The sequence below is a fragment of the Schistosoma mansoni genome, chromosome 6 (assembly GCF_000237925.1).
Source record: "Schistosoma mansoni strain Puerto Rico chromosome 6, complete genome".
NCBI classification, from domain to species: domain Eukaryota; kingdom Metazoa; phylum Platyhelminthes; class Trematoda; order Strigeidida; family Schistosomatidae; genus Schistosoma; species Schistosoma mansoni.
The window spans coordinates 14882794-14941109 of record NC_031500.1 but is presented as its reverse complement, the minus strand read 5'-3'; the positions used below and the strand labels follow the sequence as shown (position 1 = coordinate 14941109).

At 37.3% G+C, this 58316-nt stretch overlaps 2 protein-coding genes across 3 annotated transcripts; one reads left to right on the top strand and one right to left on the bottom strand.

Annotated features, from left to right (window-relative positions):
* Positions 1-17441: 17441 nt before the first annotated feature.
* Positions 17442-24745, bottom strand: Smp_046290 (putative marvel-containing potential lipid raft-associated protein). The gene is made up of 4 exons (XM_018798377.1): positions 24580-24745; positions 23386-23562; positions 20985-21083; positions 17442-18503 (listed from the first exon to the last, which is right to left on the bottom strand). The coding sequence occupies exons 1-4, from the start codon at positions 24700-24702 to the stop codon at positions 18255-18257; spliced, it is 648 nt and encodes a 215-aa protein (XP_018653324.1). The 5' UTR covers positions 24703-24745; the 3' UTR covers positions 17442-18254.
* An 11588-nt stretch (positions 24746-36333) lies between these two features.
* On the top strand, positions 36334-55488 carry Smp_046280.1 (hypothetical protein; the record flags this gene model as incomplete). 2 transcript variants are annotated; one of them, XM_018798374.1, is made up of 13 exons in its annotated part: positions 36334-36350; positions 36391-36451; positions 36487-36576; positions 36618-36735; positions 43722-43970; positions 45016-45183; positions 46849-46996; positions 49168-49446; positions 50448-50621; positions 52855-53094; positions 53299-53584; positions 54361-54478; positions 55084-55488. In XM_018798374.1, 10 exons carry the CDS (start codon positions 36676-36678, stop codon positions 55486-55488), a joined length of 2127 nt encoding a protein of 708 aa, XP_018653322.1. The 2 variants fall into 2 exon arrangements, with proteins under 2 accessions (XP_018653322.1, XP_018653323.1); XM_018798373.1 differs by lacking the exon at positions 36334-36350 and having other exon boundaries at positions 36410-36451; positions 36613-36735.
* Positions 55489-58316: the final 2828 nt, after the last annotated feature.

The window sequence follows — 58316 nt, the reverse complement described above, 5'->3', positions numbered from 1 at the left end:
AAAGATATGATGATAAGCAACAGACACAGAGGTCATATTAGTAGGCTGAATAAACATGTATAAGGTAGTAATAATAATGATAACTGGTTACAGTTTAAAATGCGACCCGGTGACCGGCAAATCTGAAAACTTCATCACAATAGTATAAATCTGCAAAAATGAACACCAACAACCGGCACCATACCTATATACCGGTAGTGCTAAGTAACAGCGGACACCAGTATTGGTCAAACACTACAGTGGTTTTATTCAAACTCACGGGGATCATTCTGGCGATTTTGGCAATATTACGCAGACGAAATCAAGATTCACATGAACTTCGACCACCATCGAACGCCTCGAAGCTCTGGCTGGCAGGTTCGTCCTATTGTGGGACTCCTCAGCAGTGCGAATCCACGATCCCACACTCACGAGATTCGAACACAGGACCTACCAGTCTCGCGCACTGGTGAGGAGCCCCACAATAGGACGCACTTGACCGATAGACCTCTGAGCCGCCCGACATCCAACGGAGTTAATGTCTAACTTCAATCAGTCCACGAAATTGAGCAACCATTCACCGATGTCTTCAGTGAGTTGATATCTCACAACAGACGTGGTTGAACTCCACTGGTTACTGCTTCTCCCTAGAACTCCAGGGAATACCTCATGGAGACAGTCATTAGTGAGCATATGTTTCATTAAACCGCGTGTATAGTACAAAACAGTATCTGACCTGTCTCTGTGACGAATAGTAACTAAGCGAGAACACAACAGTATATAAACCTTTATAACCGATCAGAACTGATAATGGTGAAATGGTTGAATAGTTTATGCTGACTCAAACACCGAAAGAACAGATAACTGAAACTGTATAAACAATATGTATCAAAATCAGAATTTAAAACTTCCCTTACCTGATAAGTCAACATCATAACAAGTTGATGTCTTGTAAATGTATATCCGATCGCATAAGTTTCAATGACAAAGGTAGGACTATAATTTACGGATGAACCAGTCGGATTTAACAGAACGAATCTTGGACTTTAGCGCGAAATTCATTCATCCGTATGACTAAATCGCATTTTAGCAATAAAGTTGATATTAGTTCATGATGAAAATTCTAGCTCTAATTCCTAACTTTAATGTCTTACTCCACATTTTCATCCTAATTACTTACATTAATTTACAATTCCCTTTTGACCCTAGGTGGGTGAGTTTTCTCAAGGTCACATTAGCGTCACTCAGAGGTCATCTATAGATTATAGTCTCACCGCTCACCCCAACAGAAGTGACATTCTAATATTTAAAATGTAAATATTTACTTACTTACTTACTTACGCCTGTTACTCCCAATGGAGCATAGGCCGCCGACCAGCTTTCTCCAACCCACTCTGTCCTGGGCCTTCTTTTCTAGTTCTTTCCAGTTCTTGTTCATTCTTCTCATGTCTGTCTCTATTTCTCGGCGTAATGTGTTCTTTGGTCTTCCTCTTCTCCTTCGACCTTCAGGATTCCATGTGAGGGCTTGTCTTGTGACACAATTGGGTGATTTCCTCAAAGTGTGCCCAATCCACTTCCAGTGCTTCTTCCTGATTTCTTCCTCCGCTGGAATCTGGTTTGTTGTCTCCCACAGTAACTTGTTGCTGATAGTGTCTGGCCATCGGATCCGAAGTATCTTACGTAGACAGCTGTTAATAAACACTTGTATCTTCTGGATGATGGCTTTCGTAGTTCTCCACGTCTCTGCCCCATACAGAAGAACTGTCTTGACATTTGTATTGAAAATTCTAACCTTGGTGTTGGTTGACAATTGTTTTGAGCTCCAGATGTTTTTCAGCTGTAGGTATGCTGCTCTTGCTTTGCCGATCCGCGCCCTCACATCTGCATCTGATCCACCGTGTTCATCAATGATGCTGCCCAGATATGTAAAGATTTCCACATCCTCCAAAGCTTCTCCGTCAAGTGTAATTGGATTGGTGCATATTGTATTGTATCGGAGAGTCTTGCTTTTCCCTTTGTTTATATTGAGACCTACTGCTGCTGAGGCTGCTGCTACACTGGTCGTTTTCTCCTGCATTTGTTGTTGCGTTTGTGATAGAAGAGCCAGATCATCCGCGAAGTCTAAATCGTCAAGCTGCATCCTGCCTGTCCACTGTATCCCGTGCATTCCTCCAGATGTTGACGTCTTCATAATCCAGTCGATCACCAGGAGAAAGAGAAAGGGTGAGAGTAGGCAACCTTGCCTAACACCGGTCTTTACCTCGAACGAGTAGGTGAGTTGTCCTCCGTGGACGATTTGGCAGTTTAGTCCATCATAGGAGTTCCGTATGATGTTGACTATCTTCTCAGGCACGCCGTAGTGTCGAAGAAGCTTCCATAGTGTCGTCCTGTCCACGCTATCAAATGCCTTCTCGTAGTCGATGAAGTTGATGTAGAGTGATGAATTCCATTCGATTGATTGTTCCACAATGATACGTAGAGTTGCGATTTGATCTGTGCACGATCTATCCTTACGAAATCCAGCTTGTTGATCTCGAAGTTGAGCGTCCACGGAATCCTTCATCCTGTTTAACAATACTCTGTTGAAGACTTTTCCTGGTATTGAGAGGAGAGTGATGCCCCTGTAGTTGTCGCACTTGCTCAGATCGCCTTTCTTCGATATCTTGATCAGAAGTCATTTTCTCCAGTCTATTGGTACTTGTTCTTCATCCCAAATCTTACTGAAGAGGATGTGGAGTATCTTGGCAGTTGCTGTTACATTTGCTTTCAGTGCCTCTGCCGGGATGTTGTCTGGTCCCGCTGCTTTGCCGCTCTTGATTTGTCTAATGGCCATGCTGATCTCTTCAATTGTTGGTGGGCCAACATCGATTGGGAGGTCTGTGGGTGCTGCTTCGATGTTGGGTGGGTTCAGTGGAGCTGGTCGATTCAAGAGTTCCTTGAAGTGTTCTACCCACCTGTTTCGTTGTTCTTCAATATCGTTGATTACTTTGCCTTCCTTGTTTTTCACTGGTCTTTCTGGTTGACGGTAATTTCCAGCAAGTTTCTTTGTTGTATCATACAGTTGTCTCATGTTTCCCTCTCTTGCAGCCTTTTCCGCTGTCATCGCTAAATCTTCCACATATTTACGTTTGTCGGTCCTGATGCTCCTCTTCACTTGCTTGTTTGCCTCTGTGTATTCGGCTTGTGCCTTGGCTTTTTCTGCTCTTGTTCGGCTGATATTGATTGCTGCCTTCTTGTTCCTCCTTTCTTCAATCTTATCCAGTGTACCAACAGTGATCCATTCCTTGTGATGGTGCTTCTTTTGGCCCAGAACCTCCTGACATGTTGAAACGATTGCCTCCTTGATACCTTTCCAGCTGCTCTCTATGGTGGTTCCCTCTCCATTGAGTAGGTCATGAAAGGCCTGGAACCTGTTGCTGAGGGCTATGTTAAATTCGTTGAGTTTGTCAGCATCCCGAAGAAAGGCCGTGTTAAACTTTTGTGATGTTGTCCGCGCCATTGTCCAGTGCTTCTTGAGTTTTAGTTTCATCTTGGCGACCAGCAAATGATGATCGGATGCTATATCAGCTCCTCTTCTGGTTCTCACATCCTCCATCGTCCTCCTGAACTTTTTGTTGATGCAGACATGGTCGATTTGATTTTGTGTAGTGTGATCCGGTGAAATCCAAGTGGCTTTGTGTATGTTTTTGTGTGGGAATATGGTGCCACCTATGACCAGTTTATTGAAGGCACATAGGTTTGCAAATCTCTCACCGTTTTCGTTCCTTCCTCCCAGTCCATGTTGTCCCATGACGTCTTCGTATCCAGTGTTGTCCTTTCCAACCTTAGCATTGAAATCTCCCATTAGAATGGTCAGGTCCTTGGTTGGGCACTTCTCGAAGATTGACTGCAGCCTATCGTAGAATTGGTCTTTAGCGTCTTCATCGTAGTCGTTGGTCGGCGCATAGCATTGGATGACGTTCATTGTAATGCCCTCTCTCTTTGTTTTGAAGGAGGCTTTGATGATCCTCGGTCCATGAGATTCCCATCCTATAAGTGCATTTTGTGCTTTTCTAGACAGCTCAGTGCCACTCCTTGGGTATGTGGGGCATTTTCTTCTTTATGACCGGAGTATAACAGAAGTTCCCCTGAAGACAGTCGTTGTTGTCCAACCTGCGTCCAATGTGTTTCACTGATTCCAAGCACTTCCAGGTTGTATTTCCTCATTTCCGCAGAAATTTGGAAGACTCTGCCGGTCTCCCACATTGTCCGGACATTCCATGTACCTATAAAAATTGTCGCTCTGGTTGTAAGAAGGTGCATCGGCCTCATGACTTCCGAAGGAACTCGGCTTTCATCATGAGACGTCATTTTTCCTTCTACTCCCAGGGCAGAGTTTGAATGGTTTGAATGATTTTTTCTGGTAAGCGTTTTTTTAGCGAGTTGATTTTCTACGGGATGGGGTCGCTAACCCCATGCCCAACCCTCCTCCTTTACCCGGGCTTGGGACCGGCAGTAGCCCCTGGAGGAGCTACAGGCGGAGTTAAAATGTAAATATAACTAATCGATATTTTTGTTCAAGAATCTTCCACATAGTAGAATCGTGTCCCATATGTCACAATTTGATTCCATAGGTTATAAAATGGATACCAAATGTTATGGGGTTTGCTACTGAAAATTTCCCCAAAACCTAAAGGACCCAAGGTGATCTTGAAATTACAAGGGCTGATGAACAGTTAAAACAAAGAAACAATACAAAATATACAACTAGAATAATAGCTTCAGACCATTAGAACACAAAGAACTTAGTGATTATGACTTAATTTCATTATCTAGAACAATCGCTGGAAATAGAAAGCACAATTTTAAAACAACTTCAATGACCCACGGAGGCATACAAGTGGGAAAGAATGAAATGATTACTAAGACAACGAACAGGACATGTAAAAGGCAGCATCGGTACAGAAATGTAGGTAAATGGTCAAAGCATACATTACCTTGTGTTCCCTATTTTCATCCATGAGAGATTCTAAATAGTCTAATAAGTCATATACATTTGGTTGAGTAGTTTTTATGGAATTAGCAGCTCTGATTTCTCAATAAATATGTATATAATATGTTGATTAGTAGTTTAGTTTTCTGAAATACGTTCATTTAAATTTCGGAGGTTGGTTTAATGAACAATTTATCAGTCCAGGTACCTTGGTAACTGGTAATCATGCATGTCGACCTTACTGTCACAGAATCCAGATATATAGATTAAAAAGCCAGGGTTCGAAAAATGATTTATTGCAATAAAAAGCGAATTATTTACCCAAGTTTATGGCATAGATTCCCAGTGAATAATTATTCATAGTTGGCCTTCTTTTCTAGTTCTATCCAGGTTTTGTTCATTCTTCTCATGTCTGTCTCTATTTCTCGGCGTAATGTGTTCTTTGGTCTTCCTCTTCTCCGCCTGTAGCTCCTCCGGGGGCTACTGCCGGTCTCAAGCCCGGGTAAAGGAGGAGGGTTGGACGTGGAGTTAGTGACCCCATCCCGTAGAAAACCAACTCGCTAAAGAAACGCTAACCAGAAAAGATTATTCAAACCATATGTATAACGGTGGGCCTATCACATCAATCCCTGCTGTTGTTGTTCTGTGCTCTCAGGATATCTTAGAATTTCGTCTTATAATTAGTGACCTTCAATAGCCGTCTCACATTGCCATAATTGTTGAGGTGTATGTCCTCCCGAAGTAACTAATGAAATACATCTTTTCAAACAATTTAGTTTTATACCTCCGTCTTTCACATGTAAAACTGATTCCTGTACCAATAAGATCATGCCTGGAAACTGGCATTGATTCTTTAATTATTTCTGCCACGTTTATATGTGTCTACGAATTCAATTGCTCCTGTAGAGAGAGCTCTATTGGGTGCATAACCAGACAACTAACCCAACGAGTAAGTGAACACCTCCCTTCGTGATTAGGAATAGATATTGTGAAAACAATGAGTATCTCTGTTCTTTCATACTTGATCGATAACAGTCATGTAGTATGTAGAATATAAGTCATTAAAAGTGGTTTATCGCATTCCTATTAGTTTTCATTACGGGATTCGATCTCATCTCCTAAACATAGTAGAAGTTATAGGGACTCGAGCTAACGATCCAAGTCTTTTTATCCACAAGAAATTCGTTACACTCATCTCTTCCATGGCCGAATTCGCCTTGATAAAAAGGTTTAATTTATTATTTTCCATACTCTTCGTTCGTTTATTCCTCTTCACTCCTCCCATGGGTTCTTTGTTTACCAAATATACACTTGATTATCCAATTATCTGAACACTTCTTATTACGTAATTTCATAATTTTTAATGAATGTTATTTCACCATCTATTTTTCAAGTCACTGACGTACTTCCTATTATGAACACATTGATTTAAGCCTTTGTTATTCTGATTATAACTAATACACCTGTCATTGCACTATCCATTTGTATTATTTACTTATCATGTTTATTTATGTTATGTATTCCATTGTTATCACTAACTCATAAACTTCCGTGATTAGTTTAATTAGTTTCGTATATGCATATAAATATTACTGTATATGAAAGTCTGATGAGAATTTAAATGAAAACAATATTATCAGTATAAGATGTTGGTTGGAGGTGGTCCACAGGAAACCCTGAACCCGGGTTTCGTGCTACTCGGCACTCGTCAGCAAGATGTACCTGTAATCTTGAGGGAACTAGTGCTCCCTGATGGATTCGATCCCGTGTCACTCAGATTCACAGTCAGAGACATTACCACTGAGCTATTCGGGCTATTATCAGTATGAAGTTGTGGAGATTGTCAAGTTTTTGATTGAGATCAATGAATTGACTGATGTTAGATCACTACTGAAAACCTGGAAGCACTGGACGGCCAGTGGAGTTCAACCGTATCTGTTGTTGTTGTATACCGTAGAAAATTATGAATGGTAACTTTGAGGACTATTCATGGACCAATATGATATGTATATTTCCTATTGTATAATTGCTAAGTAACTTAACTATTCATATTCATGTTCCTCTTATTATAAGCTTTATTTTGACCTATGAACCATTATTATACGATTTACCATTCTTGAGTTATCATCAGTCCATTAATTATTGTTCCCCACATTCACAGCCACATTTGGCCAAATCTTGTACAAATGTTATTTTCTATTTTATGGTGTGATGTGGTCAGTTTGTTTGGCATATAAACCCATTATGTTTGAGAATAATTATTCATATTGCAGAGGCTGTTGTTGGTGTTCTGGACTTAACTGGATGGGCTAGGCAGATAGCAGGACTGATAAGCATTCAAGACTGCTCATACGGTTTTCGTGTATTTCGTGTATTATTGATCCGATCGATAAATCACTGCTATCCAATTGGCGGTCATATTACTCATATATATTAACAGGGCACGCACTCACACGTTATAACATTTGTGATATAGTAACTCACTGAAGATAATGGTGGATGTGTCGCTTAATTTCGTGGATTAGTTGAAGTTAGACATTAACACCGTTAGATACCAGCTGTCTCAGTAGCCTAGAGATTAAACGTTCTCACGTTAGATCGAAGGTTCTGTATTCGAATCTCACGAGGTGGAATCGCGGGTGCACATTGTTGAGGAGTTTCAATACTAGGACGAAACGGCCATCCATTGCTTCAAGATTTTCAATGATAATCTAACATCAATCGATTTATTAACTTATTTATCGATGATTGATTAATTGATTAACTGACTACTGACTTATTCTTATTAAACTATATAAATCTACCAATAATCAATAATCAATACAATTTCTTTTTCTTTTTCTAAAAATAAAACTATTCACCAACACAAACACTTTATGTATAAGATTGGCACAAATTCCTACCCTGTTTGTTTCTAAGGTCTAAATACTATTTCTATTATAATTTCAATAAATCATTTATTATCCAATAATAGTTCATTTGTAACACATATATATATATATTCATATATACATTGGAATAAACAATACCGAATATATTTATTATATAAAACAAAATGTAATTGCCAATTTATTACTTAATCGATTAGATGTTTCTTGATATTTGTGCTTTTTTCTTGGCAGAAAAACATATAGTTGAGATCATGAGTCAATTGTAGCCAGATCACCATGGAAAACCCTTGAAACACTGTTTGGTGGGCGTTTCGTCCTATTGTGGGACTCCTCAGCAGTGCGAATACACGATCCCGCCTCATGAGATTCGAACCCAGGACCTACCAGTTTCGTGCCAGAGCACTTAACCGATAGACCAGTGAGTTGGCATCCAACGGTATTAATGTCTAACTTCAATCAGTCCACGAAGTTGAGCAACCATTCACCAATGTCTTCAGTGAGTTGATATCTCACAACAGACCTGGTTGAGCTCCATTGGTTGCAGCTTCTCACTAGAACTCCAGGGAATACCTCATGGGGCCAATCACTAGTGAGCATATGATCATTATCACAAGGGAGTTTTGTGGATATTATAGTAATTTTAATAGTTGAGATCATGAATCATTTGAAGCTAAACCACTATAGAAAACCTAGAAGCACTGTTTGATGGCTGTTTAATCCTATTGTAGGAATCCTCAGCAGTGTGTATCCACGATCCCGCCTCGCGAGATTCCAACCCAGGACCTATCAGTCTCGCACGTGAACGCTTAACCTCTGGACCATTGAGCCAGCATCCATTAGTGTTAATTTCTAACTTCAATCGATCCACAAAACCTGTTCTGATGTATAAATATGCTATTTAATTCTTTGTTGTTGCGTGAATAAGAAAAAAAATAGAACAGTTAAAAACGAATTGAATTAATAAACAATTGTGTGAAAAATTTTAGTTATTACGAATAATAAATTTTAAGATGTAAGTGTAAATAATTAGTATGTATTAAGTATAATAGATTATTGAACATGAATAAAACTGGTCCCTGTAATTAAATTCACTTGGTATTGTTTACTTGAATCTTTCCATTGATGTTTAGGACTACAATTGATCAGTCACTTATTGGTATGTTTGGATATTATGCGGATTGCCTCGATATTGCATTAATTCACAAGCATTTTAAAGTAATGATGAATAGTGGTTAGTAGTAGAATCTAGGACGTGCGTTTCGTCCTATTTGGGACTCGTCATCTGGATGTACCTCCATCTCAGAGTTCGAGCCCCAGAGTGAGCATCAACATTACGTCGGGAATTGGAGGCAGACATCAAAAGAATGAATAGCAATTAGAAACAATTGGAAAGGAGAACCCAGAACAGAGCTGAATGAAAAATCCTGGTTGACTCCCTATACTTCCACAAGAGGTGACAGGTATAAGTAGGAGAGTAAGGGCACTTTACAGTGAGAATATAGAGGAGAAAATAAATATCACTTAACTTTAGGATTGTTCATGTTGTTCGTAATAAATGTAGATAACCATTCATAAGTTAAATTAGAAAATATAAAATACAAATCTCTAATGTAGTGTTAATGATATACACAAATGGGAAGGAAGGTAACGTTGAAATAGGAGTTTGGGCCTTTATGATATATAAAATGTGTGGGTATAAAGTATAAGTTGATTATAATAGAGCGAACAGATCGTATTCAATGGTATTTTTAAAGCTGAATGTATTAACTACCTAATCTAACTTCATATCGACTAATAATTGCAAGGATAAACTTTATCGAATATCACTGAACAATGATGATGTAGGGCCAGTGAAATGTCACTGAGCCCTAGCCAAATCATCCGGCAGTTGAGTCACTGAATATGGAACAGATCACTGATCGCCGTCAAGGTCAAGGACAATCAATGCGCATCAGTTAATCATACACCATGGACTGGCCCATGCGGCAGTGGTTCTACCTTCGCTTGTATCTACTTTAACTAATATATTCCTGTAATAACGTCCTTTGTGTTGTACAGTCTTCAGAGTATCCACGGTCCCTTGATACGTCGATGGGGCAATCCGCGTAAGGTGCTGATCGCGAGGTGTGACTTTGAAGTTAACCTGTTCGTTACACCGTTCCCGTCTAACTCGAATAGGCCTTCAATCATTCGGCATAGATCATCAACGTTGATGGTCTACAATCGATATCGATTAAAGTTGATTCTTGTTTAGAACAGTAACCTATTTAAAATATTTAGTAAAATTACCGGTACAATTATGATTTTCATAGTTTACATCACAAATTGATTTTAGTTAAGGAACTATTGAAAACCACAAAACAGTGGAAAGCTGTTTCGTCCTAGTATATTACTCTTATGCAGCACTTATCTGCTACCTCATTGGAGATTAAATCCAGAAGTTTCAAACTTAGTGGCAAGCACTTGACATTCAGACTATTGAGTCGTCATCCACTGCTGTATATTTTTAACTCCAATCAACTAACGATAAATAATTACTATTGTTGATATCTGTCTCATACCTGACATGATTGAACTCTACTGGTAGGAGATTTTCACTAGAATTCTGGAGATTACCTCTCCAAGTTAGTCACTAGTATACACATATTAAATATAAAAATTTAACACTTTCCACAAAATTCCTATACTAAGATGGATAGTGGCTAGCAGTGGAATCCAGGATGCGCGTTTCGTCTGTGACGCAGACACATCCGGCTGAGGAGTCCCAAACAGGAGGAAACGCGCATCCTGGATTCCACTGCTAGCCACTATCCATCTTTGCTCATAAAGCTTGAGACTTCAGGCAATATCGAGGCAGTCCTCACAGGATGCATAGGACTAATCAATTTCAGTCTAAATAACAATGGGAAAATACAAGTAAACAACACCAAATGAATTCATATACTAACAGTTGTTATTTTCTAATAGAATGTGTGAATAAAATGAAGGTTTCAATAATATCAGTCACTTCCTGTTTTGTTTTGTTTTTATATTTTATTAATGTAAATATTTGATTTTTGCACATTAATACTAAAGTCCACATTTGGAGTGGTATCGGTAGTACCGACAAACAATAAAGATATTTTTTTCTAAAATTATAACCCATCCATTAATCATTGTGTATACAAGATAAACTAGATGAATACACATGTTATAAACAACTTAATAGATAATCTTATGTTGAGATGGGGGAGAAGATTTGTAGCTCTACCCGAAGTTTGTGCTGATGATGTCGTTCAGAAGGACGATGAAAACTCCACGACCAAACCATCCAGCTCAGAGAACTAAACTCCATCAAAATCTCATGTTGAACACAAAGATTTCCATCTCTCAATGTTTAGATAATCTATACAATACTCTTGTTCTATCATCATTTGAAAAAAAGTTTTTCAAAGTTCAAGTTTCCAACTATTTCATCTCTTCATGTTTCATTGTCTTTGGATGACTATTTTTGCATTTGTAGAACAAAAGAATTCCACAGGAACAAATCTGGTCAGTAGGAACAAGGATCTAATTTGATGATTGAATTATGAGTCAGAAGCTGGCAGATTGTCATTAATAAATTTTCATGGGGATTGTTACATATCTAGCAGACAAACTATCCATTCGAAAATGAAAATCACATCTTTGATTGATTAATAGCTAGTTAGATTGGCTTAACATGTTATAGGTTTTTTGAGTACAACGTGATTGTTTGTTTAGTCATGTCCATAGTTCAGAAACCTTGATCTTTCAAATCATGTAGTTATTGTACAGCTTACATATTGTAATCCCTTAATTATGAAATGGATAAGCTTAACATTAGCATACAAATACGTGGCTAACGATTAAGTATAATGTGGTTATAAAGTTAATCATCTGAAACGTTGAATTTTTTGTTCAATATTTGTTGACTGGAGCTAAAAAAGTAAGTGTAATTACATATGATATCGCTGACTTAATCAGTATCCGGATAGCGGGGGGGGGCATCTAGATATTTTGGATCTGAATTCTAGAATCAATATCAAAGAACATTTATCTTACTGAGGGACTCATGAAGCACAATTTGATCTATTTAGAGTTTCAATTGTTTGGAATTAATAAGAAAGAATTGTATACACAACAATATAGCAGCCTCCGAATGCCCTGTTACGGCCGAGAGTGGGGAAAGTCCACTCTCCCTCTCGAAATGCTCTCATATGGTCACGCGTATATAGCCTCTAACAGGGAAGTCCTACTCACTGCCTTCTCGTGGCATTACTGTTGTTTACGAAATTCAGAGAACGAAAAGCAAATGTCCATCGCTTTAACAGGGTTGGTGGACACGGAAAGTCCACCTAGGGGAGTTGGAAAACCCTGATTCCAAACCAATGGTGTACATGGGCTCCAGGATCCTGAGGGAACAAATGGTGTATGAATCAATCGTTGGTCACTGGCTATCATGGGACTGCATCTCCTTACGATGCTCCACTGCCTTGTGGACCAGACCTTTAGGTCTAAGGCTAGGGGTGTGGCCCCCTAAGAAAACCACCTGTTTCAGTTTGGGCACCTGGGCAGTATCATAGCCCTGTTTGACGGAAGTTTCGTCCTATTATGGGACTCCTCAGCAGTGACCAGTGGAGTTCAACCAGGTCTGTTGTGAGATGGTAACTCACTGAAGACATTGACGGATGTGTCGCTTAATTTCGTGGATCGGTTGAAGTTAATCACTAACACCGTCGGATGCCGGCTTAGTGGTTAAGCGCTCACGTGCGAGACTGATAGGTCCTGGGTTCGAATCTCGCGAGGCGGGATCGTGGATGCGCACTGCTGAGGAGTCTTCTAAGTTAGTTATAGGACTTCACTCGTTAGAGTTAATGGTTCAGATCGCGGTCTTTAGTCAATATACATATATCATAACGTCTAATGCTAACCTTAAGTCAAATTCCTAACCTTTATTTGTACTCTTAACTTTAATTCTAATATGATTCTGATCTTTACAAGGACCACAGAGATATTTCACTTCATCTTGTATTTCTTTAAACTAATTAGCAGTCATTTTACTTCTATATTTATATGTTAGTATTTCTCTCGACAGTCTAACATTTTTTCAGGTAGCGACATTATCTGCATTACAATCAATTATAATGAGGTCGATAGTTAACAGCTGAGTTTGATATTTTCATTATGACTTTTAAGTCCCTTTCCTGACCCTGGTTCAGTATTATTACCTGAAACGGGACCTTTCCAAACTTTCAACGTAATTACGTCATTCATAATGTATTGGATAGCATACACACTTTGTTCCGTATAAATTGGTTGAAAACACCAAAAAACTTATGTACATGGTTTCCTGATCATCCCATTGAAATTTCAGGGAGTCTATACAAAATTAATCCCGAAAACTACAGCAAATCGTCTATAAAAGTAGTTATAATCTCCCTTTATCATATACTAAACGTCTCTTGAATGCTTGAAATCTTGTAGCGAAAATAATCTACTTCCAAATTGAAAAAGCCTATCATTAACTTTGGAAACTTACAATTCACATAAAATATATCGCTCATTTTCAACTTTTTATCATTAGTTTTAGTGACGTTATCGATTTTGACTATCTGTACTCAGTGGTTAGGAAGCCTTTTGGAAGCGTCAAGGTCGTTTCTGGCACCACTAAAGTTTCAGAGCATAATGTAGCTTCATTAATAAATGAAACTCCACCAATGATAGTATCGTTCAATCATTGAACGCTTATCATCAATTAAAGTAATTAAAATCTGGCTATCAGGCTTAGTTTTCGATTGTCTATTGTAGTTGTAAATAATTCCCCAAAATCAATAGCTCTTTAAGTGTTCGACATTGGATGCTGACCATATTGTTTTAAGTGGACTTGTTTAGCTGAAGGCGTTCGGTCATGCATCCGCACCAGATCACATTACAGTTCGGCGTGGGAAACATCTCCTACGTTCACTAGCCAGATTAGATCAACCGCTCCTCGATATATTGATAACGCATCAAATATATCTTTTCAACCTCCTCGCTTCTAATTTCTGATTTTAACTGAGTGAGGCACGATTCGAATATAGAAGGTGTTACTGTTTAATAGTTGTCAAACTACAATACTGGTGGTATCTTCACTATTAATCAAACAAAATGATACTAAAATATAATGTTTGGATTTCTCAGTTTGATTACTGAAACCTCTTCATATAGATATAATTCGTGGTTACAAAGCACTCCACTTCCAACTAGTGAGGTGTGGTTTAGAACCACATTCTATATTAAATTTAGTTTTGAAGACTAGTAATGTGTCTATTTTCTTGAACAACACACATGACTCAATAACCTGGTATCGATTACCCGGATTATGGTAATGAGTTAAGTTTTTCGATAAAGAAAATGAAACAGTAGAAACTTGATATTGATTATTGATTTCACTAATCAGAATAAATCAATATTAATTCACTTTAATATGAATTAACCTTTTGTCAACCTTGAATAGATCATAAATAACCAGAAATTCAATGCATTCCGATGTTATTATGTTATGTTATGTGGTATGATCAAATTCATTGGATAATTAGAGTAGTGACTTAATGAATACGACCTCCAAGTTCTAGATCATTGATTCTCACCCCACAACACTTACTTCAGGTTACACAATCGATTAGCATCACAAGCACTCAAACTTAGTGTGGTCCAAAGCTGATCAGATAAACCTGTACTTTACAATTGAGTTACACTGGTTGGTACTTATTGGATGAAGTGATGAGTAAAGTCTGGTTCAAACAAACCTAGGAAGGGAGGTAGGTTCTATACACACAGACTGATAAAATCTGTAACAAAGGATTTTAATAGAGTGTTGTATTCTCAAAAACTATTGCCTATAACTGAAACATGAAACCACTACAATTTCTATGACGAAAAGAACACTAAAACCGGTACAGACGAAGATCTATCTTTACAATTGATTGATCACTGGGTGGTGATTAAAGTCATGCGTGTCAAGTCCTTCTTTAGTGCTGATCGAATGCTATCGATCAAGTTGCAATGTGGCCACTAATCTAGGTGGCTCGACACTGCGTGCACTATATTGAGATAAGATGGTGGTTGGGGGTGGTCAACAGGAAACCCTAGACCCGGGTTTCGTGCTACTTGGCACTCGTCAGCAAGGTGTACCTGTAATCTTGAGGGAGCTGGTGCTCCCTGATGGATTCGATCCCGTGTCACTCAGCTTCACAGTCAGAGACATTGCCACTGAGCTATTCGGGCCGCGATCGATGTATTGATACCAAATTTTGATTTGGCCACTCCTATCCTTCTCCCAACCTACGTAACACATGTCCCAACCACCTCATTTGATGAATATTTACTACTTCATCAATCGATTTGTCATCTTTATCTAGTATAGTACCCCAATTCGGAACCTCGACATTACTGACTCGTTGTTTGAAAATGCACGAGTGATGCTTGGAAGACACCTATGATCGAGGACTAGTAACGTACGAATATCCACTATTCTTGGCGGTGTAGTGAATATTTGACACCCACAAAATAGAACAAAGCGAACTGCTGTGCAGTAAGCTCATTGTTCAGTCGGCAGATTGATATCTCAACTATGCCACAAATGATGCAGGTTGACAGAAACCAGTCGAGTCTTATGAATCAGTGTAGATATTTCGTCAGACAGCAACATATTTGGACTGATGAGACTCCCAAGATATGAATATCGGACGATAGTCTCAATTACTTTACTCTGTATAATTAATTCAAGCGCTTACTTACTCCTATTACTTCTCATGGAGGAGCAAAGGCCGTCCACCAACACTTTCCATCTAACCCTGTCCTGAGCAATCTTTTCAAGTCGCTATTCAAGCGCTGACGCAAGTTAATTCTGAAGCAAAATTTTACGTTTGGAGAGAGAGAACCGCACTCCAAACATACTTGCATTGTTAGTTAAGATGGTCAGAAGACTCTTAATTTTGTCTTCACTAAGTAGAACTATACCTTCTGAATATTCTAAGTTAACAAGTGAATCTCCTGGTAGAAGACCAGCTCCTAAAAAGTCAAATCGTGAGAGCATTGTCTTTATAAGGATGTCTATAACGAAGTTAAATAGAAACGGAAGTGGACAATCCTCATGAAAACCACTTCAGGTTGACGGTTCCGCCAACAGTTATCCATAAGCTCTGACTCGACGAGCAGTGTTCGGGCAGAAAGCCTGTACAAGGTTTATGCACTCCTTTGGTATGCCTTGCAATGACAGACACTTCTACAAAACCTCTCAATCAACAAGGTCAAACGTTATCTTAGGATCAAAGAATACAACTAAAATCGAATGTTGAAAATTAAACCAGCATTCCAGAATCTGATGACGGGTGAATATTTGGTCTATACATCCACATCTGAAACTAACCTAGTTTTCTCGAGTTTACTCTTCACAAGCCCTAAATAAGCATCGGAGTACTATTGAGGCTGATAAGTTAAACTGACTGATCTTTGACTGCCACAAGAGAATTTTTGTCCTTCCTTATAGACTAGGTCAGAGGTCAAGACCAATAAGATGGGGTTACGCCAAGCCCCCAGATTTCATTCGATCTAACTGCTAAAACTGAACCACCATCCTTAATGATTTCCACGGTTAATTCATTTGAAACTGTTGCTCTCTCTCGCTTTAGATTGCCTAGTCTTTTGAACCTAAGGGTTGGAGAATTATTACAAATACACGTTTTATTTCATGCTCAACAAAGTTCACATCAAATTAATACAAAGAACATTATACTGAACAAATGTTATGCTGGACAGAACCTTACATTCAAAATCAGTCAATATTATAATAAGCAAAAATCATACTGAATTAAGCAGAAGTAATACTGAACAACCCTAGCAAAATCTGACTTATTCCTTTGGGTAGTGGTCGCTGAGTAATGAGACTGTCTCAAAAAATAGCATAAGCATTCGGTAGGGATGAAATTAATTTACTTCTTTATCGTGACAACGAATTAACAATATTTATACTTGTGCTAGATACACTAGCTCATCTATACTTATATGTATCCTTGGTGTGCATAGGTCTATTTGATGTGTATTTTGGGTGTGGTGTATATTTGCACAATACCAAATGCGACATCATCTTTACTGATATATATGCTATGAGATTCGTCGGCTCCAGATTCGAATTCCATTCCATCTACATCGTTTCAGAGTAGTCGGGTAAATTTATAGGCAGTTATACTTGGTATAAGTAACAATAAGTGTGAATATGGAGCAGCAAGTTCGTGGATAGCAAGCTAGACAGCGTAGAATGTCAGAGATTGAAACACCAACAAGGCAGAGCTTAGATACACGGCATATAGTGCTAATTGTACCTAGCGCGAAACTACAGAGTTGTGGAGTTTACTATCGGCTTTGACAGATCTGGCACCCAAAGATCGGTAAAAACGTCATTAGAAAACCTGAAAATATGTGTTCTACAAATGGGGCTAAACGTTGTATATAAACGATATTCCGATCCACAACCAGCAACAATCCTATTCTCAACCATCTAAGTAACTCTAAGCATACAAATAAATTAACTGTTCAAATAAAGAGTATCATAGAGGGAATTTCCACAGAGGACAACATATGCTCATGTATATGTATATTTAGTTATATTCCATTTTAAATAACAATAGTTATAACACACATTTAGGAAACAATTCACAACTTTTACTGATGATAATCAATCTTCAAATTCATATGATTCATTGATTGAATAAAAATAGGATATTGAAAGGTAATACAAAAACCAACACAACAATCGAATAGACATAAAACTGATACAAACACAAATACTTGCGTTGAGGGGTAGGTAATGCAGGAAACACACATATGATCAGATGAAGAGGAAAACAAGGTAAAAGCGGAACTGTTGCAATAATAAAAGAGGCAAAGAGGAGAGGAGCATGGAAAGGCATGAAATAGCGAGCAAGAATTTGACTACGGTTGGCTGTACCATCAAAAAACAAAGAAGTGGAAACAAGAGGTAAGTGAAACATTATTTATCTAGCTAGCTAGCAAGAAATACGCAAGAAAGCAGCGGACACACTTCAAAATCCAACTACAATGATATCAGATACAATGGGCAGATTAAACAATAAACCAAGATAATATACACATAAATGATGCAATTCATAGCAATAATAATAAGTGTTATTAATAACTGTTTTTGTGTGAGTTGCAGTGCTTTATTGTCTATCTCATTTAGCAGCTCCAAACATACAAACTTGGTGAGTAACAATCCATATATACCAAACAAAAGCACAATTATATGTATATAGCTTAAGGAGCCTAATGATAGTCTGAGAGAATGTGAAGAGATTCTCACATAATATGGGTAGTGGAGGTAAACAAATAATCCAAGTGTAATACACAGGTCCTTATGGCATTATATAACCTTCATCTGCACGTTCACCTGGTGCATAAGCTCCTGAAAATCCAATATGTGGATCTACTGACTCAGCTTGCATATGTCCTGGAGCGGGTTGAGCAAATGTAGGCGGACCATGTGTTGCATGCGTAGTCATTACACCAGTCATTGTGATGATGAAGCCATTCCCTCTGCGTTCACATCGGAATCGAGTGGCTAATTCTGTGATGTAAACCGCAAGAGCGATTGCAGAAAATACCTATACACATATACAAATTGCAGTTTTTCAGAAAAATAAAAAAATTAAAATTGGTAAGACTGAAAATAATGAGATCAATATTCGGAGTATACTACTATGTTGACTATCTTGAATAATTACCAACTTCATTTTCTATATGAAGCCGTTGATATAACCTAAGTAAAATTGCACATTCTTTCATCTACATAATTTTGGTATACAGAATACACATTAATTATATCTATATCAACAAAAATGAGAAAACTCATTAGCTAAGACGTGTTGTTTGAAGTTATTGTGAAGATATTGGTAACTGAAAATGATGATCTTTATATATTTAACTTTTACAAAAGATGTTCAGTAAATAATACACAGAAATGAACTGAATTACTGCTGTTAAACCCAAACGGTAGACATAGCTAGGGGCGGCCAGACCAAAACGTGGCATAAATCCATGAATTCGCTGACAAATGGACTGAGCCATGTTGGTAGGTGTAGACTACCTGGTTGGGATTCGCGAGATGATAGCAATCTATGGTTAGAGACCTTGAATGACATGGCTCAGAATCGTTTACAGTGGCGAAGGTGCATCCACTCTTTGTGTTCTACCAAATTCTAATCTTCTGAATTCTTCATGTTTCTATCCTTTTTCTCTTTCCAAATTTATTTCACTGGATTATACTCCTTCAAACCCTAATCTTTCACATAATGCTTATACTCTTACTACTTCTACCACTATGGGATTTGAATCGACAACTGCATTTCTGTGTTAATGTGGTATGGCAACTCGAACTGATGTACGTACGTACGAAGTTCTAAATTGTGACTGACTGACTGACAAACGGTAGACAAATCCTACTAACTCGTTAGCTAGATAGTGCATTAGGTATTGCTAACATCAAATAATAGTAACAAAAAATGAAAATGGTTATTATAAAGCAGATTCTGATGACATTTAGTCATCCAAATCCGAATCATACTTAAAAATAAGTGATGTTGAGGTCAGGGGCAGTAGTGAGACATAAGTGTAGAACCTGAGACGAATGTGCATCGACCCAAGTTGTCATACTTTACGACCGCAAAATGAAGAGATTAAAAAGATGAGAAACAAAGGAATGGAAATTCTATTAAATATAATGGAAACCTAAACAAAGGAATATGGATCAAACGGAACAGATAAGATCGATGAATGAAAAGTTACAAGTACCAGGTAACGATGTTAGATCGACTGAAATCATATTACCTTTACCAGCTAAAGGGATGAGATTATGGCCAACCACTGCCTATCCTGATATGCATTATTGGTTATCATAGAATTAAGTTGGAAGATGGCTAAAGGAACTTAAATCAAGGCAGAGTTTTCTGATAAGCTTGTGTTAGGCTGTGTTGTGGGTTGTAGATTTCCTGGTTGGGTTCCACGACACCATTATAATATATTGTTGAATATGCACAAAAATGCGTTGCAGTGATGCAGATGACTTTATCAACTATTTTTTTAGATCTTGCGTTTAATATCACTTAATACAGTTTACTCCCTAAATTTAGTTGATCCATTTTGAAATTCCTTATCTATAATGAGTTCCCGCTACCATAAGTACTACTATTTCTACTTTTTTATTTATCATCTAGTTCTACTTCTCGCACCAGTTGTTCTGATGTTGAGTATTTCAACTTGGACTGGTTTATATTTACGCCATTTTCTAACGCTATCGTTTGTCCACAACCACACTGGACTTCATACTACCAAACTTTAATTATCCAGTTACCTATCATCAACGTAGAGCCTGGTACAGATATATATTGGCCCAAGTTGTTAAACCACATAAGCATGATATGGCAAGAGATCGAATATAGTGGCAATGACTAAGCATTGAAAACAGGGTTCGAAAAGTCAGAGTGGAAAGACATGTATGAAGGGATACTGAAATTCAAGATGGACAGAATTAAGTTACTGCATCTGTGCCAGCGTGAACGCGTCCAAGCCGTGTCGTTTAAGGTCTTTAACCATCAGTTATGATAATCGCGCGGACCAAAACCAGGCAGTCTGTATTTACCAACATAGCTTGAACGAGCAATGACTTCATTGAGTGATGTCATATAGTTTAGTCGCCCCTAACTTTCTTCCACCTAGGTCCTACGCCAGTAAACCTCGTCTGTCGGGGGAAGTGGTGATTAGGTATACGTAATATATGCCATAATTACCTCAACCGGTAAAGATTCACAGCCCCATCTACTGATTTGTTATCTACACCAAGTACCCTATGTCTGTGCTCAACATTGATCACTCAGTCATTCCAAGAAAGACCAGCAGTGATCAAAAACCTATTTTCAAGAACCATGTTTCACAGCCATAAAGTAACATAGAGTGGACTGTTGAGCGGTATATATGCCCCTTAGTTGATTCAATCAGTCAAATGGGAGCAGCCCATTGTTAGACAAATAAGTTAGTTACACTATCCTCATTATTATTGGGTTAAATAATAAAAAAACAATATCACTTACAGCCGCAGCTATAGCACCAGCACCTTTTGAATGATGAGCCGCTGCAACGATCAGCGTTATAAACCAAAAGAAGGTGCATATTAGTAGCACAGAAAACTCCTTTTCATTATTTTTGGTTTATTTGTAAAGACAAAAAACAATGAAGATAACGATTAGAACTGTATGATATGTTATATGACATGAAAGATGAACAGTTTGGCTTTTTCTCACACAAATTATCAACGTGATCGAAAGTGAGTAACTTTGACACATAACATCTAATAGACAGCAATTGTTTAGAAAATAGATTTATCAAGAACTGAAGTTAGATGGGATGATGTTGAATAGCAGAAAGCATTAAAGAACTTCCTTTTTCTCTTGCTTATGAATTAACGGACCGTTAAGTCCCATAGGGAGTAGAATATTCTAAAGGTCAATGATTTACATCTAAAATTTTAGTCAAATCACGGTAATTACTCATTACAAGAATCTAATGTTATCAATGGAGGGAGTTTCACTTCCAGCATAGTTTAGATCAATCAATTGTAAAAGCTAATTAAGATGGTCGATTGGTCGATAAATATGGATAACTTGGAATACTTTAGAAGGATGTTACCAACTTGTCGGCTGGATAGGATTACGAATAATCGAAAGAAAAAAAACGTGGAAAATGATAATGATTAAGTTGTAAGTTAGTGATGTAGTATTTTTTCATTTAAACACAAATATTGGTACAAGGGGGCCAAACAATAACCATGATGTCAGTAATGGTTATTGTCGACTTGTGTGAAGGCTGGAACGCTGCCCCGGTGTCTAAGCCGAAGCAGGTGATTTTCTTAGGGGACGACACCCCGAGCCTTTGATCTGAAGGTCTACTCCACAAGGCAATGAAGCAAAGTTAGGAGACGCAACCCCATGGTAGCCAGTGACCAATAATTGGTTCATACACCTTTTGTTCCTTTAGGATGCTGGAGCGTATGTACACCACTGGTTTGAAACCAGGGTTTTCCAACCTCTCTGGGTGGTCATGAAAGGTCCACCAACTCAGTTAGAGCGCTGGACATTCGCTTTTCGTCCTTTCAATTTCGCAAACAACAGTAATGCCGCGAGAAGGCAGTGAGTAGGAATTCCCTGGAAGTGGCTGTATACGCGTGGCCATGTCGAGAGGGAGAGCGAACTCTCCTCACTCACGCCCTTACCAGGGCATACAACTAAATGTACTGTAGGCATGTTTTAGTTTACTATATTTGAATTAAATCAATGCAACAGCGACTGAGATACTAAGCAGGTTGAAATAATTTATCCCTGGAAATATTTCAGTACATTAGACTACTAAAGAATAATACTCAGTAGTCCTTGGTTTCCTACTTATGTTTTGCCACCAGTAATTCGGCTAGTATAATGTTTAATGTTCTAGACGCGTGTGTTAATGAATCATGAGTTTAAGGACCGCTTCATTTATTTCGGGCTTACATAGCATCTTTATTTTTCAAAGTGCAGCATATAAATATGAAGTTTATCAATAAGATCAGAAAAGCCGATAAACGACTTTCTCGATGTTTAATCAAAAAATATAAATTAACTGGTATAATCATCAATGTACCAAAATTATATAAAATGTTTTAGCTTAAATTACATATTTGTTCTAGATATTTTCATAGTGATTCTTTAGAATGTAATTCGCTATGAGAACTTATCATGAACCAATACTTTAATAATATTTATTGTGTCAACCTTTCAAAGTAATCAATAAAAGTCTTAAACTCAATCGATGTCTAATTGTTTAGTTTGCTATCACTAAATTTGCTATTAATATGGTGAAACAGAGCTATGACCTCAGATATTTGTAGATTTTCAATTGCTGGTAATGGGACTTGAACTTCACTACACCTACTTCAAGTTAGGTAGTCGAGTAATATAGTTAGCCTTTGTGTCTGAGATGTGACTCAAAAATGAGTACATAAACTTTAGCTAGTTAAATTAAGAAAAGAGATAATATAATGAACCTAAAAGTAGTAAAAATGGTTTGTCTTTGCATATTGTGAAATAATTATTAAAAACAAACAATAAACGTCCGTAAGCTAATGATTGTGGGGAATTAAAGTATGCCTGGTAATATATTTACGATGTTCAACGGTGGACATATTTGTAGTACCGATAAAAAAACAGCATTAAAATAATAAGAATTGATGCCAACAAGGGACCACAGTCAAAATTTTTTAATGGTAATCTAAACAAGTTGTAAATTATGAACGAAATACCAATCGCCCACACCGTAAAATATATATAAAGCAGTTTAAAAAACACATCCCTGAGAAGTAATTTTTAGCAATTAACCAAACCAAGTTAGAAACAGTCTATTAATCGGTCGTCTGCAAAAAATGGAATGGTATTCAGATAAACAGTAAAAACAAATGCTTACAATTATAATCCACGGACCTGGCAATTTTCTGATAAGATTGAATAGATAAAATATATAGAAAACTGCTGCACATATCAAAGTGGTAGCTGCAACAAAGTTTACCCATCCACCGGACGAGTGTATTGACCAGTATGAAGTAGCAGCGACACAAATTAGTACAATACAACTCAGTAGGATCTGTACAGAGATAAAATAACACTTTCGTGAACAAAACGAAATTGTTGTCGATTTGATGCAAGAGAAACAGAGAAAAACTGCCTTTGGTAAGACTGCTGTAACTCACATGAATATCGTATTGGGAGGAAACTCACCCCTCCAAATCTTAACAAGAGTTTTTAAGTTGATATTTCCGAGCATTTAAACTGAAAATATGTATTTAAGTCAGACACCCTAGAAACTGTATTCTTTAATGGCTAGTCTTCAAGGTTGAAACAAGGTACTCTACATATAACCACGCAATTTCACTGTTATTAGTAGAGTAGCAAATAAACTATTCAGTGTTGATATATTGGTAACTGGGATAACTCAGTGTGATTTGCAATGTTGCTAGCCCAATCATGAGAGTTAAAGTTAGCGTATTCGAAGACGGCGAGATAAAATTTTTTATGCTTGTACAATCTGCCCCTCCAGAGTTTAGAGGTTTCGTCGACTTTGAGGATTTGGTCGCATTTTTCAAGTACTGTCCATATTTAATTGTATAAGTGTGTAGGCTTGATGTTAGACGATATATATATATATATGAACATTGTGAGTTCCATCAAATTAAAAAAAATTCCTCGATGCTTTGGACACATTTTAAATTTCATATGGAATACTGATTAAAGCTGGAACTAGGTAAAAAAAAAACCAGACGGGAAGTCATTTTGTGGAAGATAGCTGCATGTAACGGGTATCCACCGTCCTCATTGACATCGTGAAACTAAGTGCCTTATATACCACAAGTTATGCATTCGTGAGGGTAATATTTGAAGCGTTAGCCAGTGTTACTAACGACAATACATAGGTCATAAGACATATCTACTTCGTTATAAGGACACAAAACGAGGAAATAAAACTATGTTTACACAGACATAAGACTGATGTCACTGGCATAGAACACTTATATGTATTACACGGAGGTTGCTCAAGTATTCACTTAAATAGGATACCTTTTATTACGCCTTATTCGATTACTATGGTTTATGTTGAACTCACCTGACAAAGCTTCAATATTCCACTTAAACTCCGTACGAAACCAACGTTGATTACTGATGAAACATCTGTTGTTTCGTACCTAGTTTCATATGTAGTCTCATATGCTGCCGGGGCACGATCCATGCCCTTTGTCCTTGGTAGAAAAGTCTGGAGTCAAAACGACCGCCAAGTACCGAACCTTGAAAAGTGCAAAAAGGTCAGGATATTTAGTTGAATTCTAAAATACTCTTTCATATTCACCAATAGAAAATAGCAAGTGTGAACAATCCTGAGTAATTACCGTTCAAATGGCTGATGGCATTTGTACCGACATAAAATTCTATGAATACAAACGACTTTGTAAGAGCGAATCTTGTGAAATAAACACATAACAGGATATGCTTAGGAACAATTTTTTGAATATATTGACCACGATTTACATTTTCTGTCGCTTACAAACTTGTAAATGTTTGTTTTTGGCTTAGATACAGTGAGTGCAATCTTACGAAACCCAAGTACTTGGCTAGTAACCAAAGACGCTCGAACATAAGGTCATGAAATAAAACCGAGTCATAAGTAAGGTTTATTAATTATGAGGTCCTCTTTATAGTCAACGACAAAGGAATAAATCGGTTGTAAACATATTCCATCAGTATTCAATATCATAAACTTTATCTCCTTCAGGTTATAATTCGACCCATTCTGCTGAAAGTTTAGATCTTTGGAACCGATTATATTTAAAGGTTACCTTCTGGAAATAAATTTTCTACAAAGGGCTAGGTCCGTTTCTGTGCTCCCAGGAATTCGCCTACATACTTCGTCCCATCTTACTACTTTTTTCAAATATATGACCTCCCCTTCCAATTCAATCTCTTTAACTTGATCTGCTGTAATAGCTATGATAAAACTGAAAGGGATATAAAGCTATGTTCGGTCATAGTTCACATGTATATTCCACAGTACTAACCCATTGAAAGGCTGAAATCATTAACTTTTGACTTATTGATCAGCGCATTGTTTGACATTCAGCAACATACCTGACGGATGTCTGGCTAGTTATGATGATTTGAAGTATTCAAGTTATTGTATTAACTAGGAATTACCCAAACAGTGCAATTTAGGTCAAGTGGGATCAGATGAACACAAACGAACGTATTGTATTTAGAATTCGAAATCAGCCATGGGAAAAGTACAAAACAACCATCAATTAATTCAAAAAACATAGCAGTGCTCAATGACATTACACTAGCTTGTGGCAACAATCGAGGCTTTAGTTGCTCATTACGGCATCCAAAGAGTTCCAGCGATTGAGTAAAACCAAACTAAATTGGTCAGGACGAATCTGTGAATCAGCAAGGATAGGATAAAAAGATTAAGATTATGGGTATATTGGATGATGATCCCACGCAGACCAAAAAAATAGTGAACACACAACGCTCGTGTTTAAGTAGATGAATAAAATGCGGCAACCATCTCGAGTTAGTTAGTGGATCTAAAGTCATTTTATTCTCTGTGACATTGCATGAGATACAGTAAAATTCGCAATGGAATTTCTACGGGAAAATGAGTAAAATCTATGCATTCAAACAGAACAAAAACACACTTCATTTTTTCAGGAAACGGGTAAAATGATAAATACATAGGCACCGTCTAGAACAGGATCGCACCGGCTTTTTTATATCTAGGCCCCTTTTTGTTGCTCCCCTAATTCTGTTAGGAGTGTAGGGCTAATATTTACCCCTTTGCAAAGCATTGAAATCTGAAGGATTTAAGAATTGGCCTCACTTTCTGCTACCTTTTGCTCTGGGTTCAGCTATCTAAATAAACGAACATTTCACCATTCAACAGAAGGAAATCTAATGCTTAAATAAATAAGGAAGCAAAGAACCATATGTCCTAGCTACAACTTTATTCTAAAATTAGATTTCGGACTGACACTTAAATCCTTTCCTTTGGTTTCTACAGACGTAACAGGAAGATACCGACGAGATTTTTTGTGTGTCGCATTTTTAGGGCACATCGGAAAAAATGTCGTTCTGGCCGAAGACAAGCCCAAAGTGATTTTGTTTGACTTTTGGGATAATAGGAGAGAGAATATACTGCCTATATAAGAAAGAGAAGTTACTCACACGCCGATACTTTCATCTTAATGGCAAGCTATTTAATAATTATGAATAAATACTGTGACAAAAAATATACATTATTTACCTACTTGCTGACACCTGTTACCACTCGTGAAAGAGCATAGGCCGACCACCAGCATTCTCCATCGAGCTCTGTCCTGGACAATCCTTTTCAGTTGGTGTTCATTCTTTTTATGTCTGCTTTCAATTCTCGAAGCAGCGTGTTATTCGGCCTTCCTTTTTTTCGCTTCCCTTCAGGATTCCAAGTTAGCGCTTGCTTCGTGGTTTTCTTAATGTGTGTCCTATCCATTTCTAACATGTTTTCCTAATTTCCTTCTCATCTATAAGCTGGTGTGTTTCACTCACAGTAAGTCGTTGCTGATGGTATCTGGTAAACGAATATTGGGTTCATATTGAAGATTCTAACTTCGATTTTGTTTGACAATAACGTATGTTCTCTCTTTCAATATGGTGAACCTTTCCTTTCTGCCGATGACCCAAAAGAGACTTGTTCATTCTCTTCTCCCATCAAAGAAAGCTAAATTTCAGCCGTAACCGAAGAAGAAATAAACAATTTATACAAATGGGCTGTGTTGTAGAATCTGCCACTGTATGCTTACAAAAGTGGGTTTATTCACATTGGCCGCTGCTTTAACCTAAATCTGGCTATACACAAATATACAATGAAACTTCTCAACGCTTTTCATGACTTAGGTTTGAGATATAGCAACACTTTGGACTTTTCCGAGCACATTGCACCTCACGTATCCAAAGCAAGAAAGCTCACTGGATTCATAATGATAAATTTCAACAACATCGAATCAATATTATTAATAGATATAAAATTGTCGTACCCATCATCTAATATAATATTCTAGTTTACAGTAATTGCAGGCCTAATGACGGTGAAGGCTCACAACAGCTGGTTTGTGGCATTCAGACAACAAGGATTATCACCAAATGTGTCAATAACCCAAGTTAGAACCTCTATAAATCAGGCGCATTAAATTAAACCTTGCCTTTAGTAACCGGCTGATAAACGGTATTTCCTTTTCTTCGGCACCCACCTCTTCATAATCTATGATATCATCTCGCAAACTACTCAATAAAGAAAATATTCTGGTGATTTTGAGAACCCACACAAAATTACTCCAGGATTTTTTCTTTATTCGCTACTCAACCTTGTAGAACAGGCTCCCAATAAACCTCCGTTGCAGTGAAACTATAACCGGGTTCAGAAGTATCCTTCATGATTTCATTTCTGAAAGTGGATTGTATCACTGTTGAATATCAATGTGTTTAACAATGATTTATACAACCAAGGACCGTCATCTATTTAATTGACTGAAAAGCAAAGTAGGACTTTTGAAATTTTGTCGTTTGTTTTACTTTGTTTTCTTTCTATTCACCTTAATATATGAGGTCTGCTTATGTTCAAAATTATTGTTATTATTACCATCATTGGTCTTCCTGACACATTAGGTACTCGTCTCGTCCCTTTTTCGCCTTCCAAACATATTTTATTCCTATACATCCAAAGTCTATAACTGAAAACAAATTATCTGGAGTTGCACTTAAATAAATTAACTTTTCAGATCCATTTTATCTTCCCTACATAAATTTGACTCACATATGTTGATATTTGATTATACTTAGTAAGTATCTGAGACTTTCATAGCATCCTTCAAGACCATTGACACACAAACGCTTACTCCATCATCAAATCTTACAGCAATGATGATTCATTTTCCTTCTCTTTTTATTTTTTAAAATCTTTTCTTCCTTTGTTCACTTGGCGACATATACATAATCGTTTATTCATGTTCTGTGTTCACAAACACGCTTGTTAAAATATTTTCGTATTTCACGTTTCCTTTATTTATTATTATTATTATTCACAAACATCTTATGGGTACATAAGTGCTATGAAGAAACCATTTCGGGTTTCTTCAAAAAATGCAATAATGCACAATTTTCAATAATGTTAACATTACGTATGCCATGTTTGAGAAAGGAAGGAAAAGGAAAATAAAATGTTAATAATAGAATAGTAATAATAGTAATAATAAATCAGGTTCTGAGTAATTAGCAAGAATTTTGAATTGATTTTGAAGAAGGAAAGGAAGAAACTAAGGAAATAGAAATAAAGGAGCCGCGGAATATGTAAATATCTTAATGCAGAACAAGAATAAACAACTATGTATGTATAGCAAAATGAATAATAAAAATAAAATAAAACTGAATAAATTGATAAGTAAATAACTTATTATTGCAGTAAGATATGACGTTAGAATAAGTGTTTGTTCGTGCAGACATAGTTTTGGGTGATGCTATGAAAGTCTCAATTAAGTGCAAAAGATAATCAATATGTATGAGTCGTGTATATACATAGTGAAGATAAAACGAGTCTGATAAGTTGAATTCAACGTAACACAAGTTATTGTCTCAATCCGAAGCTTCGTAATCTTAGGAATAATATTTATTTAGAAGGGAAAAGAAAGGAGAGAGAGAGAGAAAAGAAATGAACACATAGTGAAAGGGTCCAACCATGATCATATTAGTGTAATGGATATAGACTTTTGAGATGAACGAATAATTTTAAAATAATAATAACAACAGTAATAAACCCTTACGGATAAATACGTGTAGATTTATGTAACAGTATACAGAGTGAAACCGGGTATTAGTATAAACATTAGTGCAATAATAATAATAATTTAGAATGATGCTATCATAGTCACAATTAATTGCAAAGAATAATTTAATATAAATTTCTATATGTTATATATATATATGTTGTGGAGATTATGAAAAAAATCTGAGAATTTATTTAAGTGTAACATAGGGTTTTTTGTTTTTAATTGCAGACTTTGGATGTTTAGGAATAAAATATGTTTAGAAGGACAAGAAGAGATGAAGAGAATATCTAATGTGTCGAAAGACCAATAGTGATAATAATAATAACAGTAATAATTATAAATACGAACATAAGCAGACTTTGTATATTAAAATAAATATAAAATAAAGTGAAATAGACGTGAAAAGTTTCAAAGGTTTCACTTTGCTTTTCAGTCAGTTAGATAGATGACGGACCTTTTTTGTATAAATCATTGTTAAGCACGTTGATATTCAATAGGTGACACAATCCACTTTCGGAAAGAAAATCATCAAGAAGACTTCGGAACCGGATTATAGTTTCACTGCATCGGAGGTTCATTGGCAGTCTATTCCACATGGTTCAGTAACGAATAACGAAAAAGTTCTGGCGTAAATTTGTGTGGGTTTTTGGAATCGCTAGAATATTTTCCTTATTGCGTAGATTGTGGGACGGTATCATAGAGTATGATGGGGTAGATAGCGAAGAGTAAGAAATACCGTTAAGAAGCCGGTAGAGAAAGATAAGGTTTAATTTGATACGCCTGATCCAGAGAGGTTCTAGTTTGAGTTGTTGACATCTTTGGTGATAGTCTTTGTTGTCAGAATACCCCAAAACAGCTTTGGTGAACCTTCTTTGAACACCTTCAATTTTAACCAGGTCATTATGCCTGCAATTACTGTAAACTAAAATACCATATTCAAGAATTGGTAAGATACATTTTCTGTATAATAATAATCTCGATTCGGTATTACTGAAATTAATCATTATGAATCCGATGAGCTTTCTAGCTTTGGATACTTGAGATGCAATGTGTTCAGAAAAGTTCAAACTGTCGCTATATCTTAAACCCAAGTCACGAACAGTGTTGAGAGGTTTCAGTGTATGTTTGTGTATAGCCAGATTATAATATTGAATAAAGCCATTAATAATAATAATAGTAATAATAAGTTAAGACAACGGCCAATGTTAATAAATCCACTTTTGTCAACATTAAGTGGCAAATTCCACGAAATAGTCCATTCGTACAACTTGTTTATTTCTTCTTGGATTACCGTTGAAATATAGCTTTCTTTTGTGGGAGATGAGAATGAATAAACCACTTTTAGATCATCGGCAAAAAGAAAAGGTTTACCATATTGAAAGAGGGAGCAAACGTCATTGATAAAATGGAGAAATAGTAATGGACCAATTACACTTCCTTGTATAACCCCACTGGTCACATTCACAAGTTTGGAGTAGCAAGATCCAAAGCGGACAATTTGGCTACATTCTTCTAAAAATGACTTGAGCCAAGATAAAAGGGGATTCTGTATTCCATATGAAGAGAGTTTTAGAAGACGTTTGTGTGAGACGCTGTCGAAGGCCTTACTAAAGTCGAAGTACAGAATTATCACAGACTGACCAACATCTCTTCTCTGGGTAATTTGATCAAACTTTCCAGGTGCGATGTGAAGCATGAGCGTTTGGTCATAAACCCGTGTTGGGATGGGCTAATCAGATTAGCCGAAAGCAAAAATGATGATAGCTGTTTGAGGATGATTTTTTCCATAGTTCTTGACAGCACGGATGTCAAATTAATTGGTCTGTAGTTAACAATATCACTGCGTGATCCAGTTTTGAATCTGGGGGTGATAAGAGATGTTTTCCATACAGATGGATAGGCCCCATATTCCATAGATAGGTTGAAAAGTTTTAGACAAAATGATGGGAATTCTCTACTACCATATTTCACAAATGATGAGGGAATCCCGTCAGGTCCACCGTCATAGGACTTTTTCAAGGCAGTCATGGCCTGCTTGATATTGGAGGGTACGAAATCAATTTTCGACAGGTGTCTGCACGTCAGCATTGGAAATGTATTGATAGAGCTTTCAGTTCTCGTGTTATAGCACTGCGAGAAATGCTGACTGAATTGTTCGCAAATAATATCGGGGTCATCAATAATTCTTCCGTTAACTATGAAGAATTTGGTCACGCCAAGAGAATTTGACTTCACACGCGATTTAGAAAGCCGAAATATTGATAATTCTGGGTTCTTATTACCTAGGGCTTTATTTTCTATATTCATAAAATACTTGCGTTTAGATGAAGCACTCTTGTCAATTAACTTAAGTATACTCTGTAGTACACACAAGTCATTATGCTTGTGATAACGGTGTTTTAATTTCCTCAGCTTTCTTTTAAAAGTTTTAAAATTATTCTGGCCCCTATTGGCGTTATAAGCCACATGGCTAATAATTGGAGAATGCAGTCGAGGCAGTGTATCAAGTTGTGGTATAGATTAGGGATCGCAAAGTCAATATTATTTGTGGTAAAATAAGTTTCCCATGGTAAACAACGAATAAGACTTTCAGTCCGTTTCCAGGTTTGTTGATCAAAATGTCTACTCTTGTACATCATTCCAGCTTTAGAATTCAATTGTATGGCGTCGAAAGAATGAATGATACACAATATTACTCTGTGATCACTCTTAAAAAACTCTTGACCAATATGCACTGAGATAGAATCTATGTTGATTGTAAATAGTAAATCAAGTATATTATTCCTTCCAGTCGGTTGTCGGACCTGTTGAACCCATCCATAAAGTTCTAGGGTTTCAACTAACTTGTCATGTCGACCTGAAACTGGATTCGAATCCCATGTGATGTTTGGCAGATTAAAATCACCTCCGATGATTTTAAGAGTATGCGGTTGGTGTGAAGCAATGGAAAAGATATTTGTTAGTAATCTGTCAAACCTAGAGTCTGCATGTGGTGGTCTGTATATGCATCCCACCAGTAGATAATTCCGAGATCCACAGTTTACAGTAACCCAGGTGGAGTCGTCTATAGCATCAAGGGATTTATCCTCAAATTTGCAGGCCTGAATATTCGAACGGACATAGATAAATGTACCTCCCCCTAATCCATCACATCTATCGGTTCTAAAGAAAACATAGTTATCTATATGCAGGGAGTGATCGGATATAGATGGATTGCACCACGTTTCCGTAATAAGTGCAATAGTTGGATTTACAAGGAATAAAAGGGTTTTGAGGTGAGTAATTTTATTGGGCAGAGAGCGGGCATTGAACGAAAGAATAAGAACTTGAGAATTACCATGGTGAATCAGGTTAGAGTATAAATCACAATTGGTATTTACATGAATACTCGTAGGATTGGCTAAGGTGAGAGTTGTGTTGCGATCGGAAATAGATTCAACAACTTTGTCATCATTTGAAGTATGTTTATTGTTGCCGGCAGAAAAGCCGGCGGAAGTACAAAAAAAGTCTTCTCACTATTATTGGATATAACATTTGGTAAAGGAATAGTATTCACATTGGGAGCCGGGCCAAGAAGGCTATCAGGTCTATGTGTGCGACCAAGTGGCCGTTTACAATTTAGATTGCTATTTATACCTGACGTATAGGGAACATGTTCTAAACGCTTATTTCCAAGGTTTGTGGTTGATTTTGGCTCCTTCGTAATTTGAGGAGGGTCGTGTGTTGTTAAAGATGCTTGAGATGGTTTGCAAGGTTCGAGTATATCGACGTTAAGCGTGTGGTCAGGCAGATAATTTTTATGACCAGTTTCCCCGTTATCCGTTGCACAGTCACTGTAACTGGTTGTTGCACTAACAGCGACTTGGACTGTGTTATCCTATTCGAAATCAGTACAACTACTTAGGGTTGAATCTAAGTCAACATTCTTAAAAGGATGGGCATCACCTACATTGGGACTACTTTCTTTTGGGCTTTGAACTTTAGGAGATTCAGGAGAGTTTTCCGGTGGTCGCATATTCGTAAAGTTAGATGTCCGCTTAGGATCGGACTTAATTTTATGACCTTTAGGATTATGATACGCTTGGGTGTTTGATGCTGGTAGTCTGTGGTTATCTCGGCCTGCTTTTCGTTGGCATGGTGTTCTATCTGGTAGAATCTTAATATCTTTGAAAATCTGTTTCTGTTTCAATGAATTGGAGGAATTTAAAAACTCACTAGCGTCTACAGATGAGTTGAATTTGAACAAGATCGGTGAGTGCATATCAGGGTGACTTCTTTTTAATCTTGAGCATACACATGGTACGTGTGTCATATTGCTGGCTCTAAGCAGACTAGTTTTGATATTTTTAAGGGCATATGAGTCCGGTATATTAAACACAATTGTATTGCTAGATCGCCTTATTCTTTCAAAAACCTCTTATGCAACACGATCTAAGAAGTTATTTATGTCATTCATTTGATCTGGAGTCTCTGTGAGGTTAGGGGATTGAGAATGTTCATGTCAACTTGCAGCCTTTTTATATCATTCGTATGGTTGCAGTTGTGATTATCATCATTGTTTACCAACAGAGTCTTCAACACGTCTGGAATGGAGACAACTGGTAAAAGCTTGTCTGCTACAGGATGAACGGAGTAGCTCGTCTCATTGAAACTGTCAGTAGCAATTTTAGATTGCGTAGTTTTCCTACGTTTGGCTGGACGCTTACAAGAAGGGGCCTTTATTTTCTTTTGTTGCATGATAAAAAAGTGACGTATAGCAGATGGATTGAACAAAATATTGGAAATAGAGATGAAAGAAAGAAAAAATCAATGCCGAGGACTGAAGTCTAATCAAAACCTATGCTTAACACAAGGGTGGATGTATCGTGAGGATCGGTGAAAGTGTAGAAAAACAATGGATAAGAATAGCAGGAAGATATTAGTGGTGACAAAATATACTGTCATAAAAAATAGATAAACCTATGACAGACTCACCGAATTGGACAGGTGATTCCGGAAATTAAGTGAGTTATAGTATCCAAATACGATTTTAATGAAAGTATATGGAATAGTGAGTACAGTGCTTTGTCATACACGATTACATATATTTCTAGATATTAGGTAGAGATCAGAATAGATCCTGTAAATACATAAAGTACGTGTGTTGTAGCATACAAACATGAATAGAATGCAAATATGAAATTATATTTCTCGCCGAATATGATTATATACGGTTTTTGGAATGACAGAGGAAGGTTATATCGTATAGCCAAAATGAATATACAATTATTTGATTATGAGTTATTGTATGAATATGATCATATATTCCATCAATAAGTTAAAATTAAGATCTTATCATATAGCATAAAATTTGCAGCTTAAACGTGAACAGATCAGAATTGGGTTGTCTTCCGTGATTCAAAGAAAAGATAATACATCCAGCTCAGTGAGAATCCTAGAAAAAAGAAAAATGTAGACCACGGCCAAAAAGTAACGACCCCTTCAATCCCTTAATTTTCTCCCTTCTTCAACGTCAACTCAGTACTCTCCCAAGTTATGCTAACGTCATTGGAAAAAGTTATATAGAATGACTGGGCCACGTCATCTTAATTCATTCCTACCGCGATCACTATCATTGGCTTTCTCCCCGTGTTAACTGTTGAATATGATTTTTCTCTGTTATCTCATGTTTAGCTTGGAGGACCGTGTGCTTATAACCAAAACCAGTACAACCTCTTGTTTTCTGTATCGAATGTATTTTTCTCCTCGTCTTATCTATTTCAGTCATAATAAATATATTGTTCTATCTCCAGTCTGAACGTGTTCCATATATTGCTGATTGTTACGATACGATGAGTCATTGTGGACAAAGACATGACTTCCACGTAAGATTTTATAGACTAGGCGGTTACATCATGACAAAACCACAATTTTAGGGTTAGGCCTATTGTTAGAGCAGTACTAATAACGAAGTAGGCCATAATTCTACAAGTTATCTGCGCAAGATACTCAACATTGATTGACTGGATTCTATCAGCAACAGCCTTGTGTGGGAGAGGACAAATCAGCTTCCAGATGATGAGGAAGTTAGGAAAAGACGTTGGAAGTTAATATGACATACATTACGGTAATTGACAAACTGCGTCATGAGGAAAGCCCTAACTTGGGATCCCGAGGGGAAGCGGTAAAGTGGAAGGCCAAAGAACACATTACGTCGGGAAATAGAAGCAGATATGAAAAGGATTAATAACAACTAGGAGGGATCACCCAAGACAGGGTTGGATGGAAAGTGCTGGTGATCGACCTATGCTCCTCCACGAGAACTAAAAGGCGTCTGTAAGTCCGATATTCTCAAATTACTCGAGAAATGTACTTGATGTAAAGATACCCTCCCCTTCAGTTCATTTTTATCTGATGTGTCCACACTTTTCTAGTTTTCCGAAACTGAATATTTACGAAGACACTTCAAAAAATGTTAGCAATCACAGAACAAATTACTTGTCATATGACTATCGACTTTCCTATCTAATCATCAAAGAATGAAATTCATTAACTAAACACGTGATTGTGCCCCGATCTGTCAATGCTTTCAAAAGAAAGTTGGATCGATTGAGGGAGCACCACTACCAGGACTAACAGAGGCCGCCTATTCTCCTGTCTGTTCCACAGTGAAACAGAATATGCCTCAGGAACATGGAGTGTTGCTCATCCAATGATTTTCCGCAAATATAGAGCTTATAGACATTGACACGTCTTCTCGACTGAGGCCTATAATGGTTAGTCAATTTTGAGATATTGTTTCTGGAGTTATTTCTACGTCGAGATGAGGTTCACGAGTGATGACTGTCCTTTAGTAACCTGCCGTGATACCCCATTGCTTTGAAAACTTTACCAGTATACATGTTATCTTATCACTGCTGTGTCAAGACTAATATGTAGACAGTCTCTATTTAAGCTGAGTGATATTCGTCTCTCAATATGATAATTTGTTTCAACACACCGAATAGTAACTCTGTGTAGTAGGCGGGCAGTAAGGATTACGAAAAATGAGGTTTGGTTTTGGGTTTTTGTCACGGTTTGTTTTCATACAGTCCTACAGATAAGGTGGAAATGAAGAAGACAAAGTCCAAACTAGCAGATTTGGCTAGAGAGGTATGTCATTATTATATAACTATCCTGTTTTTAAGATTGCATCGTGGGAAGATGACTTGAGACGCATCCCCTTACATAAAGAACCGGAGAAACCTATTAGAAATTCAGCTGCCAAGTATAACAGAGTACGTCATTTTTTTAGTGAATGAAATATGTCGTAGGATAGTTTAGCTGATCACCATAATTTACCCGTCTTTGCAAGGAAGGCTCGGTGGGAACGTTTAATGAATGATAGCTCCTCTCGTCACACTGAAAATGCTGTAGTTGGTGAAACAAATAAAGCTGTAAGTAGCTCCTCTTCGCCTCAGTTTTTACGTTATTCCAAAACTATTGGTGTCTGCCGTTTATGTGATTTCTAAGCAAATGCAAACATTTTAGATCATGCCCGCCACATGTTTTATCAGCCGAGTGTATTTTCACATAACGCAAAAACATTTAGCGTCGAACTTTGTTCTTTTGTGATGGGTATCGACAAAGGTTGCGTAGTTTGTCATACAATGTGACACCAGAAAGTTGATGTCATGTTTTTTTCCTAACACCATTTGCCAATCTACCGAGTCATTCCAATCCCTGCCACTTAGTGATATTACTTTGCATACGTTATTTTCATATTCAATATGATCCGGCTTGTCATACTGACGTTTTTTGTGTTATTGTAGTCATCACATTACCAATTTGAGTGTCTTTGTCGCTTTAGCATCATGACAGTTTTAGCTCGACATGTAGTCCAATATTATTAGCCGCTAGTTTATTCGTTATCACGCAATTGGCCAATATACCACATTTTATTAGTTACCTTTTGGAAGTTAATTCAGGCAGGGATTTCTAGTAGTGTCTTCTAGTTGTGTGGAAGGGGTGGGGATTGTGTGAAACATTTCTATTATCATGATTTTAGTAGTTGAAACAACCAAGGACTTCGTGTTTAGAGTAGTACCTGTTCGTTAGTTAGTCAGATGTAGTTGATCCACTGGCTAAGGTTTGCTAACTAATGAATAAGGGTCACTATCTGGGTATTAGTTCGGTTATTATTGTTTGTGGAGTTTTAGATTGGTCACATCTGGATTATTTGCTGATCCTAATTGGCACATCTTTGGTCTGAGCAAATAAATATTAGTATGAGGGGGCAACAAATACACAAGAGCCACTCAATAACAATGAAAATGTGAAGAGATAGAGAATGTAAAGTGTACATAAGAAAAAGGAGAACAACAACGAACAGAAATTAGTGCATGAGAATGAAATAATTGTACTGGGATAGGTAGTTCGGTTTGCAAAGGTACAACCAAAATGAATTCTTTCAATTGAAGTTACATCCATTTTTACGAAGAAAGTAAAAGAAAGTCACAGTAAGGTTTTCACCGGCTTCTATCCTGAACCAAGTCTGATAATATCTCAAGCCGTTGTGGCGCACTGTCTTTAGGACTAACGCTGGGGAATTGTGAAGGTTCTACAGAAGCCGGTCCTTTACGGTTGTCTTCATATTACGAAACAATATCATACACTGACCACCTCTCCGCTTTTGTCAGCCAGTTCCAGAGTCGGCAAATAATGCACGACGAGGAATTCTCTGGGACGACATTCGTAGAACATGTCCAAGCCACCAAAGTCGATGTTTCAAGATGGTGACATCAACTGGATTATCGTCTCTACGCCCGAACACACGATGCCAAATCTCTACATTAATAACATGGTGTTGCCACTGGATGTCAGCAATCCTTCGGAAACAACGATGATCAAACACAGAGTCGTCTAACATCCTTAACTCGGAGAGGCCAGGTTTCACAAACATAGAGCAAAACTGCTCTCACTGACGCGTTGTAGACCCGACCTGTTACAGTCAGACGAACATCACGAAGGCACCAAAGATGGCCCATATTGGCATAAACCTCTTTGACTTTCACTATACGTGAATTGATCTGATCATTCATGCCACCACCAGCTACCCATGTACACGGGCTTCTCGACTACTTCTATTTGCTCACTTCCCAGGGTGAGTTCAGGATAAGGGTCTTGTCAGTCTTGTAGAAGTATTTTGCACTTCGGAGATGCAAAGCACTTAGCATACCTACGGACACTAATTGCCGACTAATTGATTGTAGGTTGCATGGCTTGGGCATTATCGCACAGTAAGACAATATCATCCGCATAATCAAGGTCGAGGAGTCTTTCTCCATGTAACAGATCCACACCACCATTCCCTACATTCATGAGAGCTGTTTCCAGAACATCATTGATAGCAAAGTTTGAGACGGATGGTGAGATAGTGCAAGCTTTTCTAACCCCACTGTCTGAATGAAACATTGGAGAGAGGTGGTTGTATGTCCTCACTTTACCTGAGGTGTTAGTATAAGATGTTAATACACTTGTCAGGCACTATCCCATTTCTAACGTTAAATCCTAGTTTTTAAACAAAAATTAACTCATATTCTAACCCGTTTCTTACATTTTTATTGAATACATTATTCATAATTATAAATCAATCTCATTCTAACTAGCTAAAATTTGTCTTAAGTTTTCTTAGATCAATTTAAAATTCACTGAAGTTATTCAATAAATAAAGTATACTTCCATCAAATAATCTCTATTTTTAGAAAGGGGTTTTGTGGATATTATAGTAATTTCAATAGTTGAGATCATGAGTCAGTTGAAGCTAGTTTTCCATGATAATCTCTATTTGTTTACTATACAGAAAGTATTCGATCATACTTGTCTAACTCACATTATTGTTCAATTTCATCATTGAACAGCTTTTTTTCTAGAAAAATGAGTTTTTTTTCTTTTTTACCTTTATTCATTTAACATTATAAATTCAAATTATTTAATTGTTAATCATATGTCGTCCTCTCAATTTCGCAAACAGCAGTAGTGCCGCGAGAACGCAGTGAATAGGACAATTCACTACTTGAAAATAATAGTTTAGTCTTTCACTAACTCCCTCTGTTGTTATGTCTCAACGAAATATACTATTCATCAAGCTTCAAACGTTATCCTGGTCAGCATAATACATCAATAATTGTGTAATCACTGTAACTGTAGTGTTACCTACAGTCCAAAACAAAAAAAAGGCGATTCCCTGTGGATAATTCTGTTGAGAATGAGGCTTACAAATCTACTTCATATGGAAATGGAGCAACACATTAAATCGCTTTCTAGTTGCACCTCTTAAACTGTACTAATTCATTTGTTTTTTCCCTTTAAAATATTGAAGTTCAAGCATACTATTCGTTTGAGATAAGAGTATATCAATTGTTCTATTATCACGAAGTCGCACTGCTGAAACCCCACTCCAAACTACACATTGAAGCCTTCAACATACACACTCTATGTCAAATCGGCCAGCAAGCCTCCTTGGTTGAAACCCTAGAACCTCGTGCGGTTGATGTATGCTGTGTCTCTGAAACACACATACAGAATCCTAGTGTGGTCATTCACTTGACCTCACCTCGCCAAAACGGAGAGTCGACGAGATACACCTTTCGTGTGTCTGGTGATCCGATGGCTAGTTCTTGTGAACTGGCAGGTGTGGACATAGTACCAAGTACTAGAGCAAAACAATCACTATTAGAATGGATCCCCGTTAACAGCCGCTTATGTACTGTTCGGCTAAACGGATCCGTAAGAACTCAGAAGGATATGGACAGACGTCATTGCCTTTCCGCCGTTTCTGCCTACGCTCACACTGACTGCAGTCCGGATGAAATGAAAGATGACTCCAACAGAAAGCTTTCTGAACTTCTGAACTGAGGTCATTCTTAGGCAGTTCGGTAAGCGGGGCTGACCCAGCTGTTGCTTTGAAAGATATACGAACAGCTGTGGAAACAGCAGTAACATCTATTAGTAATTTGAACCAAAAGATTACGAAAAACCAATGGATTTCCTCTAAGTCTATTACACCGATGGATTCTCGTAAACTTATCCCATCAGGCTCTGAACACGTCGAATAGCGAAAACAAATGAGATCTAGGTCAACAAAAATTCTAAGGAACGGCTGTGAGCAGTGGTGGTGGCAACGAAAGCGATAGGGATGGAAAAGATAGTGGCTGTAGGCGACAACAGACAGCTTTTCAGACTAATAAAAGAAACCGGAGTTAAGAAGTCATGTTTGAGTGAAGTGATTTCGGAAAAAGAAGACACTCTTATCTGCTCTCAGCCCAGACGTTTAAAACAATGGGTTGGGCAATTTAAGGAGTAGTTCAGTTGGCATTCAGTCACTCTACTTACCCACCATTCCCAAACAGTCTGAAGGGAACATTGGAGTGGGTCTCCCGACTCTAGTTGAAGTTCAAGAGGCTAATCTGAAACGAGGAAGAGCTGCTGGTCTAGATGGATTGGCTCCAGAGGCCTTTATAGATGGTGGTCCAATTTTAACGATAAAGTTGACTAATATTTTAGCTAAAATCTGGGAACTGAATGTAATCCCATGTGACTGGTCGCAATCACGGATTGTCCCAATATATAAGGACGGGGTCAAAACCATTCTGTGATTGATGGTTTAGTTTGACCAATATAGCATCTAAAATACTATCCTCAATAATTATAGGACGCCAAACAAAAACTCGTGAACTTCAAACACGAGAAAATTAGGCTGGCTTCAGACCTGGTCGTGGTTGCATCGACCACATATTCACCATTCATCAAATTTTGGAATATAGACATGCTTATCAGCGTCCGACTTAAAAGCAGCATTTCACTCTGTAGATCGAAAGGTTTTTGTGGCAGTGTTTGTCATTGTAAGGTGTACCTCAGAAGTACATAAACCTTGTGAAGGCTCTTTACTCGAACACTACTAGTCGAGTGAGAGCTTATGGCGAACTGTCGTCTGATTTCGCAACCTCAAGTGGTGTCCCGCAAGAACGTCCACTATCTCCATTTTTGTTTAACTTCATCATAGACCTACTGCTGGAAATAACACTCGTCGACTGAATTTTCAAGAATCGACCTCTTACTAGGAGATCCACTTACGATTTAGAATACGCAGATGACATAGTCCTGTTTGGTGAAGAAGCTGACAAAATGCAGAGTCTTCTGTTAGAACTGAGTAACAATGTCAGGATATTTGGAATGCGCTTCTCCCCCTCTAAATGCAAGTTGTTACTTCAGGATTGGTCTGTTTCAACACCTGACCTAAGGATGGAGGCTGAAGTAGTGGAATGCGTTGACAACTTCACTTATCTTAGAAGTCTGATCAGCCCTAATGGGTTGTTGTCTAACGATATCTCTGCACGCAATCTAAAAGCTTTTTCGGCTTTTACCAGCTTACGTCACCTATGGCAAAAACTAGATATCTGTCTATCAATTAAGGGACGAGTATACTGAGCAGCAGCTCGTTATGTTCTACTTTATGGATGTAAAACGTGGCCATTAAGATTAGAAGATACTCTTAAGTTACTAGTATCTGACCACAGATGTCTGAGAAATATTGCTCGCATCTGCTGGGATCACCGGGTAAGTAAAGGTGAGGTTAGACTCAGGGCATTAGAGAATGATGGTAAATTATTTTATGAGGTTATAAATCTCCATCGACTGAGATGGTTGAGCCACGAGTTACGTATGCCTGAACACTGATTACCACGACGCGCGATGCCGACTAGTATTGGGGATGGTTGAAAGGAAGTTAGGGGTGGCCAAACCAAAACGTGGCATCAGAGCATGAAGTCACTAACTTCTAGATTGAGCCATGCTGGTAGATGCAGACTACTTGGTTGGGATCCGCGTGACTATCGTAACCAATGGTTGGAGACTGTGTGTGACATGGCTCAGAATCGATCACAATGGCGTAGGTGTATACACTCTTTATTTTCCCTTAAACCTTGAGATTAAAATTGCTTTATATATTTCTTTCTACGAACTAGTTCTTTTTTCCTGTATTATATCCTTATGCAGTCTTTCTTTTATAAATTACCATTGAAGTGACTACTATGAATTTGGTGTTTATTTTGTTGTGCTGATGAGATGTGGCAACTTGGAACGAAATATATATGTGTCTGGTCCTACGTTGTAGCTGACTGACTGACAGCTGGAACCTTCGACCTAAAGGTCTGATCCACAAGGCAGTGAGCCAACGTTAGGAGATGCAGTCTCATGGTAGCCGGTGACCAACAATTGATTCATACGCCATTTGTTCCTTCACGATACTGGAGACCATGTGCACCATTGGTTTTAATTCAGGGTTTTCCAACTCCTCTAGGTGGACTTTCCGTGTCCATCAACCTGGCTAAAGCGCCGGACATTCGCTTTTCGTCCTTTCAATTTCGCAAACAACAGTAACGCCACGAGAAGGCAGTGAGTAGGACTTCCCTGGTAGTGGTTGTATGCACGTGGCCATGTGAGATCATTTCGAGAGAGAGAGCTGACTCTTCCCACCCTCGGCCGTACCAAAGCATTTAGGGGCGATCGGCATATAAGTATATTAATATGCTCAAGTGTTTTGTTTGCATAATGTCAACCCGTTCTTTTCGGTGGTTTAGTTTCACAGCTCAGTGGTTTGGTAGTTTAGCCTCTAACTTTTGTGTTGTAGACTTGGACGACAGTCCATGCTGTTATGCTGACTACCGGGTAGTATGCAATCGCTCACTTGAATCTGGATCAAATGTTTTGTGCACGAGTTGACTACACTGCTCGGGTGCTCTAGCCGAGCTTGATCGAGTCATCAAACTTGTAATCTAATATCTAGAACAGTTGTGACGATCAAGCTACCACTCCATTCAGTGTAAGCAGCTTACTACCACATTAAAGCTTCCCGGTATAATCATTGCTCAAAACTGAGTCTAAAATGTTACACGCCGAAGTATTCTGCTTTACATGTATTAGGTTAGAACAAGATTTGTGATTGCCGTGTAAAGACCTGTTATCACTCCACAAAACTATTGGTTGTCCAGCTGAAGCATTTTGAAAGGGTTCAGAATTTGCGACTTAGTAGCTGAAAACTGAACCTCTTAATCATCAGACCACCAGTCCATTTGTTACTTTTGGAGTGTCCGTCCCTTTGCTTGGGTGTCATCTATCAATTTATTTTTATAAATTGCCGTAATAATACTTACCATTATGAACATAATTATATTCGCCAGTTTTCGGCAAGCATTTCCATATTATGCAAAATGGTTAATGTGTAACAATTGCTTGTTCCAAAACAAACAGAACAGATTATTCGAAACTATTGGTCTATTCTATTTCTCCTATGAATTTGTTTATTGAAATAGCCAACATTCACCAAACGTTTCTATACAAATTATGGTGTTTTCTAATTGATGTTTTTTACTTATTCTTTTAGCCTTCGTTAGTTCAGCAATCTGTGGCGCCCAAAATTCAATCAGGTCAGGGTATTAGAGAAAAAGTTCTTAATTCTGTCACGTGTACCAAGGCTGACGTACCCAGGGGCAGTTTAAGCCATGCCGAGAGAGAAAAGCTTGAGCGAATGCGAGAGCTGGCTGAACTACGCCGATCCCGTCGACCAGTATTTTCTTCACAATCTCATGATTTAGAACCGGAAAAAGTTCCATCTAGTTTTGTTTCAAAACAGGTTTGTGAGCACAATTCGTATTTTAAATAAGTGATGTGTATGCTTTGTATCAACACTTCGATACAAATCTAATCCATTTATTGCACACTGTATATTCCTTGTAAATTGACGCATAATCTAAAAGACATTTGAAATTTTTACATTTTAAAACAGTAAAGTTAGTTTATTGTTAAAATGTATTGATATTTGATGTGAGCTTTCAAAACCAGGGAACCTACACCTGATTCATATCTGATATTTAGTATGTTCGCCATCTCTCTTCGTCAGTTTTCAAAATTCGAATATACCTACTGACATTTGACTGAAAGTGCATTTCTTGGTCTAAAGAAAATATTTTGCAACATCGGCTGGTATGTTTTGTATCAGTATCTGTTACTCAAGCATTTAAATCTGATCAGGACATTACTTAGTTTCTCCAAATGGTGTTTGTTAAAGTTGTTTACCCCATTTCGATCCAAACTCATCATTTTTATACTTCTACGAGTAACACTATGCCCAACTTCTCAGGAACTTATCTAACGTGTTTCTCCTTGATGCATATGTGTGCCTGGTCCTACGTTGTAGCTGACCGACTGATTTCTCATTGACCTTGATTATGGAGATATAGTTTTACTTATTGAAGACGGTGGCTAATGTTTAAATGTGGTTTGTTGGTCCTATTTTAAAACACGAATTGGCATTATAGGTTTGATCTTTATCATCGTCTAGTTTAACAGTATGGGATAAAGTAATTAAGGGAATTTACCGTTTTATCTACCCCCTTCGTTTGACAGTCAATGGTGTAGTTTTCGCTGTTAACACATAAATAAGACTCGCTTGGTTTTACCAAACCGGATTTATCTGCGTCTCAAAGGTAAAGTATGTGGCCCCATAGTTCTGATGACAGTCAACAGTTTTGCTTTTTTATTGATAAGGGAGAAATGTAAGAATTTTGAGAGAAGTTATTGTAAGCATCAAAATGGATTGTTGCTTCTATATACTTGGCAACATTTTTCATTTTTATTTGTCTCCACAAGTAACAAATCCAGCACTTTCTCTTTTACAGGAGGATGATTTCTTGTTACCACCCCCTCCATCACCCCCAAATATTTCGGCAATTGAGAATCCACTAATTACTTCGCCCCAAAATACTCCCTGCGACAACTGTCAGCCTGTTTTAACTGAAGTTGTTATGTGTGATGAAGCTACTGTCCCGCACCCCAGTCCTCCAAAGGTATATGTAAGACCTCTTTATTCATGTTGTCAGTTACTTTGTGAAGCATTATTACGCATTTCTATGTTGTTTACGTTATTTTGGGTAGGACTGGGTTTGTAATTGGCAACTTACTAATTACTCCCAACTAATCTTTGTGCTTTCACTCTTTTACAATAAGCAGATGTAAACAGTTGAATAGGATTGCCATACTTCACAATGATAGGGAAAGAGGAAATCAATAAAAGCGGTGGGCTACTCAAATGACATAGCATGAATGAGCCAATGAAGGGAAATGAATGGAGAATTATAAAATGTTGAGAATAAATCCATTCATCCATTCTAGTCTAAAATACATCATTTTGATAAACTTTAACAGGACTTGCGGAGATTGCGGAGATTATTTGACATATTGGTACAGTCACGCATAGACCAATTACTTTTTGTGATATATTCTGCCATATTTTGTGGGTAACTGTCCTAATAAAAGATGTACAACTATTGATATCTATTTAACAAGCTTCCTTTTGGATAGTGGTTCTGTAGTGAACGAGAACACAAGTGGAGAAAATCGAATGTATTTGGACATAAAATTACAGAATATCTCAGTAAAATCTGAGAATTTTACAGTAAATACTTAATTTGCAAAATATCAATCAGTTGTCTCAAACTTGATTGTTCCTTTGGAAATTTCACTCAATCGTTTCAGCCTTCATTGTACATTCATCTCCATACCAATCACTTTCTGTTCCCGTTCTTTCTTTCTCTATCTCCTCTACCGTTTGCTGCCAGACATTCTATTCCTGACTAGCGTTATATACTACTTATGCCGGTATAAGTAGGACACCACAGTTCAACAAAAAAGAGTTCTTCACGTATATACTTGGTTGTATTAAAAAAACTCAAGTTGTTGCTCCAATTCACGTACTTTAGTCTGAGCTGTCAAGTAGTATCACATAAACAACGTGACCCAAAGCTAAGTTAATAGACATGCCCTGGTATGGCGTGTCAGGAGAGTCAGCTCTCCCTCTCGAAATGGTCTCACATGGCCACGCGTATATAGCTTCTGCCAGGGAAGTCCTAATCACTGCCTTTCGTGGCGGGGTGTTGTTTACGAAATTGAGAGGACAGAAAGCGAATGTCCGGCGCTTTAGCCGGGTTGGTGGACACGGAGAGTTCACCAAGAGGAGTTGGAAAACCCTGGTTTAAAACCAATGGTGCACATGGGTTCCAGTATCGTGAAGGAACAAATGGCGTATGAATCAATTGTTGGTCACCGGCTACCATGAGACTGCATCTCCTAACGTTGACTCACTGCCTTGTGGATCAGATGTTGAGTTCGAAGGCTCCGGGTGTGGCTCCGTAAGAATACCACCTGTTTCAGTTTGGGCACCCAGATAGTATCCCATCCTTCACACAAATCGAATGATCTATATTGCGCATATATATTTGATGCCTGTTTGTATAAATATTTATGTGTTTAAATAATAATAATAATAAATGAATTACATTATCGTACGATTTTACAGAACAAAAAAGATATTTAATGTGTATTTCCTGTTTATAAGTAATCGAATTTCACGGTAATGTTCATCTGGATTGAAAGATGTAAAATGTAAAATAGATTAAATTAATTTTGTTTTGTGCAATATTCTATCGTATTTCTGTGTTATTCTTTAATATTAGGATATGGGGCTTAATGAAGTCGATTCTTCAAGCAGCAACACTTTCATCAGTAATACACAATCTCCAAATATTCATAATGTCAGTTCAACGAACATAAATCAAACAAATTTGGAAGAAATCATACAGTCAACTGTATCAACAACTACAAGTATTTTCAAATTTTTTTCTGTACACGTCCATACACAGAGTTGTGATCAGTTTATGTAGGGTTGTGACTTAGGAGTTTAAGTATTTGACTTTTAACCGGCATATCACAGGTACGAACCCCCAATCTACCCCTTTCTGTTTTAAAATACGGGTAGTATCATTAGTCTTCACAAATGGTTTAGCTCAAAGTCGACTACATAAACTTGGACATGGTAAATGAGCGAACTTCGTTTAGACTATATAACAATTAAGTTAAATTCGGAATAGTAACTTAAAGAGCGTAAATCACTCACCATGACCTATTTATCTCCCTCACACTTATTAGACATGATAGCCCTTGTAGCAACCAAGTACCTTCCACTTTATCTTATTAACTTTATTTATAGCATCAAAGCGGTCTTTTATTGTGTTGAAAATTTCAACTTATTTTACATCATTTGTCTCTTCTATTGAGGTTTTCTTTGCTTAAATCCTGATTCGAATCATGAACGATCTATGAAACTTTCAAACGTCTGTGTTTTATAGGCCATGGTTGTTCATAGATAAAATCCAGGTGTGGAGATTTACTAGATTTCATGTAGGATGGTAACTGTTTGGTATTTGCTTTATTAGTGCACGGGCCTCATTTACCAGTATATTACACAAAACTGATAAATATTACATGTATAATAGTTTTGTTGTAATTATCAACTGATGTTTTTCCTATAGCATTATTAACTTTGAGAAATACTATAATGAGATTGTAGAAGTAAAAGCTATTGTAAAGTTGTCACTTACTAGATTACACATTTGATTCTCAATCAAGTCAGCACAAGCTTAGGTTCTTCTTCACTTCGAATTATGCGGCTACCAGCCATCATCGCCCATCAATGTAGGCGGTGGATGGACAGATGTAATACATGTTCTAACTATCCCAGTTGATAAGGATTTATTATTTCATCAATCAATTTTCCATTTTTACCCGGTATCTTCCATCCAACCTCAAAATTACCAACTGGATGGTCCCAACATATACGAGGAATAGTTTTAACGTATTTATGATCTAGTATTAATAATCTACGAATATCTATTTTTAAAGACCACATTTCACACTCATAAAGTATAATGGAGAGGACCGCTGTGTAGTATATTCGTCCTTTGGTTGGTAGACAGACATCTTACTTACGCCAAAAGTGGTCCAAGATGGCGAAAACTGAACTAGCTTTCTGAGTTCGTACCAAGATTTCGTCAGACACCGACCCATCAGGGCTGATAGGAGTTCCAAGATAAGTAAAGTAACCGACACTTTCAACTACTCAATTCACTATAGTTAGTTTCGAGTTTGACTCAGACTAGTCCCAAATCAACATTTTGGTTTTAGAAGAAAACCTATCTTAAAACATACATTGCTGCCTAAGGGGGTGAGGAGATTTCATTTTTCAATGTTTTCACCAAACAGGACCGTATCATCTGCGTGTTGTAAATTAACAACAGGATCTCCTGGGAGGAGATCAATTACAGTATTTGTACTACAAGGCCAACCGGCGGACGAGGTTAAGCAAGTTCAAATCACTTATCAGGAGGGTAAAATATGGGTAGCTTCTTTAATCGCAGTTTAGAAACCGTCGCAGAAATTACGCTGCAAAGAACAGGAATTCTCGACTCGCTGAGCCAAGAAGTGATCTTATTTCTCTGAATCATTTCCTCGACTTATTACCTACATGGGCTCACTATGATATTCAATATGAGAAACGGTTTTAAAAAGGTTAAACATAATCAAATCAAGATATGGAACTATACTATTAGGTTATTTTCTATTATTCGGAGCCATATGCGAGATATAGTTCATTAGAGTGAAGTTCTCAGGGTTAAGAAAACTAGTAATTGCCAATGCCAAAGGATATAGCTGGGAATAGATTACAATAATTCAATCCCTTTCATTTTTCATCGTTTTCTAGTTCATAAACATTTTTTGCATTCTGTTTACCACTACTATCTGAGTTAATCGTTCTTGATTACTTAATCTCCTTTTGTATTGATGTCAAGTCAGGACACTTGAATCGTTGTTCATTTATGTAAGATTATATGCTATATGTGTCTGATCCCAGGTGGTTCTTGTCTATCTATCGGTTAAATTGTTAACTTTCTCACTAATAAGGCTTTGAAATCCCACTTTATTTCATTTTGTTACAGCCATTGCACATCCCTATTATTCACGTCCTAAAATCGGTGTTAAACGTCGATCATCATTTTCGGAAAGCTCAGTTGATACCTTTCATCAAATTATTCCGAGGCAGAAATCAGTCACATTTCAAAGAACCGCTTCTGATATTACAGACGAAAGTGAAACTGACTTTAACTACAATGATGATGAAGATTGTCCAACATCTTCAGAGTTTTCCAGTCAATATGAATATTTACCAGAACGAGAAAAACATGGGGATAAAATAACACGAAAAATGGATTCTGAAAGTAGGCTAATCATTATTGTGTTAACACATCATCATAATTGATGTCATGTTTTTAAAGGTTTGTGTAAAATTACTGACAATATTGTCCGTGTGCTTAGACCATGGAGGACAAAATTCATTGGAACCCGTGATCAATCAATAGACTAGCACATTCAGGCTACGTCGGCTCTACGCTGTTAATGGATATTTGACCTTAAGTGATTTAAGCCGTTAATTTCTGACCAGCGAATCACGATGTATTTTGAACTCCGCTGCACTTACTAGGCCTCAGTCTAGTTATCAAAACTGCATGTCAGTCAGTCAATCACAACGTAGAACTTCACACGTACCTACATCACTTCGAGTTGCCATACCACATTAACACAGAGATGCAGTTGTCGATTCAAATCCCATAGTGGTAGAAGTAGTAAGAGTATAAGCATTATGTGAAAGATTAGGGTTTGAAGGAGTATAATCCAGTGAAATAAATTTGGGAAGAGAAAAAGGAAAGGGACATTAAGAATTCAGAAGATCAGAATTTGGGAGGACACAAAGAGTGGATGCACCTTCGCCATTGCAAACGATTTTGAGCCATGGTTACCTAGTCATTATTTAGTTTGGTTCACAAGTCGTCAAATGCTTGTGCAGCTTAATTTATTAATCGTGCGGCCACTTTTCGCTTTGGTCTGAACAAATTGTTTGTTAGTCGTATTATTTAACCGTGTATATAGTCTAGTAATTTATGAATTCGACTTGGCATTCTCATGGCATCTCAATCACTACTTTCGTGATCAAAAATGTCTTAGGAGTTGATAGGGTTGTTAATTATTGTATTATAGGCTTGATTCACCTCTGGGCTGGCAACGCCGCGCAAATAAGAGAGGGAAGATGTGACAAATGAGATCGAAAATAAATATAGGGCTTATAAACAGTACAATATGTAAACATAGATTCCAGTAAAGTAAATGAAGATAAAGGAGCAGAGCGTATATTTCTTCAACAATGTGTTTCCATGTTTTCTAGGCAGTGGTGATTCTGAGTTGTCTGATTTTTTGGATACCATAATTCCAAGTGATGAATTAAATAATGAATTATCCAGTTTGTCTTCACAAGATCAAAGCAGTAATAAAGAGAATCATTCTGATCATCGTTATCATCAACATCCATATTTTTCAAAAGATGATAGTGATTTACTGAGTGAGTTGTAATATAATTTTACTCATTGTGTTTTATTCTTGCTTGTTCCTTCAGATTATTAAGCTTTTTAGCTAAGTAGTTTATTTTCATAGTTTAAATCACGGATTGATCTTATCAAGAACACCATCGGAAACCCGTGAGGATTGGACCTGTTTCGTCCTAGTAGGGGGACTCGGCAGTGAACATTCATGACCCCTATATATATATAGCCTCTGATATTCACCAGTTCTGTCGACTTGTCATAGCTAACATAATACCTAGCACATATGTGTATCGATCCAAGATGTCAGGGAGGTCCTACTCACTGCCTTCTCGTGGCATTACTGTTGTTTACGATATTGAGAGGACAAAAAGCGAATGTCCGGCGCTTTAGCTGGATTGGTGGACACGGAGAGTTCACCAAGAGGAGTTGGAAAACCCTGGTTTAAAACCAATGGTGCACATGGTCTCCAGTATCGTGAAGGAACAAATGGCGTATGAATCAATCTTTGGTCACCGTCTACCATGGGACCGCATCTCCTTAAGTTGCTCCACTGCCTTGTGGATCAGATGTTGAGGTCACAGGCTCCGGGTGAGGCTCCCTAAAAAAATCACCTGTTTCAGTTTGGGCGCCCGGGCAGTATCACAGCTTTCACACAAATCAGATGAGATTTGTGTAGCGCATATGTATCTGGTGTCCCTTTGTACCAATATTTATGTGTTTAAATAAATAAATAAATAAATAAAAAAGATATCAGACCATGTATATTACGCTGTGTTACTCAGTCATATCCAGTTATTGAGTCATAGAGATATATGGTAGTTGATGTTATTGTAAAATATAATTCAGTAATAATGGATTCTCTGAAATGATAGGTAATATAACATTAGTTTAAGGGATTACTTATCAGAATAGTTATTATTCAGTTACATCTGTTATCTTACGAGTTATTTCCTCAGTTGCCATCACCTCAATAGTTTTTTTTCAAATAAATAATGGGACTGAGCCATCAGACATGGTAAATGAAACTGGTTTTTGTAAAATCCCTTTATTGTCTTATTAAAATGTCTTCGCCAGGAATTAATTTCAAATTATCGATTATTTCAGATTTTAAGCATGGTTAGATGATAATTCTTTATGATTAGAATCTTGTTTAGTTATGTAATTAAAATATTCTACAGTCGATTTTTGATTGGTGTCTATTACAGGAGGTTTTTTTTAGTAGAAACTGGGATATGTAGGTTTTAGATGATGATAATGAGATGAAAGATGACACTTTGTAAGTTCAAGTTATCTGAGAATCGATTATGCATAACAATGTAAGTCAAATGAAAAAGGATTACAATAAGAATAAAATAATCTCTTGGTAATTAATAAAATATACTCTAGTGTAACTAAGGAATATATTGGATCCCTGATATTAGAAGTGTTTACCGTCCAAACACTTTACAAGCACCCGAATATATCCCATTCAACATCAAACAGTTCTCTTATTTCCTCCATTTTTTCAAGCTTTGTTTGATATATGCCCTCAAAACATTGCTCATATATATTGTAACCATCGAGTTAGCAATTCTGAGGTTAGATGCAGAATTTCAGATACGGATGATAAATCGATTGATGAGGGTAGTGAATCTATATCAACTGAGATGGTCAGAACACCTGTTGCGTATTTTTATTCACCGCCACCTACCTCAACATAGAATGATGGTTGATGTAGGAGTAGATTAGATGTTAGGAGTGACCAAATCAAATTATGGCATCAGTCCATGAATACATTGACCACCAATCTTTGTTTTAGCTCTCTTTAAAGTACATTGACTGTTGAACTGATCCATGTTAATAGGTGTAGATTACTTGATTATCTTAACTAATGGTTAGATACTTTGGGCAATGCGGTTCGAAATCTTTTGCAATGATTCGGGTGCATCCATTCTTTGTCTTCTCTTAGATCTCAAGTTTCCAACCGGATTCATAAATTGTTTATTCATTCCACCAATCCTTTTTGTGAACCATATCTTCGTTACCTCATCTTTCCTATTACCAATAGTACTGTTATTATCTCTACTATTTGATTCGTTTTGACAATTTCATCTCACAACTTGGACCAATACACACATGTGCTCGTTCTTTCATTACGTATGACTGACTGATTGACTTCGTTTAATGTATTTCTTGTAACATGGATTCGTTGTGTTTTCAACATATCTCTATGGTAACGGTATTTCTATCACCTTTTCTTTTTTTTCTTAGTTAATAACCATATATCTCCAGTTCTACCATTATCCGAGGCTGAACGACGTATTCGAAGATTGAATGACTTACCCAAATTGATACAAGCAGAACGTGTAGTTATTTTACAGGCCAGTGCAGCACTACAACAATGTGTCAGTATTCCTTTTCGTAAAAGTCCTGAAGACTTTGACAGGCTACGTGAATTGGGTCCAGGTTCTCGGGTTCATGTAGAAGCTAGCAGAACGATGCTGATAGCTTGTAAGCTTTTTATAACTAATTTTTATATATGTTATCTAGTAAGTTCCAGATTCGAACTCCGCTCCAATTCGGTTTAGGTAACTAGGTGGTATCATTTAATTCACATCCAAGTGCCTGAAGAATATGTTAGATATGATTATATTAAACATAAAATGTTTTTTTCACACATAAATTCAACATTGTTTCCTATCTATTTACTCATAGGTCAGCGTCGTCAAGTATTAATGGAAGAACTTGCATTATTGCATAGAGGCTCTCCAGTTCTTGTACCACCTACACGTGGGGATCCTATACGTGCTCGTATGAAACTAAGCGCTATTCGTTTATCTCTTAAAACATCTAACATACCAAATGATCCTACAAGTGGGGGTGGCTATGTTGTTGTTGGCACTGGACGTGAGGCTGGTGGTTGGAATGTTCCTACTTTAAAATCACGTCCTGACAATCAATTAGGCCAACCGACATGCTACCATTTAATTGGTGTTATAAAGTAAGTTCCATTCATTGTTTATTATTATCTTCGTTAGTAGTGTGTAGCATCTTTATTGTATTTATTTGCAGTTCTAACGTGAGTTAGGTAATGTGTAGCACATCTTGGGATGTGGGTTACACAATGTTTAGTAATCGTGTATCTCGTATGACAATCACTGCTCTGTCTCTTACTGGGACGAAACAACCATCCAGTGCTTCCAGGTTTTTACTGTTGATCTAACTAAGATCAGTTTGTGATATAGACTGTGAAAATTCCACTATCTCCACAAATCCCCCTATACTGATACGTGTAATTATTTTACTTCTGTTAGGTGGTTGTAGAGTGTTTGCAATAAACTCCGGACCTAGGTTCCGTACTCGCCGACACTCGTTAGCAAGATGTACCTGTAATTTTGATAAAACTGATACTTCTTGGTGGGTTCGAACCCTACCCACCTAATTTTACGATCTGTGACGTTATCATTAATTTATTCAGGCCTTGACTGTATGGCTGAGATATATAAGTTAATTAACCAATGAATAGCAATCAATATAGTGTTTGTTTTGTTCTTTTAGTAATGACTAAATTCTGTCGACCAAGTTGCCATGTGTCTACTAGTGTAAGTGACGGTATATTGTATCTCTAGTTGTCACAAATAATATGACATTTAAAACCTATTTGGAATAATTTTTCTTTCTCTTCTGAGTTTCCTGATAATTGCTTAACAGTTAGTTGTAATTATTCCATGTACTTACTGCAAGTATTTTAACGCTTCGTTTACATTTGTATTTTAGATGCCGTGGTGAAGGTCGGTTGTATCATAGTGAACTAGTTACCTTAATGCATGTGAGCGACTTACCTGTTGGAATGTATCGAGCTGCACCTTATGTAGATTTGCCGGCAAAACTAGAGGTGAGTACATAGTTTCTGTGCTGTTAAACAATATGTTTATTTAAAATTGACTTCACATTTCATCATTGCTCATTTAGTGGCTTCATAATGCTCCACCAAGTACCGTGAATTGAATAACTGAAATATGATAGAATGATTGAAATATGGTTATAAAACCTATTCTTTACAAACAGAGAATAGACAATATCATATCATACTTGTTATTTGTTAAGAAGTTGCGAATACATTTTAGGGTATCATTCATGGCATGGCATTCAAGCTGAAACTCTACTGGTTATTGGCTTGTCGAGACTGATGTAACTGTTGGACAGTGCAGACCAGTTTCAGTTCACCGTGTTATATATTAGGGAGGTACGGAACAAAAATTAAGCATTTTTATTTTCCCTCAGCTCAAAAGACATGCAAAAGATTTTTAGCATGTTCTTTTAAATCATTCGACACTAAACTCTGCACTTCTTAAACGTTTCCACTTGAAACTTACTGAATCCTCGATATATACGCAGTATGAATTTTGATTAAATTACATGTATATTTTATCGTTGCCTTTGTGCAAAATCACTTGCTCAATTCTCATTGTTCCTTTCATTATCATACTTTTCCTACAGATTGTACCAGTTAGACCAGATTTTGTATTTCAACTAGAAATTTACTGTATGCGTACTGGAACAGATAGACCTATGAATAATTGTGCATATGGTTCACCTCGTATACTTGGAACATCACTAGTTTATGGCGATGATATTAGTAATGATAATGATAGTATGACCAGTTTTAAAACTTCACATAATAAAGTATTGAATTTAAAAAATACAATGGCACCTGTTACTCCATCAAATCATAAGAAATCACGTCATGGTCATACTTCCAATACTGAATTAACCCCTTGTGAATCAGCAAGTCATATTTTAACTCATTGTCTACCGTCAAGTTATTTTAAAACTACACCACATAGTAAAACTTATGATATTGATCATGGAAACAATACTGGACGTGATAAAATTGCTGGTTAGTTTTTCTTTTTTTAAAAATAGAGATGAACTTTTCATTTCATTTTATAATATGTGTTATAATTGTTTTGCTAATAAACAACCCAGCTACTCCTATTGCTTAGTATTCTTATACGGTGACACTCGACAAGACCCCAAATCAGAACACGTTGAACAGGAACGAAATTGTATTCAAAATAACAAGGGTAGATGAACAGCAATCAATCGTTAGAAAAACGTTTATATATTTATAGTAAATGCATAACAAGCTTCTAGATGCTTCTCCAATAATCTGCCAGAGCTGATTGGTTTAGAATTAGCCAATCAACGTGCGCCGTCAAGATCATGCACATAACATACCTTGATCCGGTTTATTTCCCACTAACAATATGTGAACTGATTGTTGTGAAAAAAAAACAGTTAAATGTAATAACCTTGTAATGTGATAATTACCTCTAGGGTTTATTAAGAATTTCAGTTTTTTTTAATGATTTTCCCTTTTACTATGTTTCCATATTATTATTCACTGTGAGTTGTGATAATTTTCCAAAATTATTTAGATCATCATACTATCTTGGCAACCTATTTCATGTATATTTAATTCAATAGTTTAATTAGTAGTGGAACATCGTTGTTTTGTTTATTGAGCACAGAAATGCTTATCGGCGTCCGACAATGATAACTTTTCTTGACTTGAAAGCAGCATTTGACTCTGTAGACCGAGAGGTTCTGTGGCAGTGTCTGTCATTAAAAGATGTGCCTGAGAAGTACATAAACCTTGTGAAGGCTCTTTACTCGAACACTACCAGTCGAGTGAGAGCTTATGGCGAACTGTCATATGATTTTGCAACCTCAAGTGGTGTCCGTCAAGGCTGTCCACTATCTCCATTTTTGTTTAACTTCATTATAGACCTGTTGCTGGAAATAACACTCTCGTCGACTGAATTTTCAGGAATTGATCTACCAGGAGGTTCACTTACCGACTTAGAATACGCAGATGACATAGTCCTATTTGGTGAAGACGCTGGCAAAATGCAGAGTCTTCTGATAGAACTGAGTAACAATGCCAGAATGTTTGGGATGCGTTTCTCCCCATCCAAATGTAAATTGTTACTCCAGGACTGGCCTGCGTCAACACCTGAACTCAGGATAGGGAGTGAAGTAGTCGAAGGCGTGGACAACTTCACTTATTTTGGAAGTCTGATCAGCCCTAATGGGTTGGTGTGTGACGAAATCTCAGCACGCAATCTAAAAGCTCGTTTGGCTTTTACCAACTTACGTCACCTATGGCAAAAACTAGATATTTGTCTATCAATTAAGGGACGAGTATACTGCGCAGCAGTTCGCTCTGTTCTACTTTACGGCTGTAAAACATGGCAATAAAGAGTAGAAGATGCCACAGATGTCTTAGAAATATTGCTTGCATCTGCTGGGATCACCGGGTAAGTAATAGCGAGGTTAGACGCAGGGTATTAGGGAATGATGGTAAATCAGTTGATGAGGTGATGAATCTTCATCGAATGAGATGGTTGGGCCACGTGTTACGTATACCTGAACACTGGTTACCACGACGCGCAATGCTGACTAGTGTAGGGGATGGTTGGAAAAGAGTTAGGAGTGGCCAAACCAAAACATGGCATCAGAGCATGAAGTCAATAACTTCTAGTCTGAGCCATGTTGGTAGATGCAGACTACTTGGTTGGGATCCGCGTGACTATCGTAACCAATGGTTGGAGACTGTGTGTGATATGGCTCAGAATCGATCACAATGGCGTAGGTGTATACACTCTTTATCTTCCCTTAAACCTTGAGATTAAAATTGCTTCATAACTTTTTTCCTTCCTATACTATATACTTATATACAACCTTTCTTTTATATACTACCACCACTAAATTAATTACTTCTATGAGTCCGGTGTTCATCTTGTTGCGCTAATGAGACTGCATCTCCTCACGATGATCCACTGCCTTGTGGATCAGATGTTTAGGTCAAAGGCTCGGGGTGTAACTCCCTAAGAAAACCACCTGTTTCAGTTTGGGCACCCGGGCAGTATCATAGCCCTCACACAAATCAAATGAGATTTGTGTGGTGCATATGTAATCGGGTGCCTCATTTTACCAATATTTATGTGTTTAAATAAAAATATAAATAAAAGGGTTATCAAGTTGGTTTTGTTACTACATGTTAGTTCTTTCTTTAAAGAATGACCTCACTGACATTTTCATAGTTCGTATTTCTGAAATCTCACTTACTGTTACTTAATTGTTTGTCATCGCTCTCAATCTGCTAATATTACGTGCCACAAAGTCAATAGTTAGTACAATAAAAACAGCTGTCCTTTTTATAATTTGGCTTATGTACAGATTATAAAATTATCCTGAGTATTAACGTTGAAATGTTATATGACAGATATCTGATCTGTTCGAGTTCCTATACTATGCATCGTATTCAAAGAATCCTCAATCGTTCGCAAATTGAATTTGCCCTAAACTAACTGGAAAACCCAATACCTTAGTCGTTCTCGTGATGATACAACAACATCTGAATACACAAAGTTATATTACTTGGTTTTATAATTCGTAATATTATTTGAAAATGTATTACATATATATCTGCAGGATATTGGTTTTTTTAAAATCACTTTCGAATGACATAATATAAATACCGATACTAATACTAGTACCAATACTACTACTATTACTACTACTACTACTACTACTACTACTACTACTACTACTACTACTACTACTACTACTACTACTACTACTACTACTACTACTACTACTACTACTACTACTACTACTACTACTACTACTACTACTACTACTACTACTACTACTACTTACTTACT

Bases quoted from the DNA above. Each gene is read 5' to 3' on its own strand.
- Smp_046290 (XM_018798377.1), bottom strand. From the start codon at position 24,702: ATGGATCGTGCCCCGGCAGCATATGAGACTACATATGAAACTAGGTAC. The intron at 23,563-24,579 runs GTGAGTTCAACA...ATCTCTGTACAG, and splicing joins GAATATTGAAGCTTTGTCAG to ATCCTACTGAGTTGTATTGT. The intron at 21,084-23,385 runs GTAAGCATTTGT...AATAATGAAAAG, and splicing joins CAGGTCCGTGGATTATAATT to GAGTTTTCTGTGCTACTAAT.